General features: G+C 38.1%; 3 protein-coding genes and 2 pseudogenes across 3 annotated transcripts; 3 read left to right on the top strand and 2 right to left on the bottom strand.

The window, feature by feature from the left end:
- Positions 1 to 17362: 17362 nt before the first annotated feature.
- LOC101714747 (olfactory receptor 7A40-like) lies at positions 17363 to 20186 on the bottom strand. The gene is made up of 2 exons (XM_004870731.2): positions 20163 to 20186; positions 17363 to 18118 (listed from the first exon to the last, which is right to left on the bottom strand). The coding sequence occupies exons 1-2, from the start codon at positions 20184 to 20186 to the stop codon at positions 17363 to 17365; spliced, it is 780 nt and encodes a 259-aa protein (XP_004870788.2).
- An 11068-nt stretch (positions 20187 to 31254) lies between these two features.
- Positions 31255 to 32190, top strand: LOC147824766 (olfactory receptor 7G2-like). Its single transcript, XM_087188573.1, has one exon. The coding sequence runs from the start codon at positions 31255 to 31257 to the stop codon at positions 32188 to 32190; it is 936 nt and encodes a 311-aa protein (XP_087044699.1).
- A 1580-nt stretch (positions 32191 to 33770) lies between these two features.
- LOC101714056 (phosphatidylinositol 3,4,5-trisphosphate 3-phosphatase and dual-specificity protein phosphatase PTEN pseudogene) lies at positions 33771 to 34990 on the bottom strand (annotated as a pseudogene).
- A 1054-nt stretch (positions 34991 to 36044) lies between these two features.
- LOC101713704 (olfactory receptor 7G2-like) lies at positions 36045 to 56696 on the top strand. The gene is made up of 2 exons (XM_013067787.2): positions 36045 to 36328; positions 55751 to 56696. Exons 1-2 carry the CDS (start codon positions 36045 to 36047, stop codon positions 56694 to 56696), a joined length of 1230 nt encoding a protein of 409 aa, XP_012923241.1.
- Positions 56697 to 65058: 8362 nt separating this feature from the next.
- On the top strand, positions 65059 to 67439 carry LOC101713348 (olfactory receptor 7G1-like; annotated as a pseudogene).
- The last annotated feature ends 4650 nt before the right edge of the window (positions 67440 to 72089 follow it).

Raw genomic sequence — 72089 nt, 5'->3', positions numbered from 1 at the left:
AGTCCTATATGCCCCACTTATCTGTATGTCAAGCTCTATTCCCCTGCTTGGGAAGTTTTCTGCCATTATTTCTGTGAAGAGATTTTTTTATGTCATCTCCACTCTCTCCTTTTTCTTCATGGAGCCCAATCAGTCTTATGTTATTCTTCTTTGCATCATCTAGCAGCTGCTGGATTGATTTCTCATGTTCCCTTATAATTTTGAAGCATTTTTTATTTTCCTGGTCACTAATTGCATTCTTATCTTCTATATCTGAAATTTTGTCCTCACATTGGCTCATTCTGCTGTGTAGACTTTCAATGGAGCTTTTCATGTCCTGGAAATCTATTTGCATCTGTTTTATGGATTCCATTTGCTTCTTATGTTGGGATTCCATCATATTCCTGAGCTCCTCTCTAGATTTTTTAATCATGTCTTGCACTAGGGGCACAATTTCTCTTGTTATCTGAGAATTATTTCTGATTTCATTTTTTCCAAATCCCCTTTCATTGTCAGTTCAGTGGGTCCAGGTGGTTGCGTATCAGAGTGTTCCATGTCATTTCACTTTGGGGTTACTGTAGGTGATCTGGAAGTCTGGTTTTGAGACTTATTTGTTTTCTCGTTTTGACTGGGGGGGGGCTGTTAAGGCCTGCATGGATTACCTCCTCTTAGCTGGGTTAGGTGGGTCAGGGGCGGGGAGCAGTGGTAGGGATGGTGGCTGGGAAGCCCCTTCCTCTGGACCAGGATCAGTGAGATGGCCGCTCAGAAGCCCCTACCTTTGGGCCGGGAGTGGTGGGAGGGATGGTGCTCCGGAAGCCCCTTTCTCTGGGCCAGGATCAGTGAGACAGAAGGTGATCCAAAATCCCTTGCCTCTGGGCTGGGAGCAGCGGGAGGGATGGTGACTGGGAAGCCCCTTCCTCTGGATCAGGAGCAGTGGGAGAGCGGCTCTGAATCCCCTGCCTCTGGGCTGGGAGCAGTGAGACTCAGTACCTTGGTCTGGTGGTCTGGTGTCCTCTGCGTCTTTGTAGTGTGGAACCAGGTGGCTGCCTGTCTGCAGTGGGGTTATTCGGCATCTTCCATGTGACTCAGGACCTCAGTAGTGCATGCACAGATGTGCCTGTTTGCAGTAGGCAAATTTGGCGTGTTCTGTGCAACTCAGGACCTCGGTAGGGTTTGGGCCAGTCTGTGTCTTTTAATTGCAGAGTTTAGGCCATTAAATCAAGAGATGTTACTGAGATGTATTGGTTTTTGTTGATATGTCCTTCATTTTTCTTTTCCTGATTTTATGTTGACATTTCTGCTCTGAATCTAATTAATTTACATTTGTATATGATTTTTTTTGTTGTTTTTCTCTGACTTCTTTTAATTTTATTTTTCTGGATATCTGGTAATTTAATAGGGATGTGCCTTGGTTAGTTTCTTTTTAATCACTATTGTTTAGTGTTCTATAAGCATCACTTACTTGTATTTTAAACTCTTTGCTTATATTGGGTAAAATTTCTTCCATGATATCTGTAAGGATGTTAGTGACTCCATCTGTGCTAACGTCTGCTTCTTTTCATAACTCTGAATAGCCTTAGATGATCTTTTTGTTGTCTTCTAGTAGCTCCTAGATAGTCTTCTCTTGTTCTTTTGTTTTCTTTGCAGTATCTTTGACATCTTTATCATTATTCAATATTTTGTTACTTAATATTAAACATGGTTTTCACATTGGTCATTTCTCCAATGAATGAATTCTATAGTTTTTTATTTCATTTTTTTTGTCTGACATCTTTTCATGTATTTCATACCTTTCTTCAGTTGGACATTCAACTTTTGAACTTTGTTATCTTGTCCATTTTTATTTATTGATCAAAATTGATCATGAGGATATTTAGTAAAATTTATGTGAACTTCTGGTTCATTTTCTTTTTTTACTTATCTACTTTCTTCATCCCTTCTATGAACTTTCCATAGATTTCTGCTACTTAGTATTTGCTCTTTTTGTGACCCCTTCTTCTGCCTTGGAAGAGTTGGAGGTAGGGCCTGGAAATCTGTTTTCTTGCTTTCTCATTCTCTTATATGTAACTATGACACATATGTAACATATGTTATCATATATATACATATATACACATATATATTTTATTTACTTTAAGTGATTTTGAGTCTGTAAATTAGTTTTGCCAAAATAATTAGTTTTGATTTTATCAACACCCATTGGCTCAATCTTACAACACTTCCATATGATACTTGTTGCAGTTAACGCCCCCCCTTGACCTATTCCCTTTGCACACTATGATAGTTTATTATTTGTCCTTGTTCTACAGTAAGTGAAGTGGAATAGGCACAATGGAAGGTGATTGGATGAAGAGTTTTGAGCACTAATAGGTTTGAAGGGCAGAATAGTGAAAGATGAGAAGAAAAGCTTGATTCTATTAGAATCAAGATTAGATCTTATTCTATTAGAGTACTGTTACTTGAGTTGAAGGTTTAGAATTGAGGGCTTTCCGGGGATATTTTGTTGGGTCAAAGGCAAGATATGGAAGAAAGGAGGTTAATTTTGTGGTTATGCAGTTGCCAGAAATTGCAGATAGGGAGGACAATAAATGAGGTAAAATACAGTAAAGCCAAACAGTTAGGATGGGGAGGATTTCAGAATAATACCAGAGAAATTAGGAGTGACTGTGAGGGAAATAAATATGAGGAATTAAAAATCTTAGGAGGACTTCATGTATTTAAAATATAATTTAGGGCCAGGGATTTAGCTCAGTTGTTTCAGCACCTGCTGTGCAAGAACCACAAGGACCCGAGTTCGATCCCTGGTACCAAAAAATAAAAGTGTGTGTATATATATATATATATATATATACATATATATTTATATATATAATTTAAAAATATGCTCCCAGGGTTTTGAGGTGGATAAATAAGATAGGAACCTTAGTTGTGGGAGAGAACTTAAGACACCTGTTAAAGATAATGGAACAATAAAAGAACAAACACAAAAGTAAAAGCCCAATACACACAGGAAACAATAAAAGGACAAAACATGACCTCACATTACTAAATGAATCAAGAAACATACAATAAATTGAACCTATGAGATGTCCAATGGGGACACAGATTAAACATTGCAGTGAGAGATTGTTCATGTGATTCCCAAGTAGCTTCTTTGCCAGGAGTTTGGGGGCTCATACCACAACAATTCCTCTGATCCCTCCACTGCAATACTGAAGCTAAATCTGAATTCAGACTTCTTTCTGACATGTAGCAGACATTCTTGCACAGTGTGATCCAGTCTAAGTTCTTAGGTTATGACTACTTGCTGTCAGTCTCCATAGTTGTGATGGTGGATTTGACAGATGGGCTCAGTGGCACCAAATTGTCCACTGAGTCAGGATTATTCCTATGCCCTCAAATCAGCTGCAGTAGTAACAGCCTAATGTATCACAGTGGTATCTCTCAGGGTTTTTTGAGAAATAACATACCACGAGAGAGTTTTGAATATTCCTTTAGCTTAAACAAGACATTCCCCAGTTATAGTGAAAAGCATCATAACAACCAAGGTCTTGACCCATAGTTAGTGTGCAATAAATACATTGGCTGTGACTCCCCTAATGGTGAAAAATAGAATTCAATACTAATTTTATAGAATCAGTTGTATAAAGCACAGGGGGTTGGGAACTGGCTAATGCGAAAAGGGGAAGAGAGGACAAAAAAACAATAAAGATTTTTAAAGTCTTCTTCTCTGTGGTATAGGAAGGAGGAAATGGGAGGAGGAAAAGGATTCCAATGATGGTAAGGATTTGTTGTATACTTAGAAGGGGATAACCAGCCAAACTGGGCAGTAGTGAAAAACAGGGATGAGAAAAATGCTATGACTACCACAAATATCAGAGCAAAAGTTAGAGGAGACAAGTGAAAATGGGGTAAGAGAAGAAAAGATAAATTCAGAATGAATAAGACACAGGAGAAAGAAGTCAGGTGAAGAGATATGGATAAAAGTAGGAGGCATATAAAGGTGCAATGAAGAATTACCTACTAACTATAAACTAAATTGGGAGAAAAATGCAAGAGGAAAAGAAACACACATATACAGACATACTCATAAAAGAAAAAGAGGTAACATAATCAGACAAAGATGTGTAGAACTAACATTAAGAATCAACAAATGGGATTCTATCAAATTAAAAAGATTCTGAACAGGAAAGGAAACAAAGCAAATACAATTTGCAGAGTAAGAAAAATTGCAACTTCCTCCTGGAGAGAAGACTAATTTCTATGTCTCATAAGCACTGATATGCTATAATTGCATTATCATTTAATCTAGGAACTATTTTATTTTTTCCTCAATATCTTATGTGAATCACTGATTATTCCAGAGAGTACTGTTCAATTTCTATGCATTTGCATAATTTCTGAAGTTCCTTTTGCCATTGACTTCTACTTTCATTGCACTATGATGGTAAAATATGAGTGGAATAATTTTAATTATTTTGCACTATTGGCTAGTATGTGGTCTATTTTGGGGAATGGTCCATGTCCAACTGAGAATATGTATTCGGTTATTCCATGGAACAGTGTGTATATATCTATTATGTTTGAATATTTTATCTGAATTGTTTGAAGGTTTGGTTCAACTCTGATATTTTTTCCTGATTTTTTTGTCTAGTTGATCTATTTGTGATAGTTGGGCATTGAAGACACCCCACTATAATTGTACTGATATTTATCTGATTTCTATTTCCAGTGATGTTTATAAATTTGCATGGACCACTTTTTGGTGCACATATGTTTATAATTGTTATCTCTTCCTGTTGAATAATTATCTTAAACAATATATAATGACTCTCTTTGTCTCTCTCAATCAGTTCTGGCTGAAAGTCCAGTTTCTCTGAAAAGAGGGAGCTCCTCCTGCTTGCTTCTGGGTTCCAATTCATGGAATTTTGTATTCCATCCTTTAATTTCTCAGTTTTTGAATTTGCTTCTGCATTAAATATGTTTCCTGTATACAGTATTGTGTTAGTTACTTTTTTCTCATTGCTGGGACAAAATACCCAACACCCAAAGTTAGAGAAGGAGTTTATTTGGTTAACAGTTCATAGAGATTTCAGTCCATAGTCAGCTAGCTCCAAGAAAGGAATGGCAAATGGACATTGCAGAGGAAAAACAACATGGCATGCACAAAGTAGCAAAGGCAACAAGAGGAGTTTAACAGTATTTTTGTGCCTTTTATCTTATTCAGACTATGGGGGATTAGGGCAGTGCCAAACTAATCACTCACATGTAGTGGTTTAGTAATCATATTCCCTTAACCCCAGGACCACACATGCCAGGTTCAACTACCTCTGAAAAAGGAAGTCCCACTTCATCCACATGAAACTTTGGGGGAACAACTTAACACAACCCACAACAAATATAATGGTGGACATTGTTTCTGGATTAATTTTACTGATTTGTTTTTTTAGATTCACAAATTGAGACCATTCGCATTGACTGTTATAACTAATTGGTATTTCCTTACTGCTCTCATTATGTTGTTTTTGTGTTCCTGATTCTCTTTCTTTTCCCTCCATGTAAGTGCACAACCTTCCAGGGACTTTCACTCTACTGGACACTTCAGCATTGTTAATTTCATTATAGCTTTCTAAGACATCCTTGAAAATTTTTTTGTAATGCAGCTTTGATGAATTTCTTTAGGTGCCCTTTATCATTGGAATATCATATTTTTCCACCAAATTAGAAGGATAATTTTGCAAGACATATCAGTCTGTGTTGGAAATTGTTTTATTTTAAGGCTTGGATCAGTTCAGTCCAAACTCTTCTTGCGTTTAAAATTTGTATTAAGAAGTCTGCTGTAATTCTAATGGGTTTACCTTTATATGTGATTTGTTACCTTTCTCATACAGCTTTTAAGGTTTTATGCCTGGTACTTTGGATATAATGTGACACAGATAGATTCTATTTTGTTCATGGCTATTTTTGGTTCTATATGTCTCACTTATCCATATGGTTATTTCTTTCCCTACATTTGGAAAGTTTGCTGCCATTATTTCTGTGAAAAGTTTATTTATGTCATTTGCACTATCTTCTGATATTTATTTCTTCCAATTATTCTTAGATTATTCTTCTTTGCATCATCTAGCAGTTGTTGGATCCATTTTTCATGTTCTCTTATTTTCAAGGTGTTTTTGAGTATTTGGACTTTGAAAATATCATTGTCTTCCAGTTCTGAAATTCTGTCCTCACATTGTTTTCGTCTGCTGCCCATAATTTAAAGATGATTTATAATTTTCCTGATTTCTGACTGAAACCTATTCATGGACTCCAAGTTTTTGGTATATCGGTCATTTGTGGTTTCTTTAAAAACATTTTGTTTAGCTCATCTTGCTTTTCATTAATCTTTTGAAAGCTCATGCAACTTTTTGGTTTTAACTTCCGTTACCTGATTTTACTATCTGTTATAACTTCTATTTCTCCTCTAATATCTCTGAGTACCTTTTGAGCTGTTTTCTAACCTCCTGTGTTGTCCTTTCAACTAATTATAATGTGTGGATTTTGCTACTCAGCTCCCTCAGTTCTCCCTGGATTGGCTTTGGGGGATCTGCAAGTTTTAGGAGACATTTTGTTGCCTTGTCTTCTCATTTTTACTGTTTACTTTGTGTTGTGCTGAGGTTTGTGGATTCTTATAGTCTAAAGATCTTATTGCTCCTAAAAAGATCTCATTTGCTTTTTGATGATGTACTTTGGGCAAAGAGAACTATAGCTCTTTGCCACTACCCCAAGATCTGAGCACCTTGGTCAGTTTGGGAGGGAATGGTTTTGTGTAGTTACCTCAACAACTGAGTTCTCTGGGAATGTTCTCTAGTTGTGTTAAAGTCACAAAGGTAATCTGTGTGTTGGGTTGCAGAGTAACAGTGACATTATGCAATCTTGTTAATAACAGTGAATAAGCTACAGTAATACCATCCATGACAAAGCAGATAGTAACATGCCATAAGAACCAATTATGTACCACATTCATCCTATAGAAGAAATCTACAAACTTGTTGTAAACATTAAGACAACCCAGGTATTGATTTACAACTAATATGTACTAAACACAATGGTAGAATTGCATCTGAAAGGATAGAATTACCATCTGCTAATGGTAGAAAGGAATTCAACAGTAATTTTACAGAGTGAACTATCAAAATTAGCAAAGTTTTATGGTTATACTATTAAGATAAAGCATTTGAGTATGGCGAAATGCATGGGGAAAACTTTGAAACTTTAAACTCTATTATATGAGAAGGAAGAATACAGAGGATCTTTTTGGGAAATAAAAGGATATTTGTAGAATTCGGTAAAGGTAGGGAAAAAACTGGAAAAAATAGATCAGAGACAAGGAAGGGCCAGAAAAAAAGAGATTATATAGTGAATACAAATAAGTGATAAATAATTAAAGAGAGAAAAAAGAGAGAGGAGAAAAAATAAAGAAAAAATAAGTATCCATAGAGATAAACAAATGGATGAAGGACAATGGAAAATTTACCATGACTCAAAAGACTAGTGAAGAAGAAAGCAGGGAAGGAAAATAGAAGAGAGCAAAAACAACAAATTGAAATAATGCACACATTCACAAAAGACAAAAACAAACAAATGAAAAGGAAAGAAACAAATAAAAGCCAAAAAGAAAAAGAAAATAAACAGAAATTTCTCTGTCATCTCAAATGTGTAGATTTTTCTGGGATCTACAATTTTGGGGCAATGTCCAAGTCAAGACTGGTCACTGCTCATGCTAGTAGAAAAATAAGGCAGTAAGATCCTAAATTTATGCTGGGTGCACTCACCAGCAGGCAGTATGATTAGAGGAAGAGTGTCAATTCTGTGATATTTAAAACTACAGTGATTCAGGCAGCAAACTGAACAGGGGCTATCTTGCCAGCCTGACCATGGCTCCCTGACCACAGCTGTTTCCTGTGGCTGTTACTCACCCAGTCACTGGTGAGTGTAACACTGGGAGTCTTGAAATGAAGCCTACCCATGGCTTCTCTGAGTCCCAGGTTCAGTCAACCCTTCCTTGGAAGAGTGTCTGACCACTGTCTCTAGGGGATATGGTAGGCACTTGAACTGGAGTTATCTTTGAGCTTTTGTAGCAGTCAGCATCTGCAGGTGCCCTCCACTGCTATATTTCTCCCTGAAGCCCTCAGGAGTCTCACACTTTCACTGTGTCTCTGTAAATTGGTCTTCCTTTCTCATAAACCAGGAGCCAGGAGCAGGGGAAAAAGGGATTGCTCCTGGTTTATTCTTCATTGTGTACTGTCTGTTCAGTTTCTCTGTAGGCTCCAATTTTCAGGTCAGATTCTTTCTGGGTTCCTGGGATCCACTTTCCTCCTCTCCCCCTCCTCCAAATTATTACTTTCCAGTGTCTAGGCTCTTAATCTTGTAGAGGCTCTTAATCTTGTAGAGGTTAAGTTTTTGTTACTTAACATGCCATAGTTTTCCCAAAAGTACCCTCAAAATTTTAAATATATATAAAAAAGGGTCCTCTGATTTTCCTGGTAGAAATGAGAAGTGTTATACTTTTTTTACAGAAAAATCCAAAAACAGCTATTAATGTTAAAAAAATGTCTTCAACTCATATTTTTTCTCAGTCAATGGTCAAATGACAGTCTGGAACTGATCATTCCTCATGGTTCATTGTTGGATCTGTCCTGGATACTATAGGATATTTAGAAGCATTACCATCTTCCACTCACCTCTTCCCACTATCACAATCAAAACTGTCTCCAGCTACCTGTAAATATCTGCTGGGGATAAAACATACCTTCCTAAGAACCATGGATTTAAACTAACAATTCCCAAAAATCTTTCCAGAAGTTATTGTAGATTGATAATATTATAGCATATTGATGAGAAAAATTTCAGTGTACTTCATGTGTAAATCCTAAGACAAATATATATTCATATATTGAAATATGCTGAACAAAAATGTGATCCAATAATTGAAATAAGTAAACATTACACCTGGTAATCAGCAGGACTTCCCAAAATTACCATTGAGTGAGAATATAAGGGGATATGAGCTAGGGAAAAAAAACACTAAACATAAAGAATATTTATGATATATATAGAAGCCTATTTATGCATTAAACTAAAAGGCACATGAGTTTGAATGTGTGCATAAAATAAAATGGAAGATACATTAAGAGGATCTAAGATGGTAGGGCATCAAGAATGGCAGTGAGAATGCAAGAAATTGTGTTGATTTCAAAATAACTATAGGAAAGAAAATGTAATGAAAATTTAAAAGTTTATGTGAAGGTATATGACAAAGTGATTTAGATATAAATATTCACATGTGATAAGGGAAAATGAAAACAATGCTATGACTTTGTATGTGACCAGCTCCACCATGCTTTCTCCTGCTCTAACACAACAGAAGTTATCCAGTCATAAAGCAGAGGTAAAAAGCCTGTAGGTAGTGATGCCTACAGGAGGACAACTGAAACAAAGCAGAGCACTGTGCCTGTAGAGGGAGCTAGAAGTAGGCTGTTGGGTTCATTCAAAACCCCAAGCACCTTCACTCAGTAGCAAAAAAGAGAATGAATCATATGGGGGAACTTTCTGAAGCATCAGTAGTAGACTTGTCCTGTGGCCCTGATTCATATCTGGTGGATTCAAGCTCAGTTTCCAACAATTACTACTGGTAGAATTCTGGTTGCAGTATAAATGAGACTGAGAAGTCTCCTTAAATTTTGTGTGTTCATATGTGTGTGGCTGGATTTTTTCTTTTCTCTATACATATTATTTCTTTTCTTTTTCTCTTTTCATCTGTAAAGTATATGGGTGGTGGCTGTATATGTGAAAATGAAAAAACATTATTTAATCCTTTAGTTTAAATAGTATCTTTTACAGACATGTCAAGTCAAACCTCACAAAGTAATGTATTTAGAGTAATCAAATATAAGGTTTCTATCAACATATTGATTCTGATGCAACCATAGCTTGTCTCAATCCCTGATTTTAATTACCTTCTTTCTTTTTCTTCACACCAAAATAATTTCACAAACCATATCTCCACTAGCTCACAAGTCCGGATATAAAAATAATAAGAAAGTCAATCACATTTCTTCATTTGCTGTTGCCTCTCTTTACTTTTTTCCTTCTTTCTAAACTATTCTCTACCTTTTCATATTGTGCCAAGGAATATGAGGTATTGTGAAAACTCTGCTGAAAAGAAAATTGTGTCCTTAAGTGAATAATAAAATCCAATAATCAACTATGAAACCACACATATACTGACATTTACATTATAAAGAAAAATACTAATTATAGCTATATAAAAAGGAGCAATGGACAGAAAGTTAAAATTTTTTACAGAATTTCTTCTGTAATAAAATTATATAAAAAATTTCAGTCACCTACATTTGCTATTCCATAGGAGTAACAAATTCATCATTCTATGAGATTAATGGCAATCTTCAAATCATTTCTGATCCTAGTAAAATCACTGGGGAAATAGAAAAATCAGGTAGGGAAATATTATGTTCTAGGGGAAGCAGAAAGCTTAAAAATGAGGTTAGATACCAGGCAAAGCTGATAGCTTTATAATGACATTAAATTCCACAAACCAATTGAAAACAAATCAGAACTTCTGGAAATAAATGGTAACAGAAAGTTCTATTTCATAGTCTAATTAAATACAATGTCTGAACCTGCAGCTTAGAGTTCCATGACCACAGGCACTTCTTAAATATGACTCTTTTATGGCTTCACTCTGAAGAGTCTTCTCAGAGCTCCCCTTATATCCTTATTCCTCAGACTATAGATGCATAGGTTTAGCATGGGAGTCACCACACTGTACATTACTGAAGCTCTTGCAGTTGAGTGTGAGGTTTGGGTAACAGAAGAACTAAGGTAAACACCCAGGAGTGTACAATAAAATAAGGAGACAACAGAGAGATGAGATGCATAGGTAGAAGATGCTTTGTACTTCCCTTGAGTTGATGAGATTGCACAAATGGCTGAAACTATCTTGGTGTGAGACCAAAGTGACTCCATTTTGCTAAAATCCACCATTCCCCTAGCCTCTCAAATTAATGGTTAAAATGTGTTTGCTCTGGAACAAAAGATACAATCTGTAACAAACCAAAGTTCCTAAGTTAATTACTCAGCCATCTGCTTACCCAGGAAATGAACATCCTGGGCCCACTATCTGTAAGAACCGTCTGTCAATGTGCTGACTGTCAGTGCTGGGTGGTCGTGACCATTAGTCACCGTGTCTGCTGACCATCAATATGTGACAGTTGCCCACTAACCTTTGTCCTTCTTTTCTTTTGTAAAACCTATACATAATCCCCCCTTACCCCTGATGAGTTCAGCCAATCAAAAATGTACACTTCATGCTCGCTAAATGTTAACCAATCATGTAACTGCTAAGTAGAAAATCTCCAAACCTTGCTGTAACCTCTATAAAAAACACCACTAATTTGGAACTCAGGGCTCTCAATCTCGATCTGCTGTGTCAGTGACAATTGAGAGTCCCTGCTTAAGCTTGAATAAACGACCCTTGTGTGCTTACATCGGAAACTGCCTCCTGGTGGTCTTTGGGACTTTGCAATCTGGACACAACATTTTTGGGGGCTCGTCCGGGATCCCAAGACCCTCAGTATCTCTGTACGAGAGGGTCAACGCCGGCTGGTGAGTGTGTTTTTTGTGTTTGTAAAGTCTGGGCCCATTTTCTGGGAAGGTCGGCAGATGGTCTAGGTGGACACGCTGAGAGGGCCGCCGACCCGGGATCCTAGAAGAAGTTCTGGATCCCGCAGGGGGGGACAGAGTGCCCCATGGGGACGGGGTTCTCCATGAGTACGAGTCTGTGAGACTCCTGGGGGGACGGTGCGGGTCGCTCCCGCGGCACGGCGTGAGGCCGTCGTCCCATTTTCATTGCCTCCGATTGGGCAGAGGATGATTTTGTCTTGCCTTGTGCTTTTCTGTTGTGTTTATTTGTCTGTTTATTGTGTTGACTTGGACTGAGATGATGGGACAGACTGCGACTACTCCTCTTTCCCTCATGAAGGACCATTTCAAAAAAGTTAGAGAGCGCGCTCATAGTCTATGCTTAGAAATAAAAAAAATCTAGATTTGTCCTTCTGTATAGTTCAGAATGGCCTTCCTTTGGAAAGGGGTGACCCCCTGAGGGAACTTTTGATTTACAGGTTATACACAGGGTCCGTGTAGCTGTTTTCCGTCCCTACACCAGACATCCTGATCAAGTTCCCTACATTGTCACTTGGGAGAGTCTAATCTGCGACCCACCCCCATGGGTCAAGCCCTTTTTGCCTCCACAGAAACAGCAGCCTGAGGTAATCCTGACAGCCTGTGAAAAGATTCCCAGAGGGTGCGACAACAAAAGACAAACAGAAACTGAGCCGACCGCACGGCTTTACCCGGTCCTCCAAGGAGGGACCAAAAAAGATCTCATCCCCCCCTCCTTACTCTCTCTCTCTTCTCCCCCACGACAGCAGGCAAAAAGAAATGACCCAGCCCCAGCTGGAGCTGGGGAAGGAGGGCAGGCCCCGGGTGCTGGCAACCATGATGGCCCCACCCTAAATACTCACCACTGGCATGCCGCCTCGCCGCAGGCCCAGCAGACTCTACTGTTTGTCCACTGAGAGCGATAGCGCCCCCTGATGAGCAACACTGGGCCCATGTTAAGGCACAACTTCTGTCCACCCATCCCCCATGGCAAGTTAATTCCTTGGGCAGGAGAGAAGCTCTCCAAAACTACCATCAGCATCTCCTAGCTGGCTTGAGGGGAGCCCCTCAAAAGTGGAACCAATTTGAGCGAGGTAAACAAGGTCCTTCAAGGACCTGAGAAATCCCCTTCTGCCTTTCTGGAGCGTCTGTTAAAAGCATACCGTACATATACTCCAATTGACCCAGATGCCCCTGCAAATCAACAGGCAATTAATTTGGCTTTTGTTACTCAGTCAGCCCCAGATAGTTAAAAAAAAAAAACTGCAGCGGATAGAAGGATTTGAGGGAGAGAATAGAAAAAGTTGATGAGTGTGGCAATGAAGGTGTTTAACAATAGGTATCCTTTTGAGGATAGAATGGATAAAAAGATAAGGGCAAATATTGCAGCCTTGACAGATGGAGGTTTTATCCGAAAAAAATACAAAAAAAAATAAAAGAGAGGATAAAAGTAAAGTATGACCCTTGTTAGAAATGGATCAATGTGCATTTTGCAAAGAAAAGGGTCATTACAAGAGGGATTATGAAAAGTTGAAAAGAAAGAGAGAGAAGGAGACTAAAAAAGAAAGAGATGGGGTTCTTCTAGTAGATAAAAAAAAAAAAGATTGACGAGGCCAAGGTGGGGATCTACAAACACATCCACTGACCCCAGAAAGCCGGCATCTTGATCCCTTGCCAGACAGCCTGGAATACACCCCTGCTTCCTGTGAGGAAGCCTGGCACCTTGGACTTCAGACTGGTACAGGATTTGCGGAAAGTAAACAGCCAGACTGACCCAGACACCAGAACAACTGGACAGCTGACATGGACCCGGCTGCCGCAGGGATTCAAAAACTCCCCCACTCTGTTCAGGGAAGCTCTCAGCAAAGATCTGCAAGAGGTAAGAAAAGTGTTTCCCCAGGCGACTATTCTTCAGTATGTTGATGACCTCCTGGTGGTGACTTCAAACGATAAGAAATGCGTTGCAGCCACCGAGGGCCTCCTGAAAGCCCTCCAGGAATGGGGATATCAGGTGTCCTGGAAGAAAGCTCAACTCTGCCAGACCAAGGTAACCTACTTGGGCTATATTGTTAAAAAGGAAAAGAGGAGGCTGGCAGAATCGAGAATATCTGCAATTCTCCAGATTCCGAAGCCAGGCTCAAAGAAACAGATGTGAGTGTTCCTGATGGCAGTTGGCTATTGCAGGATTTGGATTCCTGGATTTGCTGAGGTTGCCAAACCCCTACATGAGGCTACTACGGGAGGAAATACACCCCTCGAATGGACTGAGGCTTGCCAGCAGACATTTCAATTGCTTAAGACTGCACTTGCATCGGCACCAGCCCTGGCATTGCCAGACTTAAACAAGCCCTTTACCTTGTATGTGACAGAGAAAAATGGGGTGGTTAAGGGAGTGATTACTCAGCTTTTTGGGCCATGAAAGCGGCCTGTAACATACCTCTCCAAAAAGCTCGACCCAGTGGCCCGAGGGTGGCCTAATTGAGGACAATAGCAGCAGCAGCTACTTTAACCCAAGAGGCTGACAAATTGACCTTTGGACAGGATTTAATTTTGATCACTCCCCATGCCACTGAGCCCTTGTTAAATAGCTCACCCAGCAAATGGCTGTCTAATGCCAGACTGTTACAATATCAAGGACTCTTATTGGAACAGCCACACATTGTTTGTCACCACCGCTGGCCTCAATCCGGCTACTCTACTCCCAAAATCTGATGAACAAATGCCCATCCATGATTGCCTTGAGACTCTTGAAAAATCGAGGGGAGGAAGTCCGGACTTGACGGACCAGGCCCTCCCCCGCACAGAGATAACATTCTATACTGATGGGTGCAGTTTCGTTTGTGATGGTGTGCAGTATGCTGGAGCGGCGGTGGTCAACCAGGACCAACAGGTGGAATGGGAGCAGGGGCTACCTCAAGGGACATCAGCACAGAGGGCTGAGCTGATTGCTTTAACTAAGGCTCTGGAATTGAAAAAAAGAAAAAGGATAAATATATTCACTGATAGCCATTATGCTTTTGCCACCACCCATGTACATGGAGAGATTTATCATAACAGAGGGCTGCTAACCTCTGAAGAGAAGGGAATTAAAAATAAGACTGAGATATTGGCACTATTACAAGCCATCTGGTTGCCCTGAGAGGTTGCCATCATCCATTGCCGTGGGCACCAAAAGGGGTCAAGCCCCAAGGTGATTGGTAATAATGCTGCTGATCAGGCAGCCAGACAAGCTGCCCAAAAATCAGTGGGGAAGCAAATGGTTCTGCTTCCCACACCAGTACTCCTAGAAAAACCTGAATGTACAGACAAAGAGATAATAGAAATAAACAGGAGACACTGGACTCGAGGAAGACATGGGTGGTGGACGACTAAGGAGGGAAAGGTGGTGCTCCCAGCTGCTGTAGCAGACACGTTGCTGTGAGAACTACATGAGTCCACCCACCTCGGTGAAAAAAGGATGATGGCCGCCTTATGACCCCATTTCGTCAGCCAGGGATTAGCCCAAAAGGCCCAGGACATGGTGAGATGATGCCCCACATGCCTCAAGGTAAATGCTAATTGGGTAACTGGGCCCCCTGGGGTCCAACACAGAGGGCTGACTCCAAGAGAACATTGGGAATTAGACTTTACTGAAATAAAGCCGGACATGTATGGGTACAAATACCTGCTAGTTTTTGTGGATACATTTTCAAGATGGGTAAAAGCATACCCCACTAAAAAGAAGACAACAGAAGTAACAGTTAAAAGGCTCCTGACAGAAATAGTTCCCCATTTCGGTTTGCCCTTAGCTCTGGGGTCCGACAATGGTCCAGCCTTTACGGCTAAGGTATCTAAGTTAATTAGTAATATCCTTAAAATAAAGTGAAATCTACACTGTGCCTATAGGCCTCAGAGTTCAGGACAGGTAGAAAGAACAAATCAAACTTTAAAAAATATTCTGACTAAATTATGCTTGGAGACTGAACTAGATTGGGTAGAGCTTCTCCCCTTTGCCCTCCTCCGAATGAGGTGCACTCCCAAGCCCCCCTCAATCTGTACCCCTTCCAGATTGTTTACGGATGATCTCCCCCAATCATTCCATTAATAGATGTAAAATTAAAAAAAAATTTTCCCACCTTCGACTCCTTAAATCCTTAAAAACAGTTCATCAGCTTCAGTCAGAGCTACATGAGACATTACAAAAAAAAATGACTAGTCCAAATAAAAAAAACCTTTACAACCTTTACCCTATAAGCCGGGAGGTTTGGTTTTAATTCGCAGGTTTGATTCCAAGACCCTGGAACCTCATTAAAAGAGATCGGTTCCTGCTGTCCTGTCAGCTCCCTTGGCGGTAAAGGTGGCTAGACATTCTGCCTGGATACATCACAACCACCTAAAAGCCAAGACCCCCCATGGATGTCAAAAAGGACAAATAAAAGGTTATCAGCCAACCAGACAACCAAAAGCTAAGACTGGAATGGGTTAGAGATGTTTCACCTTAATGATAATATCTCTGGGACACTGACATTATTGCCCCCAAGAGGACTAGATCACACAAAAAAATGTATAGATTCAATTGACAAACTCACTTAACTTGTCTAAATTCTGCTTAAATGTTGATGTAAATTTCCATTATGTGCTGGGAAGCTGTCTCATTCCGGTATGCACCTCTTTAAAATTAATGCGACACTATACCCTATTTAAAGACATCCCCCCCCCCAAAATCTTACTTACCTGGATAGTTATAACTGGGGACATGACACCTGCCGTAAACCTAAAAATACTGTCAAATTATATACACCCAAGGTAATTATGTCAAACAAAACTAAATGTGCTATGTATGAAAATTGTACAACCAAATGTCTGAGGATAAAACAGTCAAAATAGATGTCCTGCCATATAAAACAAAAATTGTGTGTATCTCCCTGCCCACAAGATGGTTTTATACCTGTAAAAAAACCCCTTTAATTATATTCCAACAAATTTAACCAAGACCCGTTGCTGTTTGAGTCGTCTAGCTGTAGTGTTGCCAGAGTCTCGTTCATCAGAAAACACATTAATACTGTACCGCTGATGGTACTCAGGTCCCAATATCAGCCAGTCTCTACAGACCTAATAAAATTAACCCCCAGAGGCCCATGATTGGTCCTCTATAGCATCATGAGAAGGGGGGAATGTGAGACCAAAGAGACTCCATTTTGCTAAAATCCATCATTCCCCTAGCCTCTCAAATTAATGGTTAAAATGTGTTTGCTCTGGAACAAAAGATACAATCTGTAACAAGCCAAAGTTCCTAAGTTAATTACTCAGCCATCTGTTTACCCAGGAAATGAACATCCTGGGCCCACTATCTGTAGGAACCATCTGTCAATGTGCTGACTGTCAGTGCTGGGTGGTCATGACCATTAGTCACCATGTCTGCTGACCATCAATACGTGACAGTTGCTCACTAACCTTTGTCCTTCTTTTCTTTTGTAAAACCTATACATAGTCCCCCCTTACCCCTGATGAGTTCAGCCAATCAAAAATGTACACTTCATGCTCACTAAATGTTAACCAATCATGTAACTGCTAAGTAGAAAATCTCCAAACCTTGCTGTAACCTCTATAAAAACCCTGCTAATTTGGAACTCAGGGCTCTCAATCTCGATCTGCTGTGTCGGTGACAATTGAGAGTCCCTGCTTAAGCTTGAATAAACGACCCTCGTGTGTTTACATCGGAAACGGCCACCTGGAGGTTTTGGGGACTTCGCAATCTGGACACAACATTAGCATAAGAGTAAAGAATACCAGCAAGGGGACCACCACCCAACAGCACAGCTGCAAAATACATCACCATGTCATTAACAAAGGTGTCAGAACAGGCAAGTAGGACCAATTGATTAAGATCACATACAAAGTGTGGGATTTCCAAGTCTGTACAGAAGGATAGCCTTAACCCTGTTAAGGTTTGTAATAAGGAGTTTAAGGCAGCTGTGATCCAGGACCCCAGTACCAGATATCCACAGACCCTGAGGTTAATGATGACCATGTACTGCAGGGGATGACAGATGGCAACAAAGTGGTCATAGGCCATCACATCTAAGATGACATTGTCCAAAACCCCAAAGACTATAAAAAAGTATACTTGAGTGATGCAGCCTTCATAGGTGATGACCTTGCTTTGTATCTGAATGTTTACCAGCATCTTTGGAATGCTGGTAGATGTGAAACAGATGTCTGCAAAGGACAGGTTAGAGAGGAACAAGTACATAGGTGTGTGCAAGTGGGAGTCTGAGATTGTGGCCAGAATCATGAGCAGGTTTCCAAGCACAGTGACCAGGTACATGGACAGGAAGAGTCCAAAGAGGAAGGGTTGCAAGCTGGAGTCCTCTGAAATTCCCAGAAGAAGAAATTGGGAAGTCTGTGTTTCATTATGTGAAACATCTAGTTGGTATGACTAAGAGAAAAATAACGACACAATTATGGAATATTAATCTGACAGTAAAGCTATCATTCGTGTTCTCTTGTCCAGACTCTAAATGCTACATTTTGTTTATAAATCGGTTCCACTTAATGGGATCCCCTTGACATGACTGATTTAGAATTCTTGTCTCACTCTTATCTTTTTACAAGATAGTCTATATTAAAAATTCAAATTTCTTCATGACTTTGAGGAGAATAATTCAGTGATGGCCAAGTTTTGGGCATTGTCTACAGATGACTGATAAGTATTAAAAAACTGCATGTCCCTAAAATCAAACAAAGAAGTAATACATGAAAATTGAAGAAAATACAATTAAAGAAAGGAATAATCATATAATATAGTGGCAGGTAATATGAAGGGAAAAAAAGCAGTTAAAAAGAAAAATGTACATAATGGGTCTTATTTTGTACTAGGTGCTTAGGTAAGACAGGCAGATAGGTGACACTTGAAAAGAAACCTTCATAAAAAGAAAGAAGGATCCACAAAATCATTTCCAGAAGGTTGCAGCAGGCAGGGGAAAGGGCCACTGCAAAGGTCCTGAGAAAAGTACCTGTTTCAGGTGTTTAAGGTTAACAAGGAGCCGACATAACAAGAAGTGTAAGCAAGAAAGATAATGATATGGGATGGTATTTGAATAAAAAATAAAATGCCCTCATTGCTGCCAAAGAGTCAATAAACAAAAAGCCTCCCTGTCCAGATGTTATTGCATTTGCCATTTTAAGTTGACTTTAAGGACCTGTGAGAATTGAAAATCATTCCTGTTTATGTCAACTTGTTGTTTTATGATCTGGCTTCTGTATTATGAATTACATTTTACAACATATTGAACCCAGTTCCTGTTACTCTGAAGCTTGCTCTCTCCTATAAAGGCAAACACATACACAAGCACAAATACACGAGTGTACACATGCACACACACACACACAAAGCCTGCTTAAGAATGTATCACAATCCACAGTCTCCTAGTCCATGTTAACACTCTGTCCTCAATTTAACTCACACTATTTAAAAAGAATGGATACCAGGCAATGTATCAATATCAAATTATTTAATCTGAAAGTTTGTATGAGCTGTGCCCAGAAATTCCTGTTCATAAGTATCATACATATATCATAGGGGGTCTCAATTTTATTAGTAATATTCCCACCCCATGTTTACATACAACAATCTTCAGTGCACGTGGAGAGAGGTTCTAAGGGGAACTGAATGGTTCTAAGGGGCCAAGATTGTAAGAAAGTACAAACTTGTTTGTCAGTGTGTTCTAACTTTATATCTTCTGCAGGATATCCAAAAATTATAAATATGAGCAAATATAAGTTTATCAAAAGAAAAATCTAATGATGTCTTTTTGGTACCAAGACACATACAGATTACTAACCATAAAGTTTTTAAAAAGTCCACTAAAGAAGAATTAACCAAGGGATCAAAAAGGAACTCTACAAAGAACAACAGAATTTTAGTATGTGAAACATTAGAGAATTATTGTTGTACCACGCAACATGGCTTGAAGTAACTGGGAGATTTGCTTTTTTATTCACAGTTAACAATGGAACATATTTATGAGGCAATATTTGATATCTTAAAAACTGTACACATTGAGTAAATATCAAATCAAGATAGTTCATACGTCCATTATTTTTAACATTTTTCATGGTAATAAAAGCTTTTAAAGTTCACTTGTATATTTTGAAATTTATTATACATCACTGTTAACTATATTCACACTACTGTGTGATTGTCATCACCTAAACTTATTTTACCCACCTAATTGTACTTCTAAAGCTGATCAATATTTCCTCATCCATCCAATCCCTCATGAATTTTCACAGTATAGCAAATTGGCATTTGTCGTTCTGGGGAATTGACCAGAATAAAAAAATAAATCCAATTGGTTTATCTAAGATGAAAGCAGATGAAGCAAGCCTTTTTTTCAGTTGTTTTTGTGTGCTATGTGTTGTGTTATTCCTGGGCTTTCTGATTTAAAACGTTTTGGGGAAATTGCATGGGCAATGCACACCTGGTTGTGATCTTTATCCGACATCCACAAGTCAAGCCTCTTCAGACTATATTCAATAAAACCCTACAAGTCTGACATTTCATGCTGAATAAAGTCCTGAATAGAGCTGATCCCTGAGAGCATTACATGGCATGCATGTCCATTACACTATAGTGTGCCTTGACATTATGAAGCAAGGTCCAAATGAACAGGGGTTATGTTCTTTGTTTAGTTTTCTATTCTAATGGCAATATGTGAATATGTCCTTGTGACACAGAATGAAATTAAACAAAAGAAGAAATTGTGAAATAATTGGGCAAGGGAGTAAAACAGGTTGAAATAAGTTGTTTCAGAATAACTCTATTAAAAGATCGAAAAAAACATCAAGTACTAAGTGAAAGAAGTTACATAAAACAAATCATTCGATGTTATCTAAATTGAATAATAAAGTGGCAAAGATGTACATATAAAAATGTTTCATAAACAATTTTCTTTGAATGCTGTGGTCCAAAGTATATGCTGTTTGAATTTTTTGAATGAATCAGGAATTACACATCAGTATATAGGGATATGTAAAACAAGACAAGGATATATTTCCATTTAGGTGAAAAAGCCTGACTGGAAAAGAAAAGCTGGCATAAATGACTAACTGCAGAGGAGAAATTAATTGATACACTAGCTAAAATACCTTATGTCAAATCTGAAAAATTAAGCACTTTATTATGAAAGCAAACAGTATCACTTAGAGGAACATCAAAAATTATGTAAAGTTTATGTGTGAGAAAACTCGTCTTGTATAAGGCAAGAAACTTGGAGGTAAGAAAATAAAATATTTTACTAATATAATTTTAAAATTCTAGGGGCAAAAATACTCCAAAAGTAAATAGAGGGAAAAGTAAACTGGAAATTTCCATTGAAATGTGGACAAACATAGAAAATGGATAATAGACAATAAAAAACAAATCAAAATGATATTCCCAAGAAATGAACTCACTTCAGCCTGTGGTCCTCCAGGTTAATGTGTCATTTTTCTGTTCCACCTGGTTAACTGCAGAAGTCCTTAGGTATATGCTCTATCTATAATGAAATCATTTTAAGCTTCTCAATCCCTGTTCTACCTGAGCTGCTTCTGTCATCACTTAAGTGTCTACACTGAACCCTACTTTGCTGGTTTTAGTATTTCTCTTTTCAGAAAGGTAAATACTTATATCAATGTATTAATCAAACAAGCAAGTAAACAAGCAAAGCAGTATCTAAATTCTAGGCTAGGGTTAGCTGGCTCTCAGTACCTCAGTTAAAATTTTTTTGTCTTCCAGTCTCAGCTTTCCTGCTGCACCTACTGGGCTGAAGGACTCACCTGAATGGGTTTTGTGAAAGGAAGTCTCTGTATGTTTGTCCAAATTCTGCCTCAGTTAGTTTACTTGGAGAGTGAAGATATGCTGCCAAAACAACAGGAGAAAGAGGTCCAACTCTAGTACTTGAGTCAGAGGCCAGAATCCAGAGTAAATGACCACATCCTTCCCAGGCAAATGTCTCATGCACCAAAGGCCTAGGGAAGGAAGATATTTACAGGCCTTTGTGTGTGTGTTCTCTAGGTACATTACTCCCTTGTTAGTCCATCCTTGAGCACATAATTTCCCTATGGAATTTCCTCTCCACAAAGTAAATTTTTTGCAGATTTTCTGTTCCCGGGATGCCAAATTAAAAATCAGGTAAATCAGTCTTATTACTTCTTTTCCATGGACTATTCTGGCCTCAGTGATGCAAAACACTAACATGTAACCTCAGCCTTGAGCTAGTTATGTACAAAGTTTGACACTGAGAAACATGTCTTAAGTAGGTCTTTTGCATCACCAAAGGCATATCTTGTGTTGGGGACACAATCCCTATAACTCCAGGAAATGTACTATTCCTTTCTCCAACAAGGATTTCCACTCTGATCTCTCATATGAAAATGAGTACTACAATCCTTAGCTGTTTATATGTTTTCCTAAACAATTATAAGTAGCAGTAAGAACACAATTTTAAAACCTATCACTTCAACATCTACTTATAAAACATTTGATAATTAAAAGAGATCTACTGTATTTAGATACTTTATGAATATTTTCCTGAGATTAGTAACTTACAAAAATTCTTTTATTTGATTTTTTGTATTGGTACATATTTGTAGTATGGAATGATTTTACTCACTGTGGGAATATAATGTTCATATACAAAAATCAAAATTTCCTTTTTTATCTCATTTGCTTCCCTTCCTATCCCATTCCCTCTGGTTCTTGATTCCTTTCCTATATGGATATCATCCCATTTGTTGATTTTCACTATTATTTTCTATGCAACCAGAGTTCTGTTCAGAAAATATGGGCCTATGCCTTTTTCTTCAAGAGTTTTACCTATTTTATCTTCTGGCAGATTGTTTCTGTTTTAATGTTTGGATCTTTAATCCACTTTTATTTTAGTTTTGTACGTGGTGAGAGATATGGGTCTTGGTTCAACCTTCTGCATGTGGGTAACCAATTTTACAATTACCATTTATTACAGTTTTGGATCCCTTGTGAAAGATCAGGTAGCTGAGGATACCTGTAGATTTTTCTGCAATCTATTTTTTTCATGGATCCATATGTCTGTTTTTGTTTATTTGTTTTGTTTTTCTTTTGCCAGTACCACACTGTACTTTCTCACCGTATCTTTGTAGCATAACTTGAAGTCCAGGACTGTGATTCCCCCCACCTTGCTCTTCTTGCCCAGGATTACTATTTTATGTCTCATCTGTTCCAGATGAATTTTAGCATTGTTTTCTCTATTTCTGTGAGGAATACCATTGGTATTTTGATTGGTGTTGTGTTAATCTGTACATCAGTTCTGGAAGTATGACCATTTAAAATGTATCAGTTCTGACTACCCAGAAACAGGTGATATCTTTGTATTTTCTTAGAGTCTCTTTGATATTTTTCACATTAATGTTCTTTTTGCTGTGGTAATTTTATACCTTGTTGTTTAGGTTAATTCCTAAGAATTTGATTTTTCATCATGATATTGTGAATGATAGTTTCCTTAATTTCTTTCTCAGTGATTTTATTATTGGTGTACAACAATACTATTGGTTTTGTGTGCTGACTTTGTATCTTGCAATGGTACTGAATTTGGTTATTAGTTCTAGAAATCTTTTGGTGGAATTTTTTGTCTTTCATGGAGTGGATCATGTTACCTGCAAATAATGATAATTTGACTTTTCCCTTTTCTGTACATATCCCCTTTATTTCTTTCTACTAGCTTATTGCTCTATTGAGCAGGACTGATGAGAGAGACATCTTTGTATTGTTTTTTATTTTAGAGAGCAATCTTTCAGTTTCTCCCTTTTAAACATGAATTTGATTGTTGATTTGTCATAAATGGCTTTTATCACTTTGAGATAAGGTCCTTCTTTGCCTACTTCCTCAAGTTTTTTTTTTTTTTTTTAATAATGAATATATTGTAGAGCCAGGGATTTAGCTCAGGGCCCACAAGCACAAGGAACTGAGTTCAATCCCCAGTACCCACCCCCACCCCACCAAAAAAAGCAGTACATTGTGGATTTTGTCAAAGCCTATTTCTGCATCTATTGAGATGATTATGTGATTTTGTCCTTATTTCTGTTTATGTGGTATTTTAATTTACTGGTTTGCATAAGTTAAACCATCCCTGCATCCCTGGAATTAATCTACTTGGCCATAATGTGTTACCTTTTCTTTGATTCATTGTATTCTATTTGACAGAAAATTACTGAGGCTATTTGTATCTATACCGATTAGACAGATTAGCCTATAGTACTCTTTGCTGGGTATTTTGGGTTTTGGAGTTAGGATAATACTAGGTTTTAGGAATGACATTGGGAGTATTCCTTCCCTTTCAATTTCTTTAAAAAGTTTGAGGAGTATAAGCATTAGATCTTCACTGAAGTTCTTGTAAAATTCATCAGTGAATGCATCACAATCTGGACTTTTATTTGTTGGTAGTTTTTTAATTACTTCTTTGATTTCGTTATTTATATTAGATTATTTATATAGGAAATTTAGACCTTCTTGGTTCAACTTTGATTATTTATTTTTTTCTAGGAATCCATTTCTTCTGAATCCTCCATTGTATTAGATTATAGATTCTCAAAGTAGCCATTGATGATCTATAGAAGCATGCAAAAGAGCTATTTTCTGCCTTGCTGCAAGTAATAAAATAAATAAATATGAATAGTAACTCATCATTCTTGTAATCTTGCATGGTCTTGGCCATCAGAGGGGCGATTTTCTGGGCTGTGGGTTTCCGGGTGTTGAGTGCTGCCCTCAGCGGAGGCCTGGTAGGATGGGAATCGGCACCGGGATTGGACAGCTTGACAGGAGGAACACAGAGTGCCCTGCTGCCACTGCCATGGCCGGAGGGGCTGATCCCCTCCCCTGTGGGGTGCTCTGATCCTTGGAGCCTGGGTGTTTCTGAGACTGCTACCACCACTGCTGCTGCCGCCACCGCCACTGCTGCTGCCGATGCTGCTGCTCCACTTCCTCCTCCTCCTCCTTCTCCTGCTGTTCTTCCTCCTCCTCCTTCTTCTGCTCCTCCTTCTGCTGCTGTTCTTCTTCCTCCTCCTCCTGGTCTTCCTCCTCCTCCTCCTCCTTCTCCTCCTCCTCCTTCTCCTGCTCTTCCCTCTCCTGCTCCTCTCCGCTCTCCTCCTCCATTTCCTTCTCCTCCTCCATTTCCTTCTCCTCCTCCATTTCCTTCTCCTCCTCCTACTCTTCTTGGTATTCTTCCTGCTCCCATTCCTTCTCCTGCTCTTTGTATTTCTCTTCTTCCTCCTCCTCTTTCTTGTCTGCCTCCTCTTCATTCTCCTGTTCTTCTTGCTCATCCTGCTCCTCCTTCTCCAGTTCTTTCTCCTGCTCTTGCTCCTCCTCCTCTTCCTTCTCCAGTTCCTTCTCCTGTTCCTCCTCCTGTTCCTCCTCCTCCTCCTCTTCCTCTTGGTCCTCCTGCTCCTCCTCCTGCTTCTCCTTCTGCTCCTCCCACTCCTCTTTATCCTCCTCCTTGTCCTCCTCCACTTCTCCCTGGTCCTCCAAATACAACGTTCTCCTCCTGCCTCCTGGAGGAGGCAGTGCTGAAGGGGATCAGCTTGGTCTGGTGGTCTGGGGGCCCATTCGCCCCCGCCAATCGGATCCTGCTCGTCAGAGCTTGGAGTTGCTGTGCTGGGGCATCCTGCAGCCGCAGGTACATCTCCAGCCAGGACTCGTGCTCCTCTGGCTTTTGATCTTTGAAGTCTCTGTGACAATGAAGTTTCCATAAATGATCTGTCTTTTCAGCCAGCCCCAGATTGCAGGATTCTATGCGACGCAGCTCATGAGGTGGGCACTTCTCCAACACGGGTTGAAGGACACAATCGGGGATGAAGCTCAAGTCATAGATGGTGTCCAGGCTGTCGGAGGGCACCTGGTGGAAGCGCTCATAGAAAGCCATCTTCTGCAGCACAGATGTGCGGGTGCGGGAAGCAGAAGAGACCCGCAACTGGGAGTGAATTCTGAGGGGGGTGGTGTGGCGGGCTCCTGGGTCTTGTTCCTCAGGTCCCCGCAGGGGTGCTCCTGCAAGGAGCCTGTTCTGCAAGGCCTTGGCGGGCTTCTGGCCATGAGCCCTGGCCCCCAGGTGCTCCGTGGAGCCTTAGTAGTGTGCGCAGGGCGGCCTGGGAGTGGGAGATCCCGCACAGGAGGCGGGGAGGTGGCCGTGGTGGGAAGAAAGTGACCAGGGTGTGGAAGCAGGTGGTGCGAGTCTGGGGCGCTGCTCCCAGCCCGGCTGTACCCTGGTCATGGCTGAGGCGGAGGCGGAGGAGGAAGGGGTTGGGAGACCGCTTGGGAGCTGTAGGGAGCCCCCTCAGGCTCCCTGTCTGTCCCTGCACAGAGTCAGGGCTGCCGGCTGGGCTCCCAGGGGCTGCGCGGTACTGCGGATATCCCCAGGCGTCCCTTCCCTCTGAGGGCAGGACGGTCGCCACCTCGGTCCCTGCCCCCGCCGCCACCGCCCCCGCATCCACCACTGCAGCAGCTGCTGCTGCCTCGGTCCCTCCCACCGCCGCCGCCATCTCTGCCGCCGCCCTCTGAGCCCCTGCTCTCCTGTAAGTCCTGCGGCCCAGGCCCCAGCTTTCGCTGGCAAGGAGCCAAGCTTTTCCAGAGGGCTGCCAAGTCGCTGGCCAAGGTGCCCACCAGCGTGTGTCGGCGCAGGCGCTTGACTGTCTTTCTGACGCGGATCTGCGCCAGCACTTGGGCGCTCACCGGCAGGGCGCAGTTTCCGCAAATACCTGGCAAGCCTATCTGGGTCGCTGGTGGCCAGCAGGCGGCCTCGCAGCTTGCGTACTGCTCGCCCCACCCGCTCCTCCGTCGCCCCAGCCCTGGCCATCTCCCTCCGTCCAGGCCTCCCGTTCCCCGCAGGGCCCACTCGCTCGCTCTCTGGCTGGCTCCCGGGGGCTGCTTCCGCCTGGCGTCTCTGGGTCACTGAGCTGGCCCGAGCGGGGTCCTGTAGGCGCGCTGGGGTGGTGGTGGTTGGGGGCGGGGGGCGCGGGCAGTGGGAGGACGGCCCGCGTATCCTTGCGGCTCACCGCCAGCTGGGAGGTCAGCTGAGTGTCCTCGGGGTGCGTGTGAGGCCTAGGCCTGGAATCACCCGTGCGCCGGGCGTGCTGTGGATATGGACTTACCGACGCTAGAAGCCTTGCTGAGGCTTGGTCCTGGCTGCCAGATCTCAAGAGGTCTCCTCTCCTCTCCTCTCGCCCCGCCATCCCCGCCCTGCCCTCCTGGAACCCCTCTCCCGAACACCTGCTTCTGGCTAACTTTGTGAGCCAACAGAAGCCCGACCATACCCACGGACCAATCAGCTCCGGCCTCAATCCCGCCCCCTTGCACACACTTCCAGGGAGCCGAGTTCTCAGGCACCACCCACCCATGCATGGGCATCCAATCACATCACACGGAAATAACAAGGGGCAGCCAGAGCTGCATCCGGGGAGCTGCATCCATTGCAGTGTGTGAGGAAGCCTTGAGCCCTGGACAGAGGCACTCCTCTTCAAGGAAAATGCTGAGTTCCATGAGGGCAATCTGTGGCTTCCTGTTTCTCCCTTGTCTGTAAACACATGGTTCTTGCAGAAGCATCACAGAGAATCGTCTTCAATGGACCAAAAAAAGAAAAGAAAAAAAAACCCCACAAAATCAAAACTGGCCGGGTGGATGTGTGGATGTATGAATGGATGGCTGGCTGGCTGGATGGCTGTCTGGATGGATGGGTGGACAGGGGGATGGGTGGATGGATAAGTGGATGGTTGGTTTTGTGGCTGAATGGGCCGCTGGATGGGTGGATGAAGGATGAGGTTGGCGTTTGGTCTCCTGGGTCTGGAAACCGAAGGGCCCAAGATTTTCCCAGTTTGGTCTCAAGGGTTCAGAGGAGGTTTGCTCCGACCTGGTTTCCCAAAATGCACCTGACCAGGCCTCCCATCCACTTGGGGAAATCTCGCAGGTCGGTCTTCATTTACCCTATGGTAATGATCAAAGAAATCTCGAACCATGCTCTTCTTCCCACTCTGCCCGTGTTATCTGTCTGTCTGTCTGCCTGGCTCGCTGGCTGGCTGGCTGGCTGGCAGGCTGCCTGGGTTTCTTTGTTTCTCTCTTTCTCGCTCTCTTGCTAGCTCTTTTGAGTCCACTGTTGCTGGGCCAGTAGGCAGAGACGTTTGAAATGAGCTCTCTCCCCGAGGTCATTTTGGGAAATGTTTTCATTTGGTGACGGCTTCTCCGTCACCCGCTAAACGGTTGGAGCTGGGCTCGAATGACTGGCAGTCTTCCTGCCCCAGCCTTCCACCGTTGTGGAATGAAAGGTGTGAGTGAGTCTCCAGGCCCAGCCTGGGGATCTTTTCTCCATCGGCTGTCCACTTTTCTTGCCAGAGTATTGAGCCAACTGTCCTTTGCCCTCGTTGTAAGGTTGGAAGAAAAGTCACAGTCACGAGGCTTAGATTTGATGACAAGAAAGTGTTCCTGAGAGGATGAAGGGGGCCTGTGCTGATCGGGGGAGGATGTGTTGGCAGTTGTCATGTTGAGAGGCTGGTGAGGTGACCACCCCTACCATTTGCTCAAAGCAAGTGGAATGGTTTGGTCAGTAAGGAGGTGGTAGGAAAAAGCCAAAAGATCTTCCCAGGATCCAAATCTATCATCTATCTATCTCTCTACCTATCTATCATCTATCTATCTGCCATCATCTACCTATATGTTAACAGGTATACACATCAGTTGGGGACAATAAATTGTATTGTGACAAGAAAGTGGGATGCTGTAGTAGTAAAAATTTATAAAGAAGGACTAAATACAACAAAGCTAATTTAAAAAAATTACCAGAAAGCATTGGTTATAAATGTCATATGCTATAAGATTCTATTTATATAAAGCTTACCAAATACAACATTATGCAGTTGTTATTATTTGAAAGAAAAATATCAATTTGATTAAAACTGAACAGAATAATGTATGTTTCATGAGGGTGGTACTTTCCCTGGGGAAAGAAGAAAATCAGTTTTATGCAAGAATATAAAATGGAGGTTTCAAACATGCCTCTAATATTTTTGCACTAAAGATGTCTAAAGGAAAAATGGTGAAATATATGTTTTTATCCTATGATACCATTTATTTTATTTTTTATTAGTACATGTTTGCAGTACATATAGTTTACAATCATCTTGGGGCGTGGGTACATGTACATAACACAGCTTGGTTCTTTTTTTAAATGCCCTGACTCTTCATGAATTAGAATAGTTTTAACTGGTGAGTGATGGATGCTGACTGGCATGATTTTACTTCCCATCATGCTTGAATAATCTGTAATAAAACACACTTCTCTGAGAAGGTTAAAATATTTTCAGTTTTCTCAAGGAATGCTATTTACATATACATTTTTTCCTATTTAGGTAGTCATAATTTTGTGATTCCTGTGTCTAATGCATTTACCATTTGATTCATTTTCAGTGTTAGATGTTATATGGCCAAAGGAATATTGGTATCACTGATGCATCTTTCTGTACTTTTCTGCAAACCAATATTCCTAGTGTTAGATTCAGCATATAAAATCTTCCCCAAAGTGTGCATTTCATATGCTGGAGATGTTCTGTCTTTCTCCCTTCCCTTGATCCAGATGTCTATTCCTTCTAAGGGGTGAACAGCATCACTTGCTATTGTCATTCACATGATAGGACAGATCAATACCAGTGTTCCAATTGCCAGCACTGTTCTGGCCACTTTGCTGTATTCATTTCTCATCAAGCAAAAGATTCACATGCAGTTTCCTCCCAAATTTAGTGAGGCATAATTACACAAAGAAAAACTGTGTATACTTAAGATACACAATATGGGCAGAATTCTAAACTGAGAAATGATTATCAAACTACAGCTAAAGAACACATTCATCAAACAGTTTCATTAAGCAAAGGGGAAACCCTGGCTTCTTATATTGTTGAAGACTTTCCCTCATTCAGAAAGGAAATACCAAGTCTTGGATTAAATTCAGACTGTGTGAATCTAGTGTTACACCAAATGATCAGCATCGTACTGCCTCTGTCTTCCCCAAGAGAGGAAGATCTTTGCTCTCGAGAGACCCTCTTATTAGGAAACCTGATTATCTAAATCAGTGTCATCTTAACATCTCTGCCATCTGAAGATTAACAAATTGGTTGTTATTTCAATCTGTCTATATAAGAGCCTCTACATTTCATTCTTTCACTCATGTGGCTAGTACTTGTTTATTCTGTGTAATGATACGCTACCTCTCTCACTAAGGAAAGATGTTCCCTTAGGATAAGACAAAGTGTTTTCAACATGATTACCCATTTCTTCTAGAATTTATTGTTAAAGCAGATTTCTGGCACTTCCAGGGAGATTCTTATGGGTTTGAATTTAAAAGCAATATTTTCTAATTATTGTTCAAATCTACCTGGATGAACCTCCCTCTCCTTAATTGTAGAAGTAGTAGAAGTGGGCATACCTAGAAAGAAAGGAAAACAAAAACAAAAAATCTTTGTTTGTGATAGTTTCTCAGTGTGAGAAACTGAAAGTGAAAATAAGGATCAAAATGTATATTAGATAACGTGAAATAGGAAGAAAAGGTCTAAAAGGGAAGGGGAACTGGTGGGGGAGGGAAAAGAAAGAAGGGAAACAAAAAATATGAGAAAAGGAAAAAATGGAAGCAAACTCTTTGTAAGAAGAGGGGTTGAAGGGAAGGCAGGGAAATGGGGAAAATAAGAACCAAGATATATCACGTAAAGGTACAAATTCCCAATGATGAATGTCATTATATTGTATACCTAAAATGTACCAATAAACCTAATGAGTAAAAAAGAACTATACTGGAAATTTTGAAGACCTATGTGATCATTTAGCATTACTGACTTTATGGTGTCCACAATCATTAGCAGAAATTGGTCATGAGAATCAATCCAGCAGGCAGATAACCTAAGTTCTGACTCAGAGTTTGCCACACATGAACAGTGTAGTTTATGTGCATTACATAACCTTGTGACATTCATGTCTGGCAGGGAGAGAGCATCAACTATCTCGACTATAATTTGACAAGCCCTTCAGATGATCTGAAGCCCTTCAGATGCCAACAGTGCAGACCATGGCTTTGGAAGACATATTTGATAAGTTAACCCTCATCTTTACTTCTATTGAAGGCATGGGCTAATTCTTATGGAAATTGCATGTCTTATTTCTTATAGTCTCAGCACCTACAACAATGTGTGAAAAAGTGTTGGTTCTCAATAAAGGGTGTGGAAGTTAGAGGAGGAGAAGAGAGAAGAGGAATGGAAAGAAACAGTGACAAAAATATCTGAATAGCCTTTTGGTTCCATTGTATACACAAGATAATTTTCCTTTTTTTGTAAAAACCCTGGTTTTCAAACTTTAGATATATAAAATCCACCTGCAGCATGGGTCCCCATTCCCATATCTTGTCATCAGTAACACTATAACTGTACCAAAGATTTTCTTTTCTACCAAGTCACCATGTCATACTCCTGCTGTTTGGCTAGAAACAAGTCTTTTTATTGTATTTTCACACCATGTTTTCTATGAGATTTACTAGTAACATGAAACTCAGTAACCAAACAACTGTTTTAGAATTCCATCTTTTGGGACTGACAGATGACCCAGAGCTACAGCCCCTCATCTTCAGCCTGTTCCTGTCCATGTTCCTGGTCACAGTGCTTGGGAATCTACTCATCATCCTGGCTGTTAGCTCTGACTCCCACCTCCGCACCCCCATGTACTTCTTCCTCTCTAACCTGTCCTTCATTGATATCTCTGTAAGCACAATCGTGCTTCCAAAGATGCTCATGAACATCCAAGCACAGGATCAGAGCATCACCTACACAGGCTGTCTCTCCTGGGACTGCTTAGCTGTGCTTTGTAGTGGCTTGGAAAATTGTCTGCTTGCTGTCATGGCCTATGACCACTATGTGACCATTTGTCATCCTCTGAGGTACACAGTCATCATGAGCCCCTGCCTCTGTGTCCTGATGGTTCTACTTTCCCTGCTCATTAGCACTGTGCACACCCTGCTCCACACTTTCATGGTACTGTGGCTGTCCTTCTGCACAGACCTGGAGATCCTCCACTTCTTCTGTGAACTTGCTCAGGTTATCAAGCTTGCCGGCTCTGATACCTTCATCAACAACCTGCTGGTATACATAGTGGGTGTTATATTTTTTGGTGTACCTCTTTTTGGGATTATTTTCTCTTATATACAAATTGTCTCCTCTATTCTGAGGATCCCATCAGTGGGGAGAAGGTACAAAGCCTTTTCCACCTGTGGGTCTCACCTCTCAGTGGTGTCCTTGTTCTACGGGACAGGTTTTGAAGTCTATGTAAGTTCTGCAGTTACTGACTCCTCCATTAAAAATGTAGTGGCTTCAGTGATGTACACTGTGATCCCTCCAACACTGAAACCCCTTATCTATAGTTTGAGGAACAAGGAAATGAAGGGAGCCTTGAGGAGTCTCATTGTTGGACTATCTTTTGTGTGATTGTGCCATTGGCTTGGAGCTTTGGTTTCTAGAATAAGTTCAAATTGCAATATCAAGGAGCCAAAATGCCCGATTCTATGATGTCCAAGTACCTTTCAACTTGGACTTCAACCCCTATTTTGCTGTTTTGCCAGGGGTGTGATGATTGACAAATGATTTTAATCTCTAAACTCTATTTTGTTGCTTGGACTTCATGGAAGTAGCACTGGAGTTAGACATTCAGTTTTAGCAATTCCATACAGCTTAATCTCAGAGGGAATGTTGGAAAAGGTGAACAGGGGAGAGAAAGGTTTAAGCAAGGCTGTGTTAATATCTGGGGCTGGCTTCTGTGTTTGACCCTCATGGTTAAGGTCACATGGGTTGCACCACCATATACACTTACTATGAGGCAAAATCAGTAACTTCATGCTCCATGAAAAAATTACTGAGACTTGTCATGGGAAAACAGTCTCCTATAAGGGTCATATTAGCATCTACCTTACTCAGTTTCACTAATTATATAATTATCACAATTATATCACCTCAGAAGTTTGAGATGGTCTTGTGAGATTTGAAATTTTGAGCTTCATCAGTGAAAAATGCCTTCATTTCTCATAAAAAGGAACTCTAAATTTATTATGCTTAGACAATGAGGACTACTGTTCATTATAAGGACTTTAGAAATTGGGCATGTATAGCTTCAAGGATTAGGACTTTATTTAGAGGTGCTTCTTCCTAGGATAATTCTCAGTTTTTATATATAGATGGAGGCCAGAAACTGAAACTGAGTGTTCTTCTCCCAGTGCATTGATTATAGACCTCTTTATGGAGTCAATCAAATATATTTCTGACTTGAGTTAAATGGTGGCTGTCCAAATAATACTTCCATATCCTTATCCCCCTCAATGGTGACTATGAACTTATAACATGAAAGGGAGGAATGGCCCTTATATACAACAGAGGTCTTTGCAGAGAAAGTACATATACCAGTTTATTTTCTTTAAGTGTACTTTTATAGACTCTTTCAAGGTATACAGAAGTAGAAATAGACATTGAATTAACGCAACCAATTTTTGATGACTTTTGTTTACATACTTGTCCACAAAACCAATTCCCTATGACTATAATGTCTCATAGTCACCTTTTAAACATGCCCGGATAACTTGTAACATCAGTTTGCTTTTTGTGACATTGATAAACTTAAGGTGATGAATTATTTCTATATTTTTGTTATTTTCTATATATTGTTATTTTCCTCATTGATCTTCTGGTATTCCATCATGTCATCTGGTTTACCAGTGATGCATTAATTTACAGTGTTCTCCATTTTACGTGATGTATAGTGACAAAAAATAAGGAGTCCTTCTAATATTGATGAATTTTAGGTAGATCTTTTTCTGACATTGTGGATAAACTGAATGTTCTCTCATGTTTCCACATGAAAATTAAAGATAGATTTTTTTGTGACATTATTAGTTTTAAGAGTATAAATGTTCTTTTTTTGTGTAATCCCCCAAAACATTTTCTAAATAGTTGAATTAATTGACATTCCCACTAGATGGTTTGTAATTTCTACATCATCAGAAACATTTTTAGTTACCTTAACAATTCATAAAATATTGTTTGGTTACTCTATATTTCTCTTTTTTTTCATGGACCATATCTTTATTTGCATTGTCAAAATCATTCTTTGTTAAAATAAGACCTTGAGATTCTTTGTCATTATCTGAATGCACTGTACTGCAAATATCATAAATTGTTGGTTCATATGGACTTTAATTTTCTGTTTTTTCTGAGGTTTCAATTCTGGTCCAGGTACAAAGAAAATATTTACCCCAAAGTGGAATATGTTGCTCCTTTTTTAATCATCTTGTTTTGTTTTAGGGAAGGAAGAAATTTTGTTTTCACTGCACATAGGCAATGGCTGAGTGAGCTGAAAGGAAGTGAATTTGCATTCTTGTCTTGTGGAGCCTGAATAGGAGGGATATACCTTCATTTTTAGCAGGCAGATCACAAACAGGATTGCCAGTTCCCCAACTCAACATTGGAACAGTTTCAAGTATCATCTTGTGAAACAACAGTGATGCAGGTCTATAATCCAGATGATTCTTTTACAGGTAGCTTTAACAACACCCATAGTGTCTCTGAGTGGGAATAATTTCTTCTTTTTTGTCTTCTGTTCCTGATTTCGTCATGGAAATCCAAGCCCTCTTATGCCTTTAAAAACTTGCGTTGATGTAATAAATATGCATGAACCATTTCATCAGTAACTCCCTTTCCAGCTTTACAGTGAATTGCCACAAGATAATTGTCATCTTCCCTTAGCCATTGGTCAAGATCTTCACAAAAGAGTGCTACATTCTAGTTGTGGTAAGAGAGGCTCTTCAAATGAATACTCTGCAAGTGAAGGAAATTTGGGGTGTTATAATGTGTTTCAGGACATACACTGTACACCTTGTAATGGTTTTAGGCTTTGAAAGCAAACACCACACTACATCATCAATGTTATTCCTGTGTATACCTTCAAGTCTCTCTGTGGGAAATCCCATAGTAATAATATTTGGATAAATATAAATCAAGCCTAACTTGAATTTATTCTCTTGATATCTCCTTTAGTTTCTGCTAATGATCTCTTTGATGCTGGCTGCCATGTCTGGGACCCTGTGGCTGAAGAAAAAGGAGAGAGATGGTGGAAGATGCTTGTGGTGGGTATTCTTCTTCAGGATGAAAATGGCTCTGGACTTGGTGGTTGTTGGTGCCCCTCTCTTGGCTGCAGCTTGGCTCTGAACAACAGCTGAGTAGAGGCCTCTGTATTAGCTGCTTGATGATTGCAATGATTTTCTTTTTGTTTCTCCTCGGCAGTCACTGAGCTGCCAGTAGCAGAGTCAGCAGCAGCAGCAGCAGCAGCACCAACAACAGTGGGAAAACGTGGAGAAGACAGTCTTTACAACTGCCTCCTTCAGTGGCCTCTGGAGCTCAGCCAGGGAGGATGCTGTGGCAGGGAGTGGAGGTTTAAAATCAGCCCCAAATGACCAATAAATACATGACAAAAAATCTTCAACATCTCAGGCCATTAGAAAATGCAAATCAAGTGCTTGCTTCAGCAGCACATATACAAAAATGCAAATCAAAACAATACTGGGAATCCATCTTATTCCAGAAATAATGGCTATCTTAAAAAAATTAACAAACAAACAAATGCTGGTGAGGTTGTGGGGAAAAAATCCTTCTCCATAATTGGTTGTAGTGTCAACCAGAACAACCAATATGGACATTAGATTCTTCAAAAAACTAAAACTAGAAATTGTATTTGACTCAGCTATTCCACTTCTAGGTATCTTCTCAAAAGAGTTAAGGACATCATATTTCAGTGAGCCATGCATACCATGTTTATAGCAGCATATTTCTAATATATAAATCTTGGAAGTGGCCTATATGTAGATCAACAGATGAAAGGAAAAGGAGAATATAGTATATATACACAACAGAGGGATAAATTTGAGTCATTTGTAGGAAAATTGATGCACCTCGAGACCATAATTCTAAGTAAAAAAGCAGGTACAGAAGGTTAAATATCACATGGTTCCTCTTAAATGAAAAACACAAAATAAAAGTAAAGGGCAAAATAAAAGTTAGATGACAGAAAACAGGAAGGTAGACTTGCTGGAGATGGGAAGGGGATCTGGAGGTGGGGGAGAAGGGAGAGAGACGAGGGGAAGGGGAAATAAAATGATTAAAGTATGATATGTATTTTTATCAATTCCCCAAGATGAGTGTGATTATTAGGTATTGCAAATGGATGCTATTACAAATACTATCATGTGCTGCTGCCATGTTGGAGGCAGCAGAAGGGGAAGGTGTTTCCAGGCCTGGGAATGGTGACAGGTCACCCTGGTCCCCCCTCCAGAACTGCAGCCACCTTTCTGGAAGTGGAAGATGCAGCTGTAGATCCTCAACAGGCTCCTGCCATAGCCCAAGGCTTCCACATTCCTTCTAACAAGAAGCCAACAGGATGCTGCACAGTTATGGAAGAAGACCAAAAGGAGATGGAGAATGCTGCTGCTGTCACCTCTCTCACCTTCCTCACCCAAGCCAGGCCTGGTCTCATGGCAGATGAACTCGCAAACTTCTATCATGGCTGCAGCTTCTGTGGGGACAGGTTCTATATTTCTCTTATTCTGGATATTTCTCTTATTCTTTTCATATATTATGGAGCATTTGCATTTTCCATTTTGGAACACTATGCTTTCAAAATTTTCCATTGAAGTGTTTTTCACTCCTGTGGTTTGAACCCAGCACCTTGTACATGCTAGGCAAGTGTTCTACTAACAAATTATGAAACCCGACTTGCCTTTCTAAATTAATGTCTACTTGAAAGCATTCTTAGATTGGCATATGGTATCAATGTTTTTGTGAATTATATGAATTGCTAATTTCTTTAGATATGTGGCTCACTTTCAATCATCTATAAAGTGTTCAGTGTATGCATAAAATTGCTCAGTTTCAATATGGTTGAATTTGGCAATATTTTTCCTAATGACTTGTGATCATTTTTTTGAAAAAAAAAAAACCTTTGTGGACTGGAAATAAACACAAGGTCTTCACATTGCTTTCTACCTATTTGTTAATTTTTTAAAAAAAGTTTCTTTCTAAGTTGCTAAATTTTTAAGACTGAGTTCAAACATGCAATCCTCCTGCCTCAGCCTTCCAAAGTCAAATGCCATTATGCTCCAATGTGCTTAATAATTCTTGATAATGAAAGTCATACTTACATCAGTACATTTAGAGCACTGACTTGTAGACTTGTAGTTTAGACATAAACCACCTGGAATTTAGCTTTGCCTTTGAATTGAGTCAGAAATCCAGGATCATTTTTGTGCTCAATTCACACATGAATAAATATTATTTAGATGATATTTTCTTTTCTGAACAATGGGATGATCATATTTATCCTTGCCCTAATCCTAATCACGTCTTAATGATTGTAGTACCACAGTGCATGTGTGTTACTTTCTGTTTTTGGAGGATGATAACAAACAAATGATAGTTTTGTATTTTTGTATTGGGGATTGAACCCAGGCCTTTATGTATCCCAGGTGAGTGCTCTATCACTGATCTGTATCACTTTCTTCCTTTTAATTTTTTAATTTTAAAATTATTTGTTAATTTCCCCAGACTGGCTTTGAAGATTTGGTTCCCTCACCTCAATTTCCTAAGTGGCTGGGATCACAGGCTTTGTGTCATCACACCCAGCTCCATGAGTTACTCTTAATTAAAAAAGATACTCTCCAAAACTCTCATTCTGTTCTGGCTATAATCTCATTCTCTCCTCCCTTTGAAACAATACCCCTCAAAGGTGTATTCACTCTTCTTAATTCTTCTATATTTTTCTGAGGTCAACACAATCAGGCTTTAGTGTGATTTTTCATCTTTCATTCTCCACCAGTCAGATCTCTGCTCCTGGATGCAACTTCTTGACTTCTGGTGCCTGATGATGTGGAATGTGTCCCCAATCCACCCAGCAAGCCAACAGTGAACTTGCATACATTCTTCTTGGAGACATTTCTGACCATTTCAGATGTTCTGAATCTAAAATCATGGGGTATAAAAGTAATATAAATAGGTCCCTAACACCCGGAAGGAAGCTCCCCCACTACTATCCCATGCTCCTAGGACAGAGAAGGTGAGCCAGTCCCAGCACCGGGAAGGAAGCTGCTCGGCCACTATCCCATGCTCCTAGGGCAGAGAAGGTGAGCCTGCAAGCGCAAGAAGCACCACCCCACCCCCGGTAATGAAAAGACACTCAACCAAGACTCAAAAACAGACTTCCAGGTCACCTACAGCAACCCCAAAGGGAAAGGAGGTGGAAAAATCTGATACTCAACAACCTGGACTCTCTGAACTGGCAACAAAGGAGGATCTGGAAAAAATGAAATCAGAAATAATTACTCAGATAACAGCAAAGATTATGCTCATAGTGCAAGACATGATTAATAAATCTAGAGAAGACACAGATGAAAAAATAGAGTATCTGAGGAACATGATGGAATCCCAACAAAGGAAACAAATGGAATGCATGAAACAGATGCAAACAGATTTCCAGGAGATTAAAAACTCCATCGAAAGTCTGCACAGCAGAATGAACAAATGTGAGGATAGAATTTCAGATATAGAAGATAAGACTGCAATTAGTGACCAGGAAAATAAAAATTGCTTTAAAATTGTAAGAACCATGAGAAAGCAATCCAGCAGCTGCTAGACGATGCAAAGAAGAATAACATAAGACTGATTGGAATCAATGAAGAAAGAGGAGAGAGTGCAGATGACATAAAAAAACTGTTCACAGAAGTGATGGCAGAAAACTTCCCAAGGAGGGGAAAAGAACTTGACATACAGATAAGTGAGGCATATAGGACTCCAGCTAGCATTGAGAAAAAAAAATCTACACATAGGCATATTATACTTAGGATTCCAGAAATCCAACAGAAGAATAAAATTCTACAAGCAGTGAGAGAAAAGAAACAAATCACATACAAAGGGAAGCCTATCAGAATCACAGCAGATTTCTCAGTGCAAACCCTCAAGGCAAGAAGAGCTTGGAGTGATGTATTTTAAGCCCTAAAGGAAAACAGCCTCCAACCCAGATTGATGTACCCTGCAAAACTATCTCTCAAAATTGATGGAGAAATAAGATACTTTCATGATAAAGAGGACCTCAGGAACTTCATGAATACCAAACCAGGACTCCAAAAAATTTTAGACAATACCCTAGGAAAAGACAATGAGGATCACAACCCCAGAAGACCCAGCAGAATGAATCCACTGGGCATGACAAATTAAATGCCAAGGAGGAGAATCCAACAAAAAGAAAAAGTCATGACAGGGCTTTTAAAACTTTTAATTTCATCTCCCTAATGAGTGTATAATTCAATCTTGTTATTGTACAGATTGGTATTTTTCTGATTCTAGAGTTGCACACCTTTCCTCATGCTATACTGGCTATTTATCATCTTCTTATATCTACTTTTTAATTGGGTTGTCTATTACTGACCTGTAAGAGTTCTTTATATATTCTGGTCATAATTTATATGCATTGTAAATATGGTCTAAGGACTAGTTTTCATTTTAATGGTGTCATTTAAAGTTCTAAATTTTGATGGAATCTCATTTATCAATTTTTTTCTTTTATACATCATGGTTTTTGTACCCTAGGTTGTTCTTGGGTACCCTAAATTCATAAACATTTTAACTTACAATTTCTTCTTAAAGTTTTATACTTTTAGGCTTTCACGTTTAGTTTCATACATCCCTTCAAGTTATTTTTATGTATGGAAATAAAGGATTGAGGTTAATTTTTTACATATAGATACCAGGTGTTCTAGTGCCATTTGCTGAAAACATCGTCTTTTCCTCAGCTCTTGAATTGAGTTTATATTCTATAAAATGCTAATGTTAAATAATCTTTCAAAACTGAGTGGACCATGTATGTGTGGTTCTATTTTTAGATTCTCTGTTTTATTCCAATGTTCCATATGTCTTTCCCTACATCAACACTGCCTTGATTACTGTAGCTTTAGAAGAAGTCTTAAAATTAGGTATTAAACATCTTCCAACACTGTTTTGTTTTTTAAATTTTTCTAGGTCCTTTTTACTCTCTACATAACTTTTAAATTTAAATATCCAATTCTTCATTTATAGCAAGTATACACAGACCTGAATGTTATATATACCTTGTATTTTTTAATCCTGCTAAACTCAAATACAAGTTCTAGGGGCCCCTAGAGATTTCTTACTATTTTCTCTGTAGATAATCATTTCATCTACATATAAAGATTTTGCTTCGCTACCTTGCCAATCCTATCCTAATTGTGTCATTTTATTGCCAGACTATTTTGGTGGGGCCTAGGTTTCAAAGTTTAATGGACAAATGAAGAGTAAGCATAGCTGTCCTTGTCCCCCACCTTAAGGAGAAAGCATTGTATCTTCTCCATTCATATAAGGTGTTCTCACTGGAAGTATGGAGTACGTCTTTAATCTGTTGAGAAGGTTCTGTTCTACTTCCAGTCTCCTGATAACTTTTACCATGTAGAATTTAGTCCAATACTCTTTCTCCAACTAGTGACAGGATCATATTGCTTTTTCCTTTCCTCTGTTAAAATGATGACTTTTTGGGCTGGATATTCCAACGCTGAACCAACACTGCCATCCCTAAAACAAAACCACTTTCTACATACTGCCAGAACTGACTTCTAATAGTTTGTTTTGTCAAACAAATTTCTATCTATGTTCATACTTTTTTCTTCTATTATCTTTATCTAGTTTTAGGATTAGCACAATGTTGATTTCCTAAATTGAGGGGAGAAGTGTTCCTTTCTTTTTCTGCTTTAAGTGTTTGATATAATTTATCCATTAAAATGTATATGAGCCTGTTGTTGTCATATAGGTAGGTTTTCAAGCTAGGAATATACTTTCTTTAATAGGTGCTATTCAAATTTTATATTTCCTCCAGAGTTAGTTTCTTTAATTTGTCTTCCAAGTTACTTCTTAGAAGTTGTCAAATTTATTTCAAAACAGATTTTTGTAATCTGCTTTCTATATCCTTTTAAATTCTTTAAAATCTGTGGTAATGTCTTCTAGGTCCTGATATTTTAATCCTGAAAATGTATAATTGATATTGTGTAATAGGATATAAAGGTCTAAAGGAGCAGGGGAAGTGGGAGATGTAGGGGAAAGGAAATACAGGGGAAAATATGAGAAAAAGAAAAAAATGGAAACAAAATCTTTGCAAATGGGGAAGGGTGGAGGGGGTGAAGGGAGGGCAGAGGAAGGGGAAAAAAATATGAACCAAGATGCTCATGTAACGGTACAAGATCCCAATGATGTATGTAAATGTATTTTATACATAAAATGTACCAATAAACTTAATGGGGGAAAATATTGAAAAGTAATATAAATAGGGAAGAAAGAAGTCAAACTGTCTTCATTTGAAGATGATATCATCCTTTACAAAAATGACCCAAAAAATTCCACCAGAAGACCTTTGGGATAACAAACAATTCAGCAAAGTGGCAGGATACAAAATCAATAAAAAATCCACAGTATTCCTGTACAATAACAATGAACCTACCTAAAAATTTATGAAGCAAATTCATTCTTGGTAGTTTAAAAAAAATTAAATCCCTGAGAATCAACCTGACCAAGGAGGTAAAGACCTGTATAATGAAAAGCAAAATCTTTGAAAAAAGAGATTGAAGAAGATGTTACAAAATGGAAAGACATCCACTGTTCCTGGATGGGCAGAATCTATATTATCAAAATGGCTATATCACCACCACTGTTATATCAATTCAATGCAACTCCAATCAAAATGCAAGTAGTATTTCTTTCTTTTTTTTTTTTTAGTTCCAGGGATTGAACTCAGGTCCTTGTGTTTGTGTAGCAGATGGTGAAACCACTGAGCTAAATCCCCAGTACAAGCAGTATTTCTTACTGAACTAGAAAAACCAATCCTAAAATTGATAAAATGTGTAGGGAACCAGAAGAGACCTAGAATATCCAAAACAGTCTTGAGCATAAACTCCAAAGTGAGATATTTTATAATCCCAGATTTCAACTTATACTACAAATCAACAGTACTTAGAACATCATGGTACCAGCACAAAAATAGACATATAGACCAATGGACTATAATAAAAGACACTGAAATAGACCCACATATTGACAACGTTGTTGAAGACCCCTGTAGTGGGACAAAAATTTGAGTCATTTGTAAGAAAATGTATAAATCTTGAGACTATAATGCTAAGTAAAGTAAATCAGACTAAGAAGGTTGAATATTACATGATTTCTCATAAATAGGAAGCCAAAATATAAATAATTTAAAGAGAAAAAGAAATGAAAGTTGATAGGAAACAGGAGTTAAATATTTTAGAGATGGTGAAAGGGATAGGGGAAGGAGGGAGACAGTAGGGTGGTGGGGAAAGGTTATTAAAAGTGAACAAGATGTGATATGTATATGTATTGATTCCCCAAAATGAATGTAATTATTATTGCAAACATACTAAGATAAAATATTATATCATCATAAAAACAAAAGACAAACATGGGTGATATCTCTTATAAGAGGAATGTAACTGATTTGGTCTGATGGAAGTTGGAAGCAAAATAATTATTACTGGAGTCAGGGGAAAGTAAAAGGGAGGGGTTAGAAGGTGCTGTCAATCAATAGGTACCATATTATTGACTGAGAATCTTAATGATTTCCAGTATTCCAGGGCACAGCAGGGTGACCATAATTGGCCAAAATGCATTGAATATCTCAATCTAGGTAGAAGAGGAAAATTTGAATGTACTCACCAGAAAGAAAAGATAACTCTTTAAGAAAATGGATAGGGTAATACTCTCAGTTGCTTATTACCTAATGGATACAAGAATCAAAACATCTCACTGTACATCAGAAGTATGTGAAGATATTAAGTCAATCAAAAAGAAGAAACATTACATGTCCATCTATATATTTCTGCCTGCCACACCATATGTATATATGTTTATATCTATCGATACCTATATTTCTGTCTGTATGTCCATTTACCATCTATCTATCATCTATCTATCTATCTATCTATTATCTATTATCTAAAGAAGCTGGTTGTCTTTTCTTGGAGACTCATCTCCTTCCTGGACCATTGGTTGTCATTACCTAGAAAGAACTACTTTCTTGCTCATGGAGATGAATCCATACAGCCTTTGACCTCAGCCTGCTTATTGGGTCTTGTTAGCATTTTAAAAATTTTAATTTTCATCAGAGGAATAATTTTATCTACTTTTTAATGTAACTGTCCTCTCTGTGGTTCCTGGAAAATTTGAAATTATTTTTAATCCTGTTAATGATTTCTATTTATATTTGCTATAATTTTTTAAAAAATGAATTAAGATGGTGAATAAAGATATCACAAGCCCATCTTGCCATGATCTTCAAATAATTTTCCTGAAAATTATAAATTCATATAAAATCCTTCAATGTGCTATAAACTGTGTTGATAAACACATGAAAGTATTGACGTACTTTTCATGGAGTACTACCTATAATTATGAAATGATGGTTGAAATCTGAAATTATGTGCTGAGAATATAGACACGTTTGCATAGTACTACCACTTAGTGATTTTGTAATTGAGTTAACATCTTTCTTTATTAAAAATGAAGTACTGAGTTAGGAATGGTGGTGCATGCCTCCCAGAGTTCCAGCGCTGGGGGAGGTTCAGGCAGAAGAACCTCAAGTATGATCTTTGCCTGGGAAATTTAACAGTCTAGTGAGAACCTGTATAAAAATACAAATTAAATGGCTGGATGTAACTCTGTGTTCAATCACACCAGCCCCAAATAAAAAACAAATCATAACTTCCACTAATGTTCTCTTGTTGTGAAAAAAATTTTTGAAACTATGGTGACAATATTGAAAAACCTGGTGAAATCAGGGCTTCTAATTCTAATTCTAATCAGGCATTGGGGGTCCTGTGTGTATTTCTTGCAATCTGCATTGACCAAACAAATGAATTAAATCTTCCATGTGAAATATAAAAAATAATCTTATGTTGGGACATCAGTCTTATATAAAAAGACACTCCAGAGAGATTACATTTTATAATAATTGAAATAGGGCCAGGGATTTAGCTCAGTGGTGCTACTGCCTGCCTTGCAAGCACAAGGTCCTGAGTTCAATCCCTGGTACCAAAAAAAAATGAGATAATATTAATAACTATGTTGTTTGTACTGACATATATATGACATACATTCATGCCTAAATTGGGAATCAAGCTGCCTGATTTAAGTACAGTAATTACATAGAGATACCTTCTCTTGTAACTTAAAAGGAACATGGGAATATGTTAGAGAAGTGCTCTGTATTTTGTATTCAAGATCCACTAAGTGGAAAGGAACAGAGCAAACAACCTCAAGGAATCAGGTTATTATAAAATTCTCACTTCAACAGATTTGGCCTATGAGAATATGCATCCTTGAGATCAGAGTGATTGTAAAGTAGCTGATCTAATGATGAGCTTCAGATATAGACACTCCCACCAGGATTGCAGAGACTTTGGGACCACCTTTTCATCAGCCTGTCATAAGGCAACACCTGGACATTTTCCAAGAGGTGATGCTTCCTGACTTAGAGCCTGGTGACTGTTTTATTCTATTTTCACTTCCTGATGACACGGTTTCCATCTTACATATGCAGGTCAGATACTACTGATCATTGCTCCTCTTGAAACCAACCAGGTAACAGAGTGTCCCTTACCAAATGCTTTGGAAGTGAGGAGAGATATTCTACTAAAATTTCATTTTGTGAAGAAAAGAGAAGGCATGCATAAAATGATGAAAAATAAAACCTATGAAAAATAAAAATAAAATAAAAATAAAACCTCTCCCATCAAATATTGCCAGTCCTCTTGGCAGTTCTCCTAAATATTTGCATCCACACTCAATTACTCAATCCACAAGGACTACTTCTTATGAGAAATCGGCTGTTTCTAAAGTGTGATGAGCATTACAAAACATTTTACACATTCACTTTTATTCTCATGTTAATGTTGAGCAGTGGATTTGATGAGTGTACTTATGGGTAGGGCTCTCAGAAACAATTTCCAGAGATTACAATAATTAACAATAGAATTTATTTTCATAGCTTCAGAGACTAAAGTCCAAAGATCAAGGTGCCTACAGAGGTGGGTATCTAATATATTTCCATCTATGTTGTACATATATTTTAATATTTACCCCATTTATATCAGATTCTTCAATAGCATAAAATCTATAAACTAAACAGCTCTTCAGAATTCCTTCCCCTAGGACTATCAGATGACCCAGGGCAGCAACCTGTCATCTTCAACCTCTTCCGGGAGATGTACCTGGTCACCATCCTGGGAAACCTGACTCCCACCTCCATACCCCCATGTACTTCTTCCTCTCCAACCTGTCCATGGCTGACATCTTTTTAAGCACCACCATAATCCTAAAGATGCTGGTGAACATTCAAGCACAGGATCAGAGCATTATCTAGAGGGAAATCCTCTCCCAGGTTGACTTTATTATCGCTTTTACATTCTTTGAAAACTCCCTTCTTGCAGTGATAGCCTACAATTGCTATTTGGCCATCTGTCACCCCCTCAGGTACACAATCTTCATGAACCCTTGCCTCTGTGGTCTGCTGGCTCTGTTGTCTCTGTCAGCATTGTGCATGCCCTGCTCCATAGCCTGATGCTGCTGCAGCTGTCCTTCTGCAGAGACCTGAGAATCCCCCGCTTCTGTGAACTTACCCAGATTATCAAACTTGCCTGTTCTGATACTCCAATTCATAAGATCCTTATGAATGTTGTATCTGGCATATTTGGTAGTGTCCTTCTCTCTGGGATCATTTTCTCTTAATCTGCACTGAATTCTCTATTTTGAGAATGAAGTTCTCAGGAATATTGCATAAAGGCTTTTCCACCTGTGGATCTCACTTGTCTTTTGTTTTCCTGTTCTATGGGACAGCTTTTGGGTGTGTACATTGTGTCCACAATTACTAATTCACCCAAGAAGGCTGCAATGACTTCAGTGATGTATACCATTTTCCATCAAATGCTAAATCAATTTATCTACAGTTGGAGGAGCAAGAACATGAAAAAAACCTTAAAAAAACTCAATGGTAGGTTAGTTTCTTATTCATGATGATGTGAAATTTGCTTTGGACTTATGTTTCTCGAATGAGTCAAAGAAACAGCATCCCTAATGATCTCAAATGTATGAAACTTCTGTCACTATTACCTGTTAAATGACTAAGCAATTGACTGACCAGGTGCATTTCATGTTGCTTAGATATGGGCTACTGCTTGGTCACATGTCCACCTCTGTGAAGTGTAATGCCTGATTTATATTTTCCAAACACAGTCAATTTGTCCAAGTTCTACAGAAGCAAAATGGGAAGCAAATGTTGCAATTCTGTGAAATATTTTTGGTACACACTTTAGACATGGAAAGTTGGAGAAGATGTACAGAATAGGATATTATTTAGCAAAGCCTTTGGCCATATCAAAAGAATAGTTTCTAACTGATAGTGTAGTTAAAGTTATGTGAATTGCATCCTACAGTGGGGCTAAGCAGTGGAAACTCTCTGTATGTGAAAGAATTACTAGGACCAGCCCTTGATACATTATTTCTTTCTGATGCAAGAAGAGAATCCACCATATGCAGGGTCATTGTTTATCAAACTATCATTATTTGATGATAAGGTCAATTTGGACAGATTATGTGATATTTGGAACTGATCAATAAACATTTTTAATTGTAATAAGAAAAAAACAAAACCTTAATTTCAAAGCACTAATATCTTTAAACAATAGAGTTGCCTTTTGTTAACAAGGACTCCAGGGGACAGGTATATATCAGATCAGTTCTTAGAGCCTCATTGTAATCTCCACAAGCTATTCTCATCATAGAACTAGTTCTCCTTCATGTTAACAGGTAGTTGTGGTAAATGCAGATGCCATACCTGGTCATGACACCAGAGACAGGAAACTGGTTTTCTTGGTCCATTGGTGGTTAAGTTTCTCATGGATCATCTGTACTATCTCTGAAATGGACAGAATTGAGGCTCAAAAATATGTCCAGATCCTGTCCCACTAGTATCATATTTTCTCATATGTCACATGGGTGAATGTTGCTTGTTAGCAGAAAGGAGTAATTGCTTGATTGTATGTTTGACTCCTAAAATGTGATTATGTTTCCTTATTAGAGAGAGAGAGAAAGATAGTTCACTGGTAAAGTATGAGTTAACTATGGGGGCAGTAATTGGATTGATCAGCCCATACTTAATTGCTCATATCTACTCACTTTTGCCCACCAAAGCCATTATTTCTCAGATCAGTTCCACAGACATCCCCAATTTCTTTAGCTAGTCTTCTTTTTGAGCCCATGGAGGTTCAAACTGCTAGAAGGATCCTCTATCTTGTTATGTTCCCCAACACTGTGTTTCAGAATCAATTGGTTGGATTTAGCTGTCATTTACCTGTTTTCAATGTTCTTCTTTTTACATTTGGTTTGATGGCATTAAAACTAAGAAGCTTTATTAAAGTGTGTGTTAGTAATACAGAATGGTGTGCTTTGTTTTAGGAAGTTCATACACATATTTGATGTATTTTGACCATTTTTAATCTCATTACTCCACTATCTGTCTTCACCCTCTCATCTTCCCCATCTCTAAACATCTACATCCTATTTTCCTGCCAAATCAAGTAAGGATAATTTCTGATGTAGCCTAAGTGTTGGGGATTTTACCTACTCTTGGGATTGAAGTTAGGACCTCTGCACTGAGCTATAGCCCCAACCTTCTTGCGTTATGTATGTATGCTTGTATGTATGTATTTAGAGATATGGTTTCACTAAGGTGTTAAGTTACCCAGGTCAGGCTCTGACTCTCTTCCTCTCTCTCTTTTTGTTGAGTGGTCAATTCTGTTGATTATTATTTTTTGTAGATTTTTGTGGTATGCAGTGTTTTTATTCATCTTGGGAATATGCTATGTACATATATCACCATCTTCCTACTCTTCCCTTACCATTCCAGTCCTTCTCTCTCCCTCCTTACACAGATCCCCTTCCAGTCTCTACAGACTATCTCCTTATTCCTTGATGTGCTTCTTTATTTTCCACTTTAAATTGTTTATCTTTTGGGTCATTTATATTAAAGAGAACATGAAATATTTAACATTTCATGACTGACTTATTATCCTTAATATCATTGTGTCAAGATCCATCCATTTTTCTTTGGAAAATTTCAGATTTATCCATTATGGGTCTAAAAATTCATCTCAGTGTTACTGCACCTGCCTTGTAAGCACAAGGTCCTGAGTTTGATCCCTGGTACCAAAAAAAAAAAAAAATTATCCTTTATGACTGACTAGTGCTTCATTGTGTATACAAATCACACTTTCTTCATTCATTCATTTATTGATGGCTTTTTCCATGATTTACACATTGTGAGTTGTTTTGCTGTAAACATGGATATGCATATATCAATGTAGTAGAATAACTTTAGCTCTTCTGGGAACATAACCAGGAAAGAGAGGTATATATGGGTCAAATGGAGTTTCTATTTTCAGTTTCAGGAGAAATTGCTGTAGCTATTTTTGAAGTGGTTATAATTGTCTACTTTCCCCTCAACAATGTAGAAGGGTTGTTTTTCACTCAATTTCTCTAGCTTTTGCTGTTTCTTGAGTCCTTGTTAATTATTCTTACTGAAGTGAGAGAGAATCTCAGTATTGTTTTATGCATTTACTGATAGCTAAAGATGGTGAACACTTTCTTCATGTATTCATTGACATTTTGTACTTATTCTATATTTCATTAATATTTTGTGAAGTGTATATTTCAATTGCCTATTTTTTTATTGGGTCTTTTAATTTGGTGGTCTTTTTTTTTTTAGTTCTTTATTCTAAATTAAACCTCTGGCCATATAATAGCTGATCAAATTTTATTTTCTGTTCTGTAGGTTGTCTTCACTCTGGTGGTTGTTTTCTTTGCTGGGCAGAAGCTTTTTAATTTATATAATCCAAGCATTTGATTCTTGGTATTATGTCTTGTGAAATTTTTTTTTCCAGTAGGTCCTTGCCTATGCCGATGTCTCCAGCAGTTTTACCAATTTTTCTTCCAGAAGATTCAGTGTTTCTATTTTTATATGTAGGTCTTTAATCTATTTTGATTAGATTTGATTTGATTACAGGATGGGAGATATAGATCAAGATTCATTCTTCACCATGTGGCTAACTAGTTTTACCAGCACCAGTTGTTGAAGAAGGTAGCTTTTCTCCCATGTTTATTAGTAACTTCTCTGTCAAAGATCAACTGGCTAAAGATGCTCTGTGTTATTTGTCCACTGTGTATTCTATTTCATTTATCAATATGTCTCTTTTGATGTCAGTACCATGTTGTCTTTACTGGCATGGCTTTGTAGTATATCTTGGAGTCTGGGATTGTAATGACTCCTGCCTTGCTCTTGGTTTCCAAGATTTCTTTGTCTATTCTGTTTCTCTTCTGTTTTCATATAAACCCTAGTTTTATGTTTTCTAGTTCTGTATAAATAGGTGCTGTATTTTGATGAGGATTGCTTTGAATCCATATCTAATTTTCAGTAATAGGGCCATTTTGATGACATCTGCTTATTCAAGAACAGGAGATGTATTTCCATTTTCTAATGCCCTCCTTAATGTATTTTTTCAGAGCAATTTAATTTTTGTAGAGCTTTTTCAGTTGGTTAGGTTAATTACAAAGTTTTTTAATTTTTTGAGGCTTTTGTGAATGGGATTTTTTTTTTTTGGTACCGGAGATTGAACTCTGGTCCTTGCACTTGTGAGGCAGGGGACAGAAACACTGAGCTAAATTCCAGGGACTGAATGGGATGTTTTTGCTGATTTCTTTCAGTAGACTCATTCTTAGTGCATAGAAGTGCTATTGTTTTTTGTGTATTTGTTTTGTATCATGCCACTTTGCTTAAATTTCTTTTTGAATTTTAACAGTCTTCTGATGGTGTTTTGAGAACCTTTATGTAAAGGATTCTATCATTTCCAAATAAGGATATTTTAACTTCTTTCTTTCCTATTCAAATTCTTTTTATTTCTTCTTCTCATCTAATTTTGTTAATTGCTAAAATATTGAGTTCTGTATTGAACAGAGTAATGTTAGTGGGCACCCTTGTATTTTTCTGTTTTGTTTTTTTTTTTTTTTTGTACCAGGGATCAAACTCAGGACCTTGTGCTTGCCAGGCAGTCACTGCACCACTGAGCTAAGCCTATGGCCCCTTTTTCTGGTTTTAATGTGATGGCTTTCAATTTTATTCCCAATTAATATGTTGTTGGCAGTGTGTCTTAAATGTTATCATTTGAAGGTAAGATTCTTGTAGACAAATTTTGTCAAGGTTTTTCTCATGAATAAATATTGGTTTTGTCAAAGTAATTTTTCTGTGTCTATTGAGAAAATCATGTGAATTTTATCCTTACTTCTGTTTATGTGATGTATTATATTTATTGTTTTATCAATGTTGCTCCATCATTGCATTGGTAGTAACTGGTTATGGTGTTTGATCTTTAAATATCTTGTTCTCTGGGACAGATTTGGGAGTGTAAATTTGATACACAGTTACTGATCACATAGGAAGATTTCTGTGGCTTCAACGATGTATAGTGTGGTACATCCACTGCTGAATCTATTTATCTATAGTTTGAGGAACTTGAAAACAAAAAATTCCTTGAGTAAATTTATTGGAGGGACAGCTCTTTTTCTAATATGTCATTTAATTTGGATTTGTGTGTCCTGAGTAAGTGGAATACACAGCATCACTAGTGATCAAGAGTATCTGAAACTTCTACCATGACAGTCCACTATATGGCTAATTTAATAACCAGGCTCATTTTCACTTGACTTTAACTAGGATATTGATTTTTGTCTAGCTCACTAATTTTTGACACCTGCTTTATATTTTTCCAAACATAATCCATGCACAATTACATTGTTCAGGTTTCATAAAAGTAGAATTTGAAGTAAGTGTCCTGGTTTTGGTGAATTAGGGGGGACCCTTTAAATGTGATGTTGAAAAAGGTGTACAGGGCTGGAAATGTTTTAAACAAAGCTTTGGTCCTATATAGAAAATATGTAGAGAATGGGTTCCACCATGTGCATTGATTACTACTGTTAATCCTACTTCAGGAAAAGCAGCAGACATTCATTGTTTGTGAAGCAATTAGTAGGATCGTTTGCTGGCAAAACACTCTTCTTTTAAGGTAATAACAATATGCACCATATTCTGGGAAATCATCCAAAAATTGGCTTAATTATATGTTCTTTCAGTATTGTGAATAATGTCACATGAATTGTCTATTCCCCTTGTTCTGAAGGAAATAAAAGATACTTTTTTATTCAAAGGGGAACTATTGGCTGTAATAGAGTGGTTTTTCATATTTGGATATTTCTAATGAATTTTCCTAAGTGATTTCTATCACAATCTGTGCATATTTAATATTTCCATTAAGCTGAACATCAGATTTAAAAGCTTATATTTCTATATAGTTGAAGTAGATGTCTTTGGGGCTTATAAATATGTGTGTGTGTGTGTGTGTGTGTGTGTGTAATTCATTTTAAGAGAGTATGTCTTTGTGGATACTTCTAGTGTTTAGTTCATGACCACAAATACTTAATTTTAACATTGTTTAGGATTTTCCCTCATAGTCTGTGGTACATAGGTCTTAATATCAAAATCCACAGTTTTCTCAATATAAGATTTGTCATCTTGTGTTTAGTAAATGAGACTAAAAGCACCTGAAATGAAGAAAAACTCAAATCAAGAACAAGACAAGGGCATCCACTCTTGTTTAAAATACTACTTGAAACACAAGAATCAGGCATGAGAAAGCAATAAAAAGGATCTGGATAAAAATGAAGTCATATTATATTTATTTACAGATGACATGATCTTTTACATAGAAAATTAAATATACTCCACCAAAATAACCTTAGAACACATGAAAAACTAGAAAAATCACGGGTTATAAAAGCAATACACAAAACCAACCACTTTTTCGTATGGCAGCAATCAAGGCACTGACGAATAAATCAGGAAGATAATCCCATCTGTAGCACTTTAAAAGTGTTTAATAAAAAGGAATTAAACAACCAAGAAAGGAAAAGTATCTATAATGAAAACTATAGTAATTTGAAAAAAGAAATTAAAGATGATAGAAAATAGACGTTTTTACTTGATAAGCACGAACAATATTGTCAAAATGAATGTATTATCAATGATACATAAATTTAATGCAATTCCAATAAATAAACCAACAACATTTTTTAATGAATACAAAAATCCTACAATTTATATGAAACCCAAAGGAGCCCCAGGATACACAAATCAAACCTGGGTAACAATAGCAAAGCAGGAGGTATCACAATCCCACTCTTCAGATAATATAACAAATCTGTAGTGATAAAAAACCCTGATACTGACACTAAAACAGAAATATTGATTAACTAAACAGCATTGATCATGAAGAAAAAACTCCATGCACTTTCAGCAATCTTATCTTTGATATAGGGGCCAAAGACATACACTGGAGAAAAGATAGCCTTTTTTACACATGGTGTTGGGAAAACTGATTAATCCACATGCAGAAGAATGAATCTACACTCATTTACCTCACCCTGTAGTAAAGTGAAACAAAAATGTATGAGAGACCTACATAGAAAAGCAGAAACACTGAATATGCTGGAATATAAAGGAGGTAAAACTCTTGAGATCATTGGTGTAGGCAAGGACTTTATGAGCAGAAGCCTAATTGCAGGAGAAATAATACTAAGTATCATGAAATGGAATTATATCAACTATAAATATGCACAGTGAAGGAAATAACCACAAGAGTAAAGAGACAAATTTTGGAAGGGGAAAAATTTGTTCAACTATTTCTTGGATAGGGGAGTAACACCTAGATTATATAAAGACATCTAAAAACCAGACATCCAAAAATTTAAAAAATACTAAATTAAAAATGGGTGATTGAAATGTATAGGCACTTCTCAAAAGAAGAAATACTAATGGTCGATAAGTTAAAATCAGAATTAGACTTTTATATTATTCATTACATAAGGATTCATCTGAAACTAAAGGATAACACTGCATGTAATATATGTAATGAGAAGTATGTAATATATGTAATATTTTCAGGGCCCATGAAATGGAGATGAACAGAAAAAAATGCTGAGAAATAAGTGATGCAAATGTGTTCCCATGGGTCAGAAAATCCCTCACTTCTATAGAGTTGATCTTTAAGGATATGTACTTCTGGGAGCAGATTTATAGTGAAATAGCTGGCTTAATGAGGAGCTTTGGATATTGATCCCCTGGGGATCCAGATACTGTAGAAGTCAGCCTGTGACCACTTCCCCCACTACCCTGACCAGTTAAGAAGCAACACCTGAGCTTCCTGCCAAAGATGGTCTTTGTTGACCAGAAGTGTGTTGATTCATTCAATCCACCAATCCTTCTGGAGGACACATCTCCATTTGCAATACTAAGGTGAGATACTGAGCATTATTTTCTTAAAGACAACCAGGTAATAAAGTCTCATATTTAATGCTTTGGAAGTGAGGTCAGACATGACTCATATATCTAATTCATTTATTATTTATTTCACTTTAGTTGCTACATATTTTATAATATATCTATGCCAAATGAATATTGGTATTATTGATGTTTCCTTTCTCATTTTTTCACCATGACCATCATAATCAAAGGTGGCTGCAACACATAAACACTTTCCTAGGATTTTCATTTATTATGCTAGCAATGCCCTCTTTCTTTTTTCTTTCCTCAGTTGCCTTGGTACACTGCTTATTTATGAAGAAAGAATAGTTCCATGTATAATAGTACAAGACAACACAAAAATAAAACAATATGAAATGTGAATACAAACATTCCATGTGCTGATCTCTGTGCTGGGTGTTTGAATCTATTTGTTTCTCACCATGTAACACCCCCATAGATTTTTCCAGGTCTGTATAAAATCATTGAATAAAATGTATCCTTGGAAGGGATACAAAGTGGTGGTTGGTACATATATAAAATGAAAAATGATCATTGTAATCAAACAGGAATCATATTACTCCTGCTGTACAAATATGAGGTCTGGATTCTCATATCCTTGAAGATTTTCCCCTTTCAGAAAGCATGTAATAAGGCCTGGGTCGGATTCAACATGTATGAGTCCAGTATTGCACCGAATGATAAATGATGTTGGAGCCTCTTTTTTATCTCTTTGAAGAAAGAGACCATTGCTTTACCATGACACTCCTAGTAGGATCCTGATTATCTTCTAGGTATCTTACAAATCTGTGTTTTCTTGTAAGTTTCTGTTTTCTGAATATGACCAAATAATTTTTGTTTTCATGTTCTAGAAGTCTATGTATGTCACTATTTCTCTCATTTAGCTGCTTTAGTAATGATATGCTACTTCTGAAATTAAGAGAAGAAATAGCCAAGAGACAGAGAATGATATACACAGAGGTGTCCAGTTTTCTCTAAAATTAATTGCTAAAGAACATGGCACACAGTTTGTAGAAGAGTCTTATGAACTTGAAGTTTAGAGGTAACCTTCTGTAGTCTTTGCTCAGGTCCACTGAATAGATGTCAAAAACCTGCTGCAACTAATTTCATAGGTAGAGATGGACATATCTTGAAAGAAAAAGACTAGAGAAAAATATTAAAATAATGAGAATGGTGAGATCTCAATTATCAGTATGCAATGACAATTCTGTCATAATTGTCATATGCTAGTGTAGATAATCATTTTGTGTAAGATGGAAATCATATAACTGTAGGCCTGAAGAGAAAATGAAGTGAAAATTTATTGTGCGAAAGAAACACAGCTGGGTGCCCCATTGATGGCGTCCAGAACAAATGAGACATTTGACTCTTATGAAGTCTTCAAAGAATATCATCAGTCATTAAAGTTTTCAAAGGTTCAAGGGTCTACAGTTGGAGTGGAGTTTGGTTTCTTGTATGAGCTTCTCCAGTTTGCCCAGGAAGTCTGCTATCTTATCTCAAGGAGTGTAGCCAGCTGCCCCTTTGATGAAACATCCATTTTCTTTCTCTCAGTATTGCATGGAAGTGTAACTGCCCACTTGTTTCTTTCTCTCTCTCTTTTTTTTACCTCTTCTGTTCTGCATTTATTGATTATTTATTTATTTATTTATTTATTTTTGCTTAAATTCTTTTATTGGTACATTTTAGGTATACAATACATTTACATTTATCATTGGGTGCTTGTACCTGTACATGATGTATCTTAGTTTTTATTTTTTCCCCATTACCTGTCATCCCTTCACTTCCTCCACCCTTCCCTATTTACATAGACTTTGTTTCCATTTTGTTCTTTTCTCATAATTTTTCCTTTCCCTTCTTTCCTTTCCCCTTCCCCTAACACTTCCCTTACCCCTTTGGACCTTTTCTTACTATTTCAAATTATCAACTATTTGTTTTAATCCTTAAGACCACTTGTTTCTTTCCAAGTTGTTACTTCAAAGTCTTTCCAGCTCCCTGCCTCAGTATCCAGAAGCATTAACAGTGCAAGCTCTAGAGAATTAACTCAGCAGTTAGTGTAGCTGAGGTCAAATATAGGTTTTTCCAAGTACTGTTTATTTCATATGCACAATGTAACATCACTCTACCTAAGGATTCTCTTAGATAAATGGGGATGGTAGCAGGAAATCACATGTGCAATTTGACACAATCTGCTGGTTTTCTAAGGCAAGCTAGATTTAGGGAACCATTGCATTGGAAGACAGATTTCATAACTGCATTCTCATCTTTGGTTTGCCTGAGACATGGAACATTTCTAATTGTCAGGTCATACAGAAGATTTACTGACACATGCACTGCTGGCCCCATCAGCAGAGTTTATGATGAAAATGTTTGGAGACGGGACAATGAACTTTCCTTTTTACATGCTTCCAAGTGATACTGCTGATGGTGCTAACACATTATTTCATGCCATATTTCCATCAGATGCAATGTGGAAGGTAGAAACCAAACAGATGTTGCAAATTTTTTTCTTCTTGCAATAACAGATGATCCAGCCCTGCACCTGCTCATCTTCAGCCTGTTTCTGTCCATGTACCTGGTCACCATCATGGGGAACCTGCTCATCATTCTGGCCATCAGCTCTGACTCCCACCTCCACACCCCCATGTACTTCTTGCTCTCCAATCTGTCCTTCACTGACATCTGTATGAGCACCACCACAATCCCAAAGATGCTGGTGAACATCCAAGCACAGGATCAGAGCATCACCTACATAGGCTGCCTTACTCAGGCCTGCTTTGTTTTGTTTTTTGCTGGTTTGGAGAATTGTCTCCTGGCAGCAATGGCCTATGATCGCTATGTGGCCATTTGTCACCCCCTGAAATACACAATTATCATGAACTCTCGCCTCTGTGCTCTCCTGGTTCTACTTTCCTTGCCCATCAGTATGCTGAATGCCCTCCTGCTTACTGTGTCAGTGCTGCGGCTGTCTTTCTGCACAGATCTGGAAATATCCCTCTTCTTCTGTGAACTTGCTCAAATCATCAAACTTGCCTGTTCTGACACCATCATCAATAACATCCTCATATATGTTGCAGCTTTCATATTTGGTGGTGTTCCTTTCTCTGGAATTGTTTTCTCATATGCTCTAATTGTCTCCTCTGTTTTGAGGATTCCATCAGTTAGAGGAAGGTCTAAAGCCTTTTCAACGTGTGGGTCTCACTTGACAGTTGTCTCCCTGTTCTATGGGACAGGATTGGGTGTCTACGTTAGTTCTGCAGTTATGGATTCCTCCAGAAAAACTGGTATGGCTTCATTGATGTATTCTGTGGTCCCTCAAATAACAAACCCCTTTATTTACAGTCTGAGGAACAGAGATATGAAAGAATCATTAAGGAAGTTCTTCAGTAGAGTGTCTTCTGTTCTGTGATATGTCTTTTGTTTTGAACTGGGATTTACACAGTAAGCCACAGTGACACAAATACTGGTGTGTTAGAATGCTTGATTCTTCTATCACCAAGTTCATCAAAATGACCAGATGATGATAAAAAGGCTAAGTATATTTCAACTTTGTAGTTCATTCAACTTTGTATTTCATGTATTGGTTCTGCCTATCCAGGGACAAGGTTGTCTTTCCATTTATGTGTGTCCCCTTAGATCACAGTTCTCATTGTAGAGGGCTTTCACTTCCTTGCTTTAATACTTAGGTATTTAATTGTTTTTGAAACTATTGTAAATGCTATTGTCTCCTTGATTTCCTTCTCAGTGTGTTCACTGGTGATATACAGGAATGGTATTCACGTTTGTGTATTGATTTTGTGTCCTGGAACTTTGCAGAGATTATTAGTTTTGGTAATCTTTTGGTGGAATTTTTGGGTCTTCTATGTATTAGGTTATGTCATCTGCAAATATGAATATCTTGACTTTTTCCTTTTCTATGTGTGCCTCTTTCATTTTTCTCTTCACAGAGAGCTCTGGCTAAAGTTTTTCTTTCTTGAATACAGTTTTATTAATTCCATCCAGCAATGAAAAATTATGGTGAATGGGCTAGTTCAGGCCCACTAAGGAAAAACATGTGACATTAGAAGTTTTATTCTTTGAATGTAGCAACAAACTCAATAAATAAAGTTTTGAATTATATTGAACAGAAGTGACAAGAGTGGAAATCTTTTCTTGTACCTGACTTTAGGGTAAAGATTTCAGATTTTCCCCATTTAATATGATGGTGGCATAGGTTTGTCATTAATGACTTTGATCAGACTGAGATATGGTCATTCTATATGTATTTTTTTCTTCAGGTGTTTTTATTATAAATGGATGTTGGGTTTTTTCACAGTCTTTTTATGAATCTAATCAGATGATCATGTGGCTATTTCCCTTGCTTCTGTTTACATGATGTATTACATTTAGTAATTTATACATGTGGAACCATCCTTGCATCATGAGGATGAAGTCAACTTGATCATGATGTATGATTTTCTTGATAGTGTGCTACATTCTATTCACTAATAATCTTGTTGAGGATTTTACATCGCTGTTTTGTAGAAAAATTGGCCTGTAGTTTCTTTTTTACATAATTTTTTTCTGGTTTTGATATCAGGGTAATGGTACTTTTCAGGAATGAATTTGACAGTACTCCTTGGCTTTCAATTTCAGTAAAATTTCTGAGGTGTATTGGCATTAGATCTTTTCTAAAGTTCTTGGGATTTCAGTGGTGAATCTTTTCAGGCCTTCATCTTTTCTTTTTCAGTAGATATTTTATTACTGCCTCATTGCCTGTTATTGGACTATTCAGTTTTTTGTCATCTTGATTAAATTTTTGGAACTCATATGCATCTAGAAATCTACCCATTTATTTTAGATTCTCCAGTTTAGTGGAGTACAAGTTTTCAAAGTAGATATTTATAAAACTCTGGATGTTAGAGTGTTCATAGTGATCTTGCCTTTTTCATTTCTAAATGCATTGATACAGTTTTGACTTTCCTTCTCTTGGAAAGTTTGGGTTAGGATTGTCTAGTTTGGGTATTACAAGAACCACCTTTGTATTGATTAATACTTTGTACTGTAATTTTACTCTCAATTTCAGCTCCGATATTTAAAATTATTTTCCTTGGGCTAAATTTGCATTGTTCTTGTTTTTCTAGGGCCTTCAGATGCCCTTAGGTTATTTATGTGGGATCATTCTCTTCTGATGTGGACATTCATAGTTATAAACTTGTCTCTTAGAAGTGGTTTCATTACCTCACATAAGTGATGGTAAGGTTTACTGACATTATTGTTTAATTCTAGAAATTGATTGATTTTTTTTCCTCTGTGACCCATTGTTATTATTGTTACTGTATTGCTTAATCTGAAGTGTATTAATAATTTTTGTGGTTTCTTTTTGTCATTGTTTTTTATTTTTATTGTTCCATAATAAAAATAACATGGGGTTATTTTGATCATTTTTATTTAAGCAAGATTTTTGGGCTGTTATGTATTCTATTTTGGAGAAAAGTTCTATGTGCTGCTGAGAAGAATGTATGTTCTGTTGTTATTGGGATGAATACTCTACAGATATCAGTTAAGTTCATTTGTTCTAAGGTGTGGCTCAACTCTGACATTTCTTTGTTGATATTTTATCTTGTGGATCTGTCTATTTTTGAGTGTGGTGTATTGAGGTCCTCATTACTATTCTATTGATGTTTGTCCGATGTTTTGTGTTCAGTAGTATTTGTTTTACAAAGTTGGAAGTGACAGTATTTGATACATTTACAATTGTTATCTCTTCCTGTTGAATTCTTCCCATTGTCTTTATGTAGTTTCTCTCTCTCTCCCTCTCTCTCCCTCTCTCTCTCTCTGTCTCTCTCTCTCACTTTGTTCTTGGTTTTCTGAGACAGGGTCTTGCTTTGTAGTTCAGGCTGGTCCTGAAGCTAACCTCGAACTCAGGCAATCTTCCTGCCACTGTCTCTTGAGTGTTGGGATTACAGAAGTGTGCCACCATCCCAGGCTTCTCTGTCTCTTCTGATCACCTTTGGCTTGGAGTCTACTGGATAGCTATTCCTACTTCCTTCAAGCCTCCTTTTACATGAAAGATTGTTTTCCATATTGTGATATTTAATCTATATTTTCTTTAATATTAAACGTGTTTCTTGTATGTATTATACCATAGGTTTTTTTTTTATCTAGTCTTCCAGTCTGTGTCTTTTAATTGGAGAATTCAGATCTCTTACATTGAGAGTTATTACTGAAATGCATTGATTGATTCCTGTCATTGTGTTGTGTTTCTATTGTTGATTCCTTCATTTTCCCTTTTCCTTAACTGCTCATCCTGCTTGTTCTATTCATTCCAGTATCTGCCCTGGTGTTGACTTTATTGTCTCTGTCTAGGATATCCTTGAGTACTTTTGTAGCATTGGTTTTATAGTCATAAATTTCTTGAAGTGTTTTTTGTTGTGAAAGCTTCTTAGTATTTCTCCAGTTTTTATTCATTAATTCATTGGTACATTTTAGGTATACAATAGGCTGGCATTCATTATTGGGTATTTGTACCTTGACATCTTATATCTTGGTTCTTATTTTAAAGATAGTTTTGCAGAATATATTAATCTAAATTAAAAATCATTTTCTTTAAGCACTTGAAGAACTTCCCTCCATACTCTCCTTGCCTTTAAGTTTTGTGTTGAGAAATCTGCAAGAGTTTTAATAGTTTTATCTTTATAAGTGATTATTGCTTTTCTTTAGCAGCTTTTAAAATTCTTTCTTTATGCTTCACGTCTAGGATTTTACTATGATGTATTGTGGGGTAGGTATTTTCTGATCTTGAGTCTTCAGGTTTCTATATGTCTCACTTATCTGTATGTCAAATTCTTTTCCCATATTTGAAAATATTCTATGATATCTCCAAACATACTTTTATGTCATTTGTGCTATCTTTTCAATTCTTTTTAATTCCAAGTAATATTAGTTTAGTCTTCTTTGTGCCATCTAGCAACTGTTGGATCCATTTTCCATGAACTCTGGTTTTTTTTCAGGTATTCATGAGTAGCTGACCACCTCATCTCATCTCATCTTATCTTCTAGTGCTGACACTCTCTTCTCACAAAGGAATTACCACAAAGGAATTATAAATGTTTAAGATGATGCAGATATAATGGACACATGAATGAAAGCATCACATTGTGGCCATAAATATGTACAATTATTGTGACAAAAATTTGAAAATAGCAAATATTTGAGCAGAAATACAGATAGCAAATAAGCATCTGAAATACTGCTTAGCCTCATTTGTCACTAGGGAAATGCAATTTAAATTCACAATGACCATGAATATGCACTTCTAGAAAGGTTATAATTAAAAAAGACTAAAAAAATCAGAAGGATGGTAGAATGTTGAACTTGAATTCTCTTCAAATATTGTTAATCATATTTAAAAGAAAAACTGCATTGGAGAAAACTATGGCCACTTCTGAATCAGGTTGTGATACATCTATATCATTCTTTACATTGAGCAGCATTTACCCAAGAGAAATGAAAACATATGTCTATGTATAGATTTGTACACAAACATCCACAGTAGTAACATTGGTAATGAGAAAAAACTGAAAAAAAACTCAGTTCTCTCCAGAGTGTAATGGAAAAGCAAAGCATGAAACATCCAAACAATGGAAAACTACTCGGCAATAAAAAGAAATGAACTACTGATACAAAGCCATGGGCAAATCTCAAAGCAATTGTGCTCAATGAATACATAAAGAATTATGAAAGAGATATAAAAATGTGGCAGATGATAGATATGACACTAGCTTTGGTGATAAAATTTCTCATATATCTTTATATACATGTATATATTTGTATTATATATATATACATATATATATATATATATATATATACTTTTTTTTTTTTGGTACCAGGGATCGAACTCAGGACCTTGCACTTACAGGGCAGGTGGCAGAACCACTGAGCTAAATCCCCAGCCCATATATATATACACACATGTAAGAGTAAATATCAGGTACATATCTATTGACAAGTCTTCCTATACATAAATACACATTTTGGCCATGTAATGAAGAATGCACAGATGTGTGAATATATATATATATATATATGTATATATATATATACACATATATATATGATTTAACTATATATGTTTTCAAAAATATAAAAATCTGAACACTTTTAATATATAGTTACCATTTGCTAATTACAATTCAAAAAGCTTTTAAAAACAATAATAAAATTTCCAGGTGAGGCAACCCCAGCGCCAAGTAGGAGACTCCCCCCCCCCCCACACTATTCCACTGCTCTTAGGGCAGAGGAGGTGAGCCAATCCCAGTGCCCAGGAGGAGGGTCCCCGCCACCATTCCAACACTTGCTCCTAGGCCAGAGGAGGTGAGCCAACCCCAGTGCCCGGGAGGAGGCTAGTGGCTGCCATTCCAATGCTTGCTCCTAGGGAAGAAGAGGTGAGCCACGCAGGCGCCAGCACCACGCTGACCATGGAAATAAGAAGACACATAAACAAGCTTCAAAAACAGACTTCCAGATCACCTACAGCAACCCCAAAGGGAAGCAAGATGGAGCAATCTGGTACTCAAAAACCTGAACTCCCTGAACTGGCAACAAAAGAGAAACTGGAAAAAAAGAAATCAGAAATAATTTCACAGATAACAGCAAAGATTGTGCCCACAGTGCAAGACATGATTAATAAATCTAGAGAGGACACAGATAAAAAAATAGAGGATCTGAGGAACATGATGGAATCTCAACATAGGAAACAAATGGAATCCATAAAAGAGATGCAAACAGATTTCCAGGAGATGAAAAACTCCATTGAAAGCCTATGCAGCAGAAAGAGCCAATGTGAGGACAGAATTTCAGATATAGAAGATAAGATTGCAATTAGTGAGGAGGAAAAGAAAAATTGCTTTAAAATTGTAAGGGACCATGAGAAGGAAATCCAGCAGCTACTAGATGATGTAAAGAAGAATAACATAAGAGTGGTTGGAGTCAGTGAAGAAACAGGAGAGAGTGCAGATGACATAAAAAAATTCTTCACAGAAGTGATGGCAGAAAACTTCCCAAGCAGGGGAAAAGAACTTGACATACAGGTAAGTGAGGCATATAGGACTCCAATTAGCCTTGACAAAAAAACCTACACATAGGCATATAATTTTTAGGATTCCAGAAACCCAACAGAAGAATAAAATTCTACAAGCAATGAGAGAAAAGAAACAAGTCACATACAAAGGAAAGCCCATCAGAATCACAGCAGACTTCTCAAGGCAATCCCTCAAGGCAAGAAGAGCTTGGAGTGATGTATTTCAAGCCCTAAAGGAAAACAGCCTCCAACCCAGATTGATGTACCCTGCAAAACTATCTTTCAAAATTGATGGAGAAATAAGATACTTTCATGATAAAGAGCTCCTCAGGAACTTCATGAATACCAAACCAACACTCAAAAAAAATTTTTAGACAATATCCTAGGAAAAGACAATGAGGATCACAACCCCAGGAAGCCCAGCAGAATGAATCCACTGGGTTTGACAAATTAAACCCAAAGGCAGAGAATCCAACAAAAAGAAAAAGTCATGACAAGGCTTTTAAAACTTTTAACTTCATCTCCCTAAGGAGTGTATAATTCAATCTTGTTATTGTACAGATTAGTATTTTTCTGATTCCAGTGTTGCACACTTTTTCTTATACTCTACTGGCTATTTATCATCTTCTTGTGTCTACTTTTTATTGGGTTGTCTATTAATGAGCTGTAAGAGCTCTTTATATATTCTGGTCACAGGTTATATGCATCGTTAATATGGTTTGCAAAACTAAATGTGGTTTCAATCATTCATACTTATTGTTATGATGGGGTTAAGGAAATACAGAGTTCAACAACAGAACCAAAATGTGTAAAAGGGTAAGGTACTTGAACGCAATCCCTTCCCCCAAAAAGAAGGTGGTTTTCCTTGGCCTATCCAGGAGAAAGAAGCAGCCAAAGCTAAGTACTTCATCTCTCAGGCTTGCTCCCTATGGATTTGCACTGCCCTGTAATCACATGAGACTGAAAATTTGATTAATGAGAAGCTTTGGATATGGAAGCCCAAGGGCCATAGAGACTGCAAATAGTCTACCTGTGGCTGTGACCCCACAGCCTCACCCAGGTCTGGAGGCAGCACTCCTGACCCGGCCCAGCAACCAGCATTTCTGCACAGGAGCCAGGTGCTTCTCTACATTTCAGTGTTCTCTGAGAACAGAGCTTCCATTTATCTCCATCACACCCAGCCAAGATCTGAATGTCCTTCTTCAGTGTTGGCATCCAGGTAATGTTAAGTCTGGTGCTTTACCTTATGTCAGCAGTGAGAAGTGTTTGTCTACAGTCTCTGTTGTGGGCTAGGAGATGAGACATGAGGAACACAAGCAGAGCCCAGTCAATTGTGTGGCATCTGCATAATTATCATCTCCAGATATTTGCCTCTTTTATGCAGCAATATCGGAGAACTTTTCATTCTGCTTATGTCTAACTCTGACCTGGGGTCCAGGGATGTTTTCTATCCCAACAGTAATCTTCTGTTGCTCACCTTGAGGGATGTTCTGAAATTCTGTATCCAGAATTTGGCAAGTGGCAAAAGTGTATGCTCAGCTCTTCTTACTCTTTCCTTCCCTAATTATAGTGCACATCCTTAGCCGACACTTTTCCCATGTTCTTGATTATTCTACAAGAGAGCAGGTGGAGAGGACAGCAGATCCCAAGACTACACACTAGCCTGCATGTTATTCTGTGACATAATGAAAACTGAAAAAACAGAAGAGAGAGAACAAATAAACTCATATTATTGCATTTAATCTTAGTCAGTGTTGACATTTTGCAAGCACAGAATCTTTCTTAAAATAAAAAAAACTCACATATCCATAGACATAATATTTATGCTCCATTCCTTCATTTTGCAAAGTTAATTTTTCTTCAGATGTTACTCTAAGGTTTTACCCATTGCACAATATTACATGTGTGTATATGAATGTCCATAAATGTACATGTGATGTACAAACATGTATGTGTGAACTTATGTAATGTTTGTTTATTTAATGTGATGTAACTAGATATTAGAATTTGGTAAGGACAGGGGTCAGGGATTTAGCTCAGTGGTTCCACTGCTTGCCTTGCAAGCACAAGATCATGAGTTCAATCCCCAGTACCAAATAAAAAAAAGAATTTGGTGAGGTAATTAAAATTAATGAACCAGACCAAAAAAACATGAAGACCAAAAAATAATTAAACATACTACTTTTGACAAACAAATGAGAAAATACCATGTTTAACATAACATTTCAGCAAGTTGGTCTGTCTCACACATGAAGTCTATAAAAACTCAACTAGACTGGTGAATAGTAGGCATTTGGAAAGATTTGTGGGGGAGGATAAAAGACAAGCATTGGATTTTATCAGGGCACTCTGCATGCAGGTATGGAAATACCACATTGAATTCCATTAATGTACAAAATTAGTATGTATTAATTTTGTTAAAAGGAGAAAGAAAACCGGAACATAGTTTCCAGGAAGAAAAATTCAATGTATTGAAACTGAAATGGAATAATCATTGCCAAGATCATGGTGAGCAATGATTCCTTTGGGAAGAAAAAAACATGATCCTCATATGACTGAGACTATATATAAGTAAATATGTATTATTTTATATCTAATGCAAACATGACAGTCTACTTTATGACTGGTATATACCTTGGGCTTTAATGCCTTTGAAGTGTTATTTTTTTGTATATGAAATATAAGAAATTAAGAATTAATATTGGCGATGTTGTGGGCGGAGATGGGAGAAGAGTCCCTGCCATCTGGGGCCCGACTCTCCCAACCACTTGGAAGGTTGTGGAAGAATCAGATCCAGGTCAAACGCATAGAAGAAAAGTTTGTACTTTTATTCAGCAAGCATGCAAGAATACAGCTGCCTTCTCTCAGAGACAGACGGGTGCCTGAAAAGGAGCCAATCTTGAACTGGGGCTTGAGGTATTGACTTTATAGTAGTCGGGGGCCTATCCTATCTCTGGCAGAAGGTGCTCCTTCTTGATCGGTCCTTTGGCTGATTACTAGGGAAGATGGGGAAGGGTCTTGGGGGGCTTTTCACACTTTAAGGTCAGGTTTTCTTCTTTTCCTTTTAACTTTTGCAAGCCTAGCTTTGGCGGGTACAATGTAAAGAGGAAGTGTGACCTCAGGATGTCAGCTCTTCACAGGTGGTTAAGCCTGTTTAACCATCTGTCTAAACTCCTTCCAGGGGTCTCCCTCATCTCTCCCTACCTACAGGTCTCCATCCCTACAGTGGTATTTTTAAATCTATGTAAATTTTATCATTCCATAGATGCTTTATAAGACAAATTACTTGTTTTCTTTACATTTGTCTTATGTTTGCTGCCACAGGTAGGTTATTTATTCTAGTTGCTTGCTAGACATTATCTTGTATGTACAAGTGAGGTTAACATGGATGTGATTGATTTGTCCATTCTTCTCGCTTCCCTATATATCCAAGATTCACAATGAGACTTTGAGTACATCAATCCTTCCCTCTGATGTGCAATTATCAGACTAAGGAGTTTTAACAAGGTGTTGTATTATTCTTTATCATTCTACATTATGTTCCACTCATCATTTTTCTTGCATTAGCAACCATGCCAAGAAGTCTGATCATATCTATGGCAGAAACAAATTATAACAGACATATTGAGCATCTCATACTTAATATTACGTGTCTAAAGATTTGGTCTTCTTATTTCTCATTCTTGCAACATACTTGTAAGGTTTTATAACATTTTCCCCATTGTATCAGTGAGAAGACATATTTCTTACACAGCTCCAAACCATTTCTAATTTACAGAGCAAGCACTAGAGCAATTCTGTCTCAGTTGAAATATGGATTGAAGCTGAGATAGTTCATTTAGATTTAACATTGTTTGGTTTGGGTTTTCCTGATGATTTAAGGTTTGGAGAATTTTCAAGGACAAAGGCATATGTATTTTTTCTATTTGATTCCTACTTGTTGCAATGTAGAAAAAGAGTAGATTTCTGCAAATAAAATTTGGTTAATAAGATAGCAGAGGACAGTAGAGGACAGAAAGAAAAGAAGGTAGAAAGGGAAAGTGAGTAGAAGATAGAGGGAAAGAGTAATATTTGCTTCACTTTAATATATAGCTGTAAGAATTTTCTAAAGTAATAAATCTGATCTCTCTACCGTTACCTGTATTTTCCTATTAGTCTCCTCACAAATATGCAAGCAAAAATCAAACAAGTACAGCAGAATTCTTACTTTTGTGTCTCTCAGAGGACCCTGAACTGCAGCCCCTTATCTTTGGACTGCTCTTGTCCATGTACCTGGTCACAGTGCTTGGGCCATCAGCACTGACTTCCACCTCCACACCCCTATGTACTTCTTCCTCTCCAACCTGTCCTTCACTGACATTTCTTTCAGCTCCACCATGGTCCCCAAGATACTGGTGAATATCCTGAAACAGAGCAGAGCCATCAGTTACAAAGGCTGCCTTACCCAGCTCTGCTTGGTCCTGGTTTTTACTGGATTAGAAAAGTTTCTGCTTGCAGCAATGGCCTACGACCGTTACATAGCCATCTGCCATCCACTTAGGTACATAGTCGTCATGAACTCCCATCTATGTGTTCTGCTGACTCTGTTCTCATTGCTCACTAGCACTGTAGATGCCCTGCTGCACTGCCTGATGGTACTTCACCTGTCATTCTGTGCAGACCTGGAAATCCCCCATTTTTTTTTTTTGTGAACTGGAACAGGTCATCTAGCTGTCCTGTTCTGACACCCTCCTCAACAACATCTTGGTATATGTAGTGACCAGCATATTGAGTGGTGTCCCTCTCCTTGGAATTATTTTCTCCTACTTTAAAATTGCCTCTTCTGTTCTAAGAATATCCTCACCTGAGGGAAAGCACAAAGCATTTTCTACCTGTGGGTCTCATCTTTCTGTTGTTTCCCTGTTCTATGGGACAGCTTTTGGAGTGTACATCAGCTCTGCAGTGACTGACTCATCCAGGAAGACTGCAGTTGCCTCAGTGATGTATACAGTGGACCCTCCAGTGATGAACCCCTTTATGTACAGTCTGAGGATCAGAGCCATGAAGGAAGCCTTGAAGAAACTGATCAGCACATCTCACTTTTTGTAACTGTCTCATCTGCTTTGAACTTAGACTTCTAGAAAGAATCAAAGAACAGATAGACGCTTCTACCACTAAATGCTTAGAAGAAGAGTGTTTTAACATAGATTAAAAAACTGAATTGGTGTTCTATAGCATAGATTCACAAAAATTTGTTACATTTCTGAGCCTTATTTCCTGGTAAGTTTGCACAGAAGTAGAACCTGAGCAAATAATTCTACTTGTAGTGGCTGGAAAGGCGGTTGCTTCTCAGGAGAATATTAGTAACAGCAGGATTTCAGGACAAAGCAAGGAGCTAAGTAAGTATTTCATTATAGTTAAAGACCCAGGCTTCATCCATGGATAGTGCCATGTATATAGTTTCCCTGAATTATTCTTATCTGAAAGCATGCTTTATAGTCCCCTGTAATATCCTCAGCATTGTTACCTGGGCTATGACATGGATTTCCAGACAGAGTTTTATTCAGCTGAAGTAATTTGCCAGAGAACAGAGAATCTACTCATTATCATCGCTAAATGCTGGCATTACTGAGGCTGGGCTCAGTGGTTAATAAAATTGTTGTCTGTACAGCAATACTATTACCTACTACACTTGGCTTCCCATCAATGAAATTGTTTTAAATTTCCTATTCTAGAATTTAACATGATTATGAAATGTTTGAATTCCACCCATTAGTATGGCTGTGTCTCAAATATTACCAATGTGATTCCAATCAAATTTCCTCAACTAGGATGATCATCTTCAATAAACTGAGTGAAGGAGGGGTCCTTCCAGGCAGAGCATACTGTGTTCATCATAGCTGATTGAGATTTACCCTGTGCTATGTCTCCTCATGGCCAACAGATAAAGCTGGGATCAATTGCAGTTGCCTTATTCTGATGTGACACTGAGAGATAGAAAGGTGAGGTTTTTCTTGGGTCTCATTTTAATGGAGTTATTCAGAAGCCATACTTTGACATATTGTAGACCAAAATTGGGACCTCTGCCCATCTGAAATCTAACTCTTGGTGAGATGAATAGGATTATCATGAGCAGAGTAGACTAAACACCTCAGTGGTTCACACCCTTTGCTATGTTATTTGAATCAGCAGGACACCTTGTGGCAAGGTTCTTTGGTCCAGTTCCATTGTTCCAGTCCTGAGAGATTGGGCTTCACTTCAGCACATGGAGTGGGCCATGAATGTGTCTTTCTAACATGACGTTATGTGATGCTAACACAAGCAGCCTGAGGATGGTCTTTTCAATGCCACTGATGTAGTATCTAATTTTGGCATGTCTCTTAGCAGAATTCCTGGAAAATATAAAATACTCAGTAAAATTTGGTATGATGATATTCCATGCCTAGCCCATTTCTTATTTTATTGCATATGAAGAAAGCCTGAAACAAGAAGAAATATGTTAACATGGAGAAACGCCAAGTTCTCAAATGCCTGCATCAGATATCTCTTATATATTCTTCATCTGTCAAAAGTTATGTGAAATAACTTTAAATATCTGTATGACTCGCTCTCTGTTTGAGAAAAATAAACACCACACATTGAAGCTACCATGTTTTGAACATGTTTTTTTTTTTTTTTTTTTTTGGTCCATATGTGTGTGTAGTGGAAGACAGATTGATTCTTTTACTTCCAACTAACTACAATTATAAACAAGTATACCTCACAGACAATCAGGCTTTCAACATTGTTATTGTTGGTATAGTTTTGCAAAGCATAATTATATTCATCTTGGAGAATTGCTACGTATACACATCAAATCATTTTTATTATCTTTTAGTTTATTAGTACATATGTATAGTAAGTATGTAATGCTTATATTCATTTTCAAAAATGGGTACATGTGCATAATACATCTTATTTCCTTGTTTTATCATTTTTCCCATCCCTCCCTCCCCCTTGAGCCCCTTCTTTTTCTGTATGTTTTCATATTAAATTTTGATCATGTTTACTTCCCTTGCCCTCCTGATACTCTCTTTTCCTCCTTTCCTCAGATCCTTTTCGTGTGTTCTTAGATTCTACATCTCATTTTGCTACTACCTTTTAATAAGTATTTACATATTGAAGGAGATATGGATGATCGTTTCATGGATATATGTATTTATTAGATAAATCTTTAATTTATATTTATAATCCTTCTATGTATTTATCAATTTTATAGGTCTTGTTTTGTGGAAAGGTCTGCAATAGGACTAGGAATGTGGCTCAGTGGTAAAGCTTTTGCTTAAAGTGCAAGATCGTGGGTTTTGTTAGAGTAGTGCATTAATGAAATGATGATGATGATAGTAATAATAATAATGATGACAATAATAGCCTGTAATGAATCATCATACCAAGAATGTGAATGGTTAAATTTTCCATGGAATTCTGTAATATTTTACAACACACTGGCGATTTCCTTTACTATATGTTCAGAATCTTGCAGCTCTCTATGATTTTACAAGGCAGAATTAACTATGTGTACTGTTGAATATTGGTAAAGATAAACGGCACAATCAGTACCCATGAACAACTCCTCAGTACTCATCTTTAGTAAATAATTGCCTGATTTCTGCTACTGGATGTAAATATGATGTGTATCCCAGCCTCTTTAATGGTTTTGTATGTTACCTGCTGCAACACAGGCAAATTTAAGATGCAAAGCTGTGACATTCTGGTATATTTGCAGAGTTGTATGCATTTTATATGGAATGTCATATTGAATTACTTATGGCCAAATTCTTCTGCTCAAAATTATATTTGTGATACTCCCATAGTTTATTCCATTTAGTAAATGTTTATTCCCTTTATTCCATCCATTTCTACTGTGTGAGTATGAACAATTTATTTGTTAGGGTAGTGAGTTGTCTACAGCTAGGATTGTATTTTTATTTTTAAATTTTTTTAGTTTTCTGAGAAATGATGTCACTGTGTATCCCAAGCTGGCCTCAAATTGCTGATCCTCCTGCTTCAGACTTCCATGAACTGGGATTGCAGATGCGCACCACCATGCCTGGCTGGAGCTAGAATATTTGCTCAATAGCACTGCAAGGGGCATTCTCATGCAGGCTGTTGAGTGCACAGTTTTGCACCTTTAGGAGTGCAATATTTATATCTTAGTGAACAGGTATGGGCACATTTATTGAATACCACCATACAATGCTCCAAAGCAGTTGCATCAACTTAAACTCTCATTATCTTGCATACATATTACAATATCTGCTTTTTTCCTCTTGACTATGATGATTAGTATAAAATAGTGCCATACACTTTTTCTTTTCTTTAATTTTTAAAACCAGTGCTTTAGTGATCATCTTTACCTCAGAATGAGCTGGGATTTTAAACAAAGGAGGATCCCTCCCACTGTCTAGATGTCAGAGCCTGCATCCAAAACTGAGATCCCTGGAAGCAAAAGGAGATGTGGCAGGAAAAGAATGTTGTGTGCCTATACTTTCAGGTTCAGGAAATCAGTCACCAAAAGTTCTGCCCTTCTGTGATCTATACCTGAAGGTTCTTAGCTGACTTGGAGGATAAATGAGAATGCGCCTCTGGCTAATGAGGAGCTGTACTAATTGAGTTCTCAAGGCCACAGACACTGAAAATAGTCAACCTGGGACCACCTTATCAGCAACACAGCTCAGGTCAGGAAACACACTTGAATCTGCTTCCAGAGATGAGAACTCACACCCAGGAGCTCGCTGCCTATTGGTCCATCTGCCCTTCCTGATGATATATTTTCCACCATCATCTGTCAATATCCAGTGGACACATTCAGAATTCCTAGCTGATATCCTCCAAGTATTCTTTTTGTTTTGGGGTTTTTTTTTAGTCTTGAGTTCTTTTATTGGTACATTTTAGGTATACAATACATTTACATTTATCATTGGGTGTTTGTACCTGTACATGATGTATCTTGAGTCTTATTTTTCCCCATTACCTGTGGACCCTTCACCCCCTCCACCCTTTCCTATTTACATAGACATCATTTCCATTTATTTTTCTCAAATTTTTCCTTTCCCTTCTTTCCTTTCCCCTTTCCCTCCCTGCCCCCCTACCTCTTTGAAATTTTTTTCCTATTTAAAATTATCAGTTATTCATTTTAATCATTTTAACCCTTATTTGCACTTTTAGTTTCTCACACTAGAGAAACTATTTGCTATTTACATGTGTGTTCTATTTATTTCACTTAAGAGTGTGACCTTGATATGCATCCACTTGGCTATAAGTGACTCTAGTTTCTCATTCTTTATGGCTGAGTAGTACTCCATGTTATAAAAAAAACACATGTTCTTTATCCAGTTTCCAGTTGATGGGCACTTGGGCTGCTTCCAAGCTTTAGCTATTACAAACTGTGCCGCTATAAACACAGGTGGACATATATAGCTGTGGTATGATTCTTTTAATTCTTTTGGGAAGATACCCAGGAGGGGAATAGCTGGGCCAAATGGGACCTCTAGTCCTAGTTTTTTGAGGTGTCTCCATACTGATTTCCACAGTGTTTGGACCAGCCTTCACTCCCACCAACAATGGATAGTTTCCTTTCTCCCCACACCCCTGCCAGCATTTGTTATGGGTTGACTTTTTGATAGCAGCCATTGTTTCTGGGGTGAGGTGGAATCTCAGTGTTGTTTTCATCTGCATCTCTTGAATGACCAATGATGTTGAACATTTTTTCATATGTTT

This window comes from Heterocephalus glaber, unplaced genomic scaffold, assembly GCF_053883595.1.
Source record: "Heterocephalus glaber isolate CG9 unplaced genomic scaffold, H.glaber_assembly_v1.0 deba00001532, whole genome shotgun sequence".
Classification (NCBI taxonomy): domain Eukaryota; kingdom Metazoa; phylum Chordata; class Mammalia; order Rodentia; family Bathyergidae; genus Heterocephalus; species Heterocephalus glaber.
This window is presented reverse-complemented; position numbering and strand designations above follow the sequence as displayed.

Coding starts and splice junctions, on each gene's coding strand:
- LOC101714747 (XM_004870731.2), bottom strand. CDS start 20,186: ATGTCGGATAAAGATCACAACCAG. Junction 18,119..20,162: donor CGGATAAAGATCACAACCAG/GTGTGCATTGCC, acceptor TTTTTCTCTTAG/TCATACCAACTAGATGTTTC.
- LOC147824766 (XM_087188573.1), top strand. CDS start 31,255: ATGAAACTCAGTAACCAAACAACTGTTTTAGAATTCCATCTTTTGGGA.
- LOC101713704 (XM_013067787.2), top strand. CDS start 36,045: ATGGTGACAGGTCACCCTGGTCCCCCCTCCAGAACTGCAGCCACCTTT. Junction 36,329..55,750: donor TGCAGCTTCTGTGGGGACAG/GTTCTATATTTC, acceptor TATTTCCATCAG/ATGCAATGTGGAAGGTAGAA.